This window comes from Mustela lutreola, chromosome 3 (assembly GCF_030435805.1).
Source record: "Mustela lutreola isolate mMusLut2 chromosome 3, mMusLut2.pri, whole genome shotgun sequence".
NCBI classification, from domain to species: Eukaryota; Metazoa; Chordata; class Mammalia; order Carnivora; family Mustelidae; genus Mustela; species Mustela lutreola.
In genome coordinates this window covers 54,823,745-54,895,833 of record NC_081292.1, presented here as the reverse complement: position 1 = coordinate 54,895,833, position 72,089 = coordinate 54,823,745, and the positions used below count along the sequence as shown (strand labels likewise).

General features: G+C 39.1%; 1 protein-coding gene across 1 annotated transcript; it reads left to right on the top strand.

Annotated features, from left to right (window-relative positions):
* Positions 1 to 14,773: 14,773 nt before the first annotated feature.
* On the top strand, positions 14,774 to 67,405 carry STMN2 (stathmin 2). Its single transcript, XM_059166162.1, has 5 exons — positions 14,774 to 15,037; positions 42,484 to 42,579; positions 45,184 to 45,356; positions 56,281 to 56,472; positions 66,039 to 67,405. The coding sequence occupies exons 1-5, from the start codon at positions 15,019 to 15,021 to the stop codon at positions 66,096 to 66,098; spliced, it is 540 nt and encodes a 179-aa protein (XP_059022145.1). The 5' UTR covers positions 14,774 to 15,018; the 3' UTR covers positions 66,099 to 67,405.
* Positions 67,406 to 72,089: the final 4,684 nt, after the last annotated feature.

The following is a 72,089-nucleotide window of genomic DNA, read 5'->3' as shown; positions in this document are numbered from 1 at the left end:
TGTATATATGGACCACATCTTCTTTATCCCTTAGTCTGTTGAAGGACCTCTCAGCTCTTTCCGCAGTTTGACTATTGTGGACATTGCTGCTATGAACATTGGAATGGATATGGCCCTTCTTTTCACTACATCTGTATCTTTCAAGTAAATACCCAGTAGTACAATTGCTGGGTCACAGGGAAGCTCTATTTTTAACTTTTTGAGGAACCTACACAGTGTTTTCAAAGTGGCTGTACCAACTTGATTCCTACCAAGAATGTAAGAGGGTTCCCCTTTCTCTGCAACCTCTCCAATATTTGTTGTTTTTTGTCTTGTCGATTTTTGCCATTCTAACTCGTGTAAGGTGCTATCTCAATGTGGTTTTGATTTGAATTTCCCTGATGGCTAATTATGATGAATGTTTTTTCATGTGTCTGATAGCCATTTGTATGTCTTCTTTGGAGAAGTGTTCGTTCATGTCTTCTGCCCATTTTTTGACTGATTATTTGTTTTTTGGGTGTTGAGTTTCAGAAGTTCTTTATAGATCTTGGATACCAGCCAGTATCATTGCAGTGTCATTTGCAAATATATCCTCCCATTCCTTGGGTTGTCCCCTTGACTGTTTCCTTTGCTGTGCAAAGGTTTTTATCTTGATGAAATCCTAAAAGCTCATTTTCACTTCTGTTCTCCTTGCCTTTGGAGACATGTTTTGAAAGAAGTTGCTGTGGCTGATGTGGGAAAGGCTATTGCCTATGTTCTCCTCTAAGATTTTGATGGATTCCTGTCTCACATTGAGGTCTTTCATCCATTTAGAGTTTAACTTTGTGTATGGTGTAAGAGAATGGTCAAGATTCATTCTTCTTATATAGCCATCAAATTTTTCCAGCACCATTTATTGAAGAGACTGTCTTTTTTCTATTGGAAAAAAAAATTTTTTTTCTACTTTGTCGAAGATTATTTGACCATACAGTTGAAGGTCCATATCTGGGCTCCCTATTCTGTTCCATTGATCTACAACAAATATGGGATTGTAAATTAGTGAGGAAAAGATGGACATTTTTAAATGACATTGGAATAAAGAATAGCCATTTGGAAAAAGAAAACTGAATTTTCATTTCACACTGACTCCAAGGAGATCCAAGATCTAAAATATAAAAATTAAATTAAATTAAGGAAATTATGCAATGGAGAAATAAAATAAGGGTAAGTTTCTTTATGACTTGGAAATTGGAAAAATATCCCTGATTCGCAATTTAAAAACAATAAAAGGAATAATAAGTTTGACTAAACTAAATTTTTGAAAAAACTCATATAAGAAAAAATATCATAATCAAAAACAAAGGACAAACTAAGAAAAGATATTTATAACTAATATCATAGACAAAGAGATGATATTTTTATGACATGAAGATATCTTAAAAATTGAGACAAAAAACAAACAACAACCAGATAGAAACAGGGGCAATCAATGTGAACTAACAATAAACAGAAGAATGAAACATATAACAAGTTGCTTAACCTCAACCATACATGAACATTTTATTAAGATATCACTTCCAATTGGCAAACATCCAAAATTTTTACAATATCTATTTTATTTTGATGGAACAAACTCATTGCAGGTAAGAATACAAAGAAGTTAACAGTGATAAAGGGGGATGTGACAGTAACTAAAAGACTTATACTTTTTTTAAACTCACTTCTAAATATCTATAAAGAAATGGCAAAATTATGAAATATGAAATATTTTATGTACAAAGTTATTCTTTGCAAAATTATTTTTAAAAACCAGGGTGCCTGGGTGACTCAGTTGGGTAAGTGCCTGGCTCTGGGTTTTGGCTCAGGTCATGATCTCAGAGTCCTGGGATCCAGCCCTGAGGAACTCTGTGCTAAGCCGGGAGTCTGCTTGAGATTCTCCCCCACCTCAAAACCTCCCCCCAAAATAAATAGTTCTTTTAAAAATATATTTTTAAAACCAAAAATAAATAGTTCTTTTAAAAATATATTTTTAAAACCAAAAACAGGAAGTCACTCAAATGCTGGTTAAATTAATTATGGTAAATTAAATAGTATCTAATCATAAACACGACTGAAGAAGATTGCTATACACTGAAATGAAATGACCTCCAAAATACATAAAGTGGAAAAAAACTCGGAATAGCATATATAATATGCTATCTTTAGTATTAGTAAGAATTTTCATTTATTTAGTAAATTACATTTGTAAAAAGAATTTTTGTGTGTAAAACTTGTACTAATCAAAACTTGTTACCAAAAAAATGGATAGCCATTTGGTTTTGTTACCAAAAAAATGGAATATATTGGAATTGAAGCAAGAACCCTAAAATATAAAAACGAAAAGAAAAAATAAGCCTAATTATATATCTAGTTAGAGACATAAGCACAAACACACAAAAAATTGTTTTTACACATAGTGTTTTGATTTTTCATACTTAGTGGAATAGGATATATTTCAAGAACAAATAGAGTTCAAAAGAAATTTTAACAGTAGTCTATTTGTTGGTAATAATATTGGTAAGTTTATCTTGACATTTTATGTGTATATATGCAAATATACAATGAAGTTTAATATTATTATATAGTAAAATGCAAGAGAAAAGTAGAAAATCAAAATTTGACTTAAATATTTTAATGCTAAATCTGAGTTTGAAATATCATTATAAATTCGTGATTTTTTTCCTCCTTTGAAAAAATACAAGTGCCCTAGTTCTGTCTACTGAAGAGACCTAGAAGTCATGATAGCCAAATAATAACTGAACACAACTAGCGTTATGGTTTCCAAATGCCATTTCCTTCTAAAAGAATTCAGGGACTTCAGAGGAAGACTTTATTCTAAATGTGAATCTGTAAATATACAAGATGAACATTTTGCTGTGTCAAGGAGGAAGGAAATTGTCAAAGTCAAAGAGTCATTTCCAAAGGCTACACACTAAGCCAACATGAAGGGGTGCCTACTGGCCAAACTTGAAATGATCTGTCAAATACAATAATGAATGTAATTGTTTAAAACATTTAATGTAGGTGTATTTTAAATGAGTAAATAATACAAAAAAAGAAAGAAAGCAAAAAAAATCTATTTAATAGAAATTTTTAAAAACCTTACTTCAAAAAATGTCAATTAAAAGGATGAAATTGAGTGTCCATCAGTCATTACTATTTCAGAGATCCAAAATCATTCTCCCTCTTCTTTTTTTTTTAAGTTTGTTTGTTTTTTTATTTATTTGACAGAGGAAGAGCACATGCAAAGCAGGGGAGGGCAGAAGAAGGAGACTCCCCACCAAACAGGAAGCCTGATGCAGGGCTCAATCCCAGGAGGCCCAGATCATGACCTGAGCCCAAGGCAGATGCTTAATCAACTGAGCCACCCAGGTGCTCCCCAAAGTCATTCTTCTTAATTAGAGAAAGTTCTTCTTTGTGGTATGGTGTGGATAAATTTATGGGATTATAATATAGAATTCTTAAAAACCTGTTTTATACCCTGAAATGAAATAATTGATTCAAGCCTCATCAATAGATAAAATCATTACATGACAGAGGTCTTTACAATGGAGGGAGGGACGAGGCTGCCACCACCCAAAAAACCCCCTGACCATTTGTAGCATCACAAAAATTTAGACAGTGCACGCACCTTAATGCGTTGTGATATAAGGCATACTGTGCCACCTGTGAGAGATTCTTACCAAAAAGTTTGGGGGAATTACAATGAAGGGAATAAGACACACCCACGAATGGAGATACCCAGAACATTACCGGCAGCCATTACCCAGAAATTTACATACCACACACATTCCACAGGCATAGCGTTTTTTGAAAATAGCTGAAAATGCCCTCTTCCCTGATTACTGTCAGTCAGCTCCAGGACAGGTAGCTAACTCTCTCTGAGATCTGCAGGCAGAAGGAAAGAAATAATAAAGAAAAAATACAAATCAATAAAATATAAAACAAAGTACAATAGAAAAAAAAAATCAATGAAACCAACAGTCAGAATGACCCAGAAAAAAAGAGCAAAGATACAAATTACCAATGTCAAGAATGAAAAAGGACACTTAAAGAGAAATCTGAATAGGCATTACAAAAATAATAGGGAATTAATGAACATTTGCATTGTTTGAAAAACAAAGAACTCTATGTATGATACTTACACAAATACACTAGAAAGAGGATGCAGATGGAATGAGAATCATAGCTTCTGGCTTGTCTGAAGATTCAGGACCTCCCAAGAAACCTGAACTTTCCTGGGTGCATGACTTTTTGTCTTCTCTTTAGAAAAGAAATAGAAATCCCATAGAAATACACACAATGAGCCAAATCAAGATGTAAGAAGAGCTTCTTATGAAAAAGAATATATATATATATATATATATATATATATATATATATATATATATCTTCAAATTGAGCCCATAGCTTGACTTGGAGAAGTCCTACTGAAAAAAAAAAAAAAAAAAAAACACTGCTTAAAAATAGCACATAGTGAAAAAAGGAGAGCCTGGGTCTCTTAGTCAGTTAAGCAACCAACTCTTGGCTTCCACTGACCACGTCAAGGTGGAGAGATTAAGCCCCATGTCCAGCTCATCAGGGAATCCACTTGAAGATTCTGTCCCTCTGCCCTTCCCACCACTCTCTCTTTTGCATACACTCTCTCTCTAAAGTAAATAAATCTTTAAATACATAAACCACCCAACCCAAAATCTTCATTGATCTATTAGCCTAAACTAAGGAAGTAAGATGAATTAATAATATTTTTAAGTTTTTACATTTTTATTTTTTAAAAATCCAATTTAAGGGTTCCTGGGTAGCTCAGTGAGCTGGGCTCTGATTCTTGATTTCTACTCAGGTCATGATCTCAGGGTCATGATCTCATAGAGCCCTGTGTCAGGCTCCAGGCTCAGTGGGAAGTCTGCTGGAGACTCTCTCTTTCTCCCACCCCATATCCCTATGCCCTTCCCCACCCCCTGCACACTTGCACTCTCTCCTCAATAAACAAATCTTTTAAGATAATAATTAATTAATTGATTAAAAATCCATATTTAGAGAAAGTCCCAAGAACAGTTAACTCCTATATGACCTTCACCCATAGTCTTTGTTAATATTTATACAGTTTATACATCTTTCTCCTTTCTCTATATATATATGTTATACATACTCATAAAAATAATAAAATAATTATCATTAAAAATGCTATGCCATTTGAAAGTTGATTACAGATATTGTGACCCTTTATTTTTATTTTTTGACACTATTTTTAAATACTTTCATGTTTACCTTTCAAGAATATACTCTCTTACATAACCTCAGTGCAGTCATCAAACTCAGAAAAATCAATAGTAATATAATGTCACAATAGCATATACTATACTTCTATCACATACATTCTTTATATAATTTTGTTCTTGACCTAGAATCCATTCCAGAATTATCCATTGCAATTAGTTGTCATGTCTTTTCAGCAGTTACTCATCAGTCTTTGCCCTTATGACATTGATATTTTTTAAGAATACAAGTGAGTGTCTTACAGACTCTCCATCAATAATGGGCTTTTTGATGTTTTTGTCACAATTAATTTGTGTATGTTTGGCAGGAATGTCAAGTAACTGATGATTGTCCTTAGTGTGTCACATCTAGAGGCACATGATGCTTATTTATCACATTACTAGTGATGTTAACTTCAATCGCTTGGCTCCATTGGCTTCTGCAAGGTTTCAAGGTTCCATGTAAGATCATCAATATTTCCTCTGTAATTAGTAAGTAATCTGTGAGTAAATACTCTGAGAGAGTTTAATTATCTCTTCCCCATCAAACTTTCACCTAGCAGTTTTAGCATTTATTAATGATTCTTGCCTAAGTCAATGATCACTATGGCAATTGCAGAATGATTTTTTTTTCCAACTTTATCTTCCCTTCTACATTAATTATATAAAATTCCATGATAAAGAAAAGCTTTTCCTTCTCTCCCATTTATTTTTCTACCATCAGTCAAGACCCAGGAATTCTATTTTATTTAATGAATTCTTAGCCATTGCTGCTATATTTTATTGATGCTCAGATTGGCCCAGATTTGGTCATTAAGATTTCTTCAAGCCGGCTCCTGTACCCTTTTTATAATATCCATTAGTTTTAGAACTTCCTTCATTTGAGGTACGTTATCAAAGGAGCGAGACTGATACAAAGTGAAGGTCAAGGAAAGCTTTATTTCGTGCCAGCACCGAGAATCAAACCGACTGTCTAGGGCATCTCTTACGGAGAGAGCGACGACCTCCAACCTCACAAACTAGCTTTTATAGAGCAAAAGCTATGTAGTTGAGCCTAGCCAATGAGATTGTAACACACAGAGAAAGTTCCATAGTCATGCTAGGTCACACACGGGTGGCCAATTGAATTACAATCTACCCTATAGTAGCTATTTGAACTAGCCTATTACTTTGGTCAGAATCGGTGCTCAAGTTGGCCCCTGAAAAGGCGGGGCCCACATTCCTTGGTGGTTAGAGAGATAGTATGTGCGCTTTACTGATTGGATGCCTCCATCTGGCCCGACTCGTCCTTGCATCTGGGCTCTGTTATCTCCGCCTAACCTGACTCCTTCTTGTACCTCGGCTCTGTTATCAGGGACTGGTTGGCTACATTTTACTGGTTTCCCAGACTTGTTTCTAAGTAAATGCCTCGGGCAGGGGGCGGGGGCGGGGAGCGGGGAGGGTCATTTTAAGTTTACTGCACAAACAACAAAAAGGCTGCTTTACCAAGATGGAGTCGCTCTGGCTAAGTAGGCCCTTACACTTTCTTTTTGACTCAATAACGTGCTTCAGATTCATCTTGAATTTTCTCTGTCCCAGCCCTGGAATCAGCCAAGTCTCTAAGGTATTCAGAAACCATTACATGGTTTGTTTAAATCTATGTAGACTGTTCGTTCTCAAATCGATAAGTTTATGTCTCCTCAATATACACTCTCAAGGAAACTTCTTCCTATGTAATTAGATGGCTTTCTCATGCTCACTACATAAAAATGTGGCATGTAGTTTGGCAAGATCATACTGCCCAACCTTCCTTTAGTGGAAGAATTTGGTATTTCAAAACCAAATTCTGGGAGCACCTGGGTGGCTCAGTTGTTGAGTATCTGCCTTCAGCTCAGGTCATGATCCCAGGGTCCTGGGACTGAGCCCCGTATCAGGGTCCCTGCTCAGAAGGAATCCTGCTCTCCCACCTCTCCCCCTGCTTCTGTTCCTTCTCTTGCTGTCTCTCTCCTATGTATCAAATAAATAAATAAATAAAATCTTAAAAAGGGAAACAAACTCTGGGTGCTAGCTGTTCTCATTATACCAGTGTATAATTGCTTCTAAGCGCATTGAGTAGATAAAACTAAGAAGCACAGGCTTTTATTATACATATGGTGTATTTCAAATCATGAATTAAGAAATGCATATATATTTTTATACTATGAATTTTTATATGTCTAATTCCAATCTAATACCACAATATTCTTTTCCACCTTCCCAAATTCCACATTTGTATCTCTCTTCTGCCACAGAGGCAAACTGTCTGGCTCCCAACGATAAGGTTAACATTGGTTCAGTTTCTCATTCATAGCATGTATGTACAAAATGATTCCAGAATTTCCACATCCATATTATACATACAAGAAATAATTAAGAAATGTTCAAGGTTTTGTTTTTTGGATTTGGGGGTAGTTGTTTCAGATTTGGGCAAGGGGTTCACAGTTTTGTTGTCTTTAAACTGAGGGTATAGAATCAAAGCACTGTGTTTAAAAGTTGTGAACTAATGGTTTTTATAGTTAGAAGTTAATATTTATGGAAGAATTTAATCCTCCTTCCTTATCTTAAAGTTCTACCCTAGCCTTAATTATGATATAATGTACATTACAAAATCCCCATAAGTTCTCATTTTCTTATTGACCAACCTTATCCTTACCACATTTTGATCTTATCAGGTGTTTTCAAAACCTAGCATCATATACAATCATATCCAACAGGTGCAAGCTTTATTTCCTAAAGAGGTACCAGTGAACACATCCCTATATAATACACAACCAGTAGACTGATTACATAGGGAAAGACACCAGTGAAAGTCAGTTTTAGAATTGTATTGAAAATAGGGTCATTTCAAGTGTTTCAAACACCAATGCTGTTCTTAAATTCCAGAACATATAATCCAAGGATTTATACCTCCCAACGCAAATGTACCAAGGAGTTTATAATCTAGATAACAATTTCCATTGGAGATCTAATTCAGAAACAGGAAATTTACAGAAATAAAATGACAATAACAACAGACAATTGCCATAGCTATTAAAATTGCCAATTGTGGAATTTCTTATCTGGTCCAGATTCTCCTAAAGAGTATTAACCCAAACACATCTAATGCAAAATCAATTGAACTCTAGGGCTCCCACAATTATATACATCAAAGGCCTCATGATCACCAATAGAATGTCAAAAATGGAAAGCGACAGGTCACTAATAATGTAAATTATAATTCAACTACCTTGTCATAAATCAATGCAGACCATCACATCATTTGCTTAAAACTACCGAGGATGTTCTTTGCAATTAGACCAATTACAATTAGGAAGCAACTAGTACCAGCTGATTATTTTTATGCTCTCTCAATATACACACATGGGACTATTTTTCCTATATAATTAGATGGGCCTTCCATGCTAATGATATCAAAATATGATTTACACTTTGAGAAGATCATATTGCCTTTCTGAAGATTCAAGACAAATCCCTCTCCATCTCATATTTTTGGTGAGAAACCTAGCTAGGTAACTTATCAGAAAGATCCAAGACACCAGATATCATGAAAATGTCATTCTCAGACTGAAATGTGTGATCCTCAATTTACAACAGACTATAACTATGTGACAAATAAAAGAGCTTAGGCTTTAGAAGTCCACTCAACCTGCAAAAATTTGTTGGCTAGAATAGTTCCAGCTAATAAAATTGTCCCTGACTATTTACAGGCCAACCAAATCCTGAGTCAATACAATAACTAATGCCTCGGAAACACTTCAGGAAAAGTGGAATCATTTATTTGGCCGGGTAGGAGGCAGCGGTGAGGGGTAGAAAAAGGCACGTAGTTGTTAAGATTGGCCAAATTGATCCATGAGACTTATACTCCTTGTTGGTTCTGGGCAAATTAAAAATTAGATACCAAGTGGGATTACAAATACATCTTGCCTTTTCTACTGAGTCATATGCTTAAAAATTACCCCACTGCCACTATACCTGAGGGACACTTGCTGGTGCTGTCACCATTAAAAAAAAAAAAAAAAAAAAACTGAAGCTATTACAGCTCAGTTAGCCCACTTTGGACAAAAGGACAACAGTGTTATTATAAGAGAAAAAAGGTACAGTCAGTTTGACTAAGGAGGAGAATTCAGCGAAGTCCAGCCAAGAGTTCAGCAATAGCCATATCCAGAAACAAAACACATCATTTTCCGTAATAAGAGTTATCAGAATACTCATAAATAACTACAGTTGCTTTCCCTGATAAGGAATATTTTTGCTTCTGGAACATTTTCCCCCGGTAAGTTTTAACTAATAGTTGAATACATGATGCTTGAACTCAAGGCTAATGTTACTGTCAAATTAAATTTTTGATGAAATAGCTTTTTAAAAATCCTACCTACATCTATTAACTCAATTCCATTTGATAATAAAGCAGAACAAGGGTGAGGGAAGTTCAGATGGTCAGAGAATGAGTTAATAAATGATTAATGGCAAAAATATCGCTGGAAAGCAGTATAATAAAATGTTTTTGCTTTTTCCTTCCATAATTCATCCTTCTCCTCCTTGTGTGATTTAAAATAAAGTTCTTAGGCAACTACTGTTAACAGTATTTACAGCGTAATGCTCATAGTGGGACTTCTGTTTAAAAAATAAAATAAAATGGGACCTATGAGTTAAATAGAGTGAGTCATACTTTCCCTAGATTTTTCCTCCAGCACTTCAGTATTGTATCCATTGTGTTCCCACTCAAATGTTGTAAGCTAAAATGCTGAGCAGAATCCCAAGGGGAATCAACTTCCCAGCTTCAGTGATGTCCAACTAATACTCTTCTTGGACTCAAGCTGTAAATCAACTCATAGAGAGAAGGAAACAGTCATAGTAGCTGCTGCCAAGATAGCAAACAGTTTTTCAACATACCAATTTAATGTAAAGATTCAATGTATTTAATTTATATTAAGTCCTTCTTACGATTAGAACAAATTTGTTTTCAGAGAAGTTCAATTATAAAGTCGTCGATAGAACTTACTAATTTCAATAGGTCATTTTCCTTCCAGGTAAATTATACTAATTACTAATATGTACAAGTCCCATTTGAACATAAAAAAACCCTAGGTACAAAAAAGGAGATAGTAATTAACTAAGCACTCTTCATCTTTAAATAATTGATCTAAGGAGAAATAATAAGATATGTTCATTTACCATTCCAGAAAACAACTCTAACATGTTGGAAAATCCTGAACAATACAGATTTCATTATTAATAAGAAACACTAACTCTCCCTCCTCAGATGTTTTTCCTTTTAAATAAACCATATTGGAAAAATACTACTAAAGAATATTTGATTCTTCTTACTTTTCATTAATCTATAAGGGTTTAAATATAGAAAAATAGGGGTCCTGAGTGGCTCAGTGGGTTAGTATATGTTCTGCAGAAGCGAGCACTGGCTCAGTGGGTTAAAGCCTCTGCTTTCAGCTCAGGTGATGATCCCAGGGTCCTGGGATCCAGCCCCGCATCCGGCTCTTTGCTCAGCAAGGAGCCTGCTTCCCTTCCTCTCTCTCTGCCTGCCTCTGCCTACTTGCAATCTCTCTCTGTCAAATAAATAAAATCTTTTAAAAATAAATAAATAAATAAAGCAAAATAGCCAAAATGTTAGTCAATTAACTATTTTTTCATCTTACTATTTTAGATGCATTTCTAGATATCTTCAGCTATAGCTGCATTCCCATCCACCTAAAAAAAATTCTTTGGCCTTTTTTCCCCCCACAAACTTCCTTTGTAATCAACTGAGGCCAGACCCAAACAATTAATTTAACTCTAACAATATTTTTTGTATCTACTAACTTCTAATAATTACTTTAGGATTCTTTCCCAGACACTTGATTATTAATAGCAGAAAATCATATGACTACATTAGATTACATCAGCTAATCCTCCAAAGCAACTGTTCCTCTTCAGTTTGGAAAGAAACCAGCACCTCAGTTCTCCTCCCTGAGATAATACACAATACACTGTAACCCACAGTAATTAAAATCTCTGTTAGCACATCTTGACTTCCACAACTTCCTCTTCCGGCTGTTAAAGATTTTAAAAAGTTAACAAGGGTCTTCTACTGATATGAGTTCTATCCACCTATGTCCTTTAGGAAATGGGCAGTATATAAATAAAGGAACAATAGTAAACAGCTTATTCACTGCTCCCAACATGAGCTAAGCAAAGAAAGATGGTTGAAAGTATCACAATGGTTTCACCACGTTCAATCCTTTTGAATTATGTTCAAGAGTGTTTTATTATTGTCATTGTTAGTTCACAAGCATTTACGGACTTACGACCATGTGAATCATGAAGCCAAGCACTAAAAAGGACATAAAGATATACACTACCCAGTTCCTACCCTTAAAAACTTTAAAAATGTATTGGAAATCACAAACATAGTAGGTATAATTTATTTAGTATCCACAATGATTTAGGCTGTTTATACATGATAACCCTCAGCCTACCCCAAATCCTGGAAGATAGGTAACTTTGGGCTTTATTATACATTTTACAGACCTAGTACCTATTCCTTAATTTGGATATCCACCCATCCTTATCAAAACCACTTGGTTCAGGCAACTGGGTGGCTCAGTTAGTTAAGCATTTGCCTTCAGCTCAGGTTATGATCTCAGAGCCCTGGGATCCAGCCCCAAATTAGGTTTCTTGCTCAGCCAGGAGTCTGCTTCTCCCTCTGCCTGCTGCTCCCCCTGCTTGCGCTGGCTCTCTGACAAATAAATAAATAAAGCTTAAAAAACAAAACACTTGCTTCAGGGAAAGCTGACTCTTATCTCCGAACTGTTGGGGCCTACTCTACCTCTATGTAGTTAGATGAATAAAAATGAAAAAAAAAAAAAACACCTTTTATTATCAGAGTCAGTTTGGTCATCTTTTCTATATTTTGCAACCAAAACACTCTGATACACAGGACAATGTTTGTCCTCCAAAATTAGTAGCATTTTCTTGAAAAAATGGGGGTTACATTTTCTTTCATTGGGTATTTTTGAGACATTAGGGAAAAGGTTGGCTGATTTCATACTATTAAAGCCCGAAATTTCATTAAAAATATTTGTTGGGTGAATGAATTAGCTGAATAAATGAATGAACAATTAATAAACTACTGAATATAAGATAATTCTCTGTTCCCGTTTGTCCCTACCCCCCAAGCCAAATCCATGATTGAAATTACTATCTTAAAAGAAAAGAAAAAACAATAATTGATGATAAGTCAGCTCTTTGAATTTATTGAGTTTTTCTTTGTCACTTGATGACGGTGCTATCTCGATGTTCTATAGTTAAACATACTAACCTACCCTCTCCCCTGCTTGACATTACTTGAAAATCACACATAGATGAGGTTAGGTGGCTAGCACTCAGAAAGTCAGAAATAGAAAAGAGAAACACATGTGACAGTTGTCCCTATGTATACTGACCTCCTTCTCATATTTCTATCCATTAATAAGTCATGTTCACCATAGGATGAGAGATTAGACAGTAGAATGTGTGCTTTGTTTTGTTTTGTTTAATTAAAAGTGCAGAAGATCTTATTCAACTGCTATGTGGTAATTATTAAAGACATTAATGCCATGACTTAGGGATCTTGTTCTCCAAAGAAGCTAAAGAATGTGTAAAGATGTTACATAGCCTGAGGGGGAAGGGGGCGGTTGGGAGAAGAATGTTCTAAAGATATGAGTCACACAGAATGCTAAAGATCCTTCATCTCATGACTGGTAACTACTCCACTGAGAAGGAATTAGTTCTCACATTTAAAGTGGGAAATGACCATAGAAAGGGAGAAAATGGTTATTTATTTCCAGACCTTGCCAACTTCCATACTATACTGCTCTATTGCTGTGTCATAGCCACAGACCTGTACAATGACAGGAAAAATAATTTCTAATCTTCCTGTTCAAGAAGTAATTTTATTGATCTCCACTTTATCTATTATTTTTCCTGTGATTCAGCAGGTCAGAATTGCTCTAGTTCCAGTACTTTCTATCACTCAGCGAGATGTCCATGGAGTTTAAATGTCTCAAAAGTTAATAGGAGGTGAAGAAATTTATTTCAGCACCAAGGAGAGTTCCTGTGGGGTGTTTTGTTTTGTTTTGTTTTAATGGTTTTGTGTCTTCAAAATTGCATATTATTCATGAGGCTATGAAGAAATTTTGAAATGTGATTTAATAGAAAGTTGCTAAGAATTTATTTCATTCATTAGAATAATCCCAATCATTTCTTTGTATAAAATTTAAAATTGCCAGGACTTTGTGTATGTTCATGATTTCAACAACGTGTTATTGAAATGCAACAGAATTAACAATCCTTTGTCTTTTTTTCAAATGTCAAAAACCACATTTTCTGAATGGATCTAGAATGGAGGAAGGCACAGTGAAATCACAGAAGTGTTAAATTAACAGAGATTAAAATCTCTATGAGAACAAGGTCTAAAATCTTTTTCACCATTGTGTCCTCAAATCTTGGCATATGATAAATGCTCAGTGAATATTTATGTGAGTCTTCTGAGAAAGAATGAATTAATGAATGATGTTCATTAAATCAACAGGAATGAATTAGTGAATGTCTTCTCTCTAATGACAGGTCACTTTTTGCACCTGATCTGGGAGATACTCGCACACCACATTGCTCAACCTGAAACCTGAACACATCTTTCTTTGGTCCATATCAATGGAGTCTCTGGATCTCTGAAGAATCCTGCTCCAGGTCATACCTTTCATCTCCATGAACTGTTCAGTATAAAGGTTTCTCCTTTAAGACCTGCAGAAGTCACTGAGATCTCAGTCCCTATAATCCTACATCTCCAAGTCAGAATGGCACTACCCACCCATGGTTCCTCCAGTGCTCCAGCCAATCAGCCAAACTGGTTCTGCCCTGTAACCAGATGAACAAGACAGGAAACTGACTTTCATCCTCCTCCATGAGGTCCCAGGTAGACCATAACTATTTGTCCCTGTTCCCAACAGCCCAGACAGCCCCTTCCTTCTGTGCCAAGAGGAGAAAACACCAGGCCTCACTCTGCTGAGAGAACTTCAACAGTCCAAGACATCTGAGCCCAAATGTGCTGAGAGACAAAGGACAATAATGCAGTTCTGTTTCCAGCTGCCACCATAGCAAGACACAGGGTCACCCTGGGAGACTAGACACTACCAAAGCAGGGCCAAAGGTGAAGGAGAAAACATGAACAAGTAAACCCACGATGTTCAAACAGATGTTTCCAATAGTCAGCAAGTTGTGAAGACTTCTCAAAGCTCTAAATCCCTTCCCCTTTTTATGTCTATTTGTGGGATAAAACATGTGTGAATAAAGTCAATCCTCCTGGCTCCCAGGTAGACACAGCCCAGTTCTTAGCTCCTAGGAGGCTTCTGGGCTTAGGCTCCACTCTACTTGGACTGTACTAACAGGCCCCCAAAACGGGGGGAGCTGCCAGGGAAGGACTGATTTCCATTTCAAACTGCATTCTGGTACTTTGTACTCCAGCACCATTGGCCGATCAATATTTAATGCTTGGAGATTCTGACTCTGCGGGAGTCATGTCAGGGGACCTTGGGAGCCAATCTGCTTGAGCTTCTGAGTGATAATTATTCATGGGCTCCTGCCTCTTGCTCTTTCTCTCGCACGGTCCCACTCTGCAGACTCAGTGCCTTATTCAGTCTTCTCTCTCGCGCTCTCCGCTGCTGTAGCTGGACCCTTCGCCTTCGCCACCGCTCAGCATCTGCACATCCCTACAATGGCTAAAACAGCAATGGGTAAGGCATCGCGCCTCCTTCTCCCTCGGCTCGACCTGGAGCCCACCTTTCACCTTCTCTCTTAAGAGCTTTTAAGGCATTGGGAAATATTTTATAAAGAGAAAGATGTTAATGATAAAACAGAAACCGAGAAGGACGAAGGCAGTTCTGGGGCTTTGAGAAGGGCAAAGAGGGGGTCCCTGGAAATCTAAAACTAAATTTTCTTTTGAAAGGAAGAAGCAGGTAAGTTGCCTTCCCATGGGAAGAGAATTTGTTCTGTTTCCATGTTTTAAATTAGGGCTCAGTCGTGGGGGGGAGGGAGCTACCTTCACTGTTTGCCTTAAATGGGGTTAAGGGACATTTTGGAAAGTGCTTGTAACATCCTTTATTTCTTCTCTAGTTAAAAAAAAAAAAAAAGAAAAATGGGGAAGAGGAGAGGGAGGTGGCGGAAAGGAAAAAGAAAAATGCGAAGTCAAATCGGTCCCTTTTAGGTTGTTTGAAAGATGGGTGGATACGGGGGGTGGGGGTGGAGAACGGGGCAAATTTTATGGTATTGTCTCGTCCGAAAAACCGCTAGTCCTGGGGCGCGGTGCGGGGAGGTTAGGGCGGGGGATGGGGTGCTACGCTCCTTTGTTTTAGGGAAAGGGAGGGGAAAGAGAGAGGAAGTCGGGGAGGGCACGGAGGGCGCGGGTGGGCAGCTGCAGGGGCGGGGAAGCGCGCGGTGGGGAGGGGTGGAGGGACAGCGGTTTCGCAGGCGCTGGGGTGGGGTTTCTTTGTGTGTGGAAGGACGGTCCCAGGGGGAGGCACCTGCAGGCTGGGCGCACAATGCGGACGGCCCCACCCTGTGAGAAGCCGAGCTGGCGCCCTCACTCCTCCCCACCGCCGGGTGCAGCAGCTTCAGCCGAAAGAGGGCCTGGTGGGGAGCGCACCGCGACACCCAGGAGCCCAGCCCTGGGGGGAACAGCCGCGCCACGCCCCGCGCTTGTAGCTACTGACTCCGACTCGGCTTCCGAATGAGACCTGACCATTACCCCTGCCTTCCCCACCCTGGCCTCATTGTTCTGTTTAACCAAAAGGAGGAAAAAAGTGGGTTAACATTCTTCTTTTCAAAACCACATTGCATAGGGTAACTAGACATTGACGCAGATAAGGCTTCTTTGAGCTCATTAATCGTTTTGGGTAAAAGCTTCGGGAACCTAGATAAGTGTAGATATAATAATACAGATACAAAACAGGTCAACTTCTTAATAAATTGAGCCACGTGAAAATACCCGTCTTCTAGGTCAGACAGGGCCAAATAATGGCAATTTCCATAAGCTCAACCTATATATCAGGGAAACAGTTGAGACCCGAGAGATCCCCAACTGGATGTACGCCTCTAAGTGTCCCCATGGTTCCAGCGCTCGGTGGCCCCCGGGGTGGACAGGCAGGGATGGGCCCGAGGTCTGGTGACTGCTGGAAGCACCCCTCCCCCGGGACACTGGTGCAGGATGCGGAGAAGGGATCAAGCGAGGGACAGGGCTTGCTCCGCACAGCCCCGCCCTGCCCCACCCTTTTTGCGGTGCTGGGAAGACCTCCGGCTCCGAGGCTTGGCGAAGAAATGGAGTTGGGGAGGGGCCGTTGAACGGTCTGCTGTCCTAAAGCCCCCCCTTTTTTCAGCCCCGCAGTCCAGAACAACCCAGACACCCCTTTGCTTTGCGCAGACACCCGGTATTTCCCCAAGTCCTGGTGCCGAGCCCCTCCCAGCCAAGCGGGTGTCTCTGCAGAAAAGCTGGCTCGAGCCCCGCCCGGCCATACAAAAACGCGGCCCCACCCCAGCCCGCGGCAAGACCGCAGAGGTGACCCCTTCCCAGAGGTGCGGGGAGGGTTCTTCTCTTCTCGCCCTCCCACAACCCACGGAGTTCAGGCTACTTTCCCCCCAGTTGAAACCCTCGGCCCAAGCGGGGTTCTATATCATTTCCCCGGACGTAGTCCCTTTGGATAGTCTCTCCAGAAGGGACCCTCACTAATCGAGCAAGGCGCGGCTCGGCCCCACCCCTCCCAGCTGCGGCCCGGACTAATCAGTCGCTGGCCGGGTGGGGGCGCTCTTGGCGAGCCGGCGCGTGGAGCGCTGCCAGCCCTGCAGAGCCCCGCGCCGCGCCCTGTGCTCCCCTCCCCGGAGCTGGGCGCTCGCCCCCGCGGGTGCAGCCTGGGAGACGCGTTTCTGCGCAGTGTCCTAAGCTACCCCCACTTCTCACAGTTCGCGATTCACCCGCAAGTCCAGAAAGGTTCTCAGAATGAGGGATGGGGGCTATCTCGCTCTGCGTTCGGCACCCGCACCGGGAGGTTTCTGCTACAGGAGGGGGGGGCGACAAACTCATCACTATCAGTGTTATTTCACATTATTATCATGATGATGATGATGATGATTACTACTACTTCATGATTCGATGGCTTTATTTGTTCAAAAGGTTTGAATGATTGAATTTAAAGATTAACCCTGTTGCACTCTCTTTTCTTCCTTCTACTCTTCCCTTCCTTCACCACCCCTTAAAAAAGGAATTTTTTGTCCTGTTCATTTTATATTATAAAGCGAATGTGTTTTCAATTCCTGTCTGGATTACATATGTTCTTGTGGGTCGGGTACTACCTGAAGGTGCTTACTAAGGATAGGGTTTGTGCGCCAGAGATTGCTGGAAAATTCTTCGCAGATAATTGTGACTGCAAAGGGTAAAATTATACGTATATAATTGAGATGTAATGATCTTCACTGTGTATTCCATAAGGTCATATCTACCAATCAATATACATAGGTTATGCACACATTTTTAACTGTTTCTTTTCTTTTTTTCTGAAACTGTTCTTCCAATTGCTGATTCTTGATAGTGTCTCAGTTCGGCACAGAAACCTGGATCCTGAAATGGTAGCCACCATTCCATTAATAAAAATCCCACCCAAAGTGTGACAAATGCAAGGGTTCTTTCTGTCGTGAGTAAGCTGTATTTGCAAATCGTGAAGAGAAGCACAACCTCTGCAATACTAAAATAATGGATTTTGAACTCGTTTCAGTTGCACAGCATAATCAGTTAATCACTAGGGCAGGTGCTTTTTCCTGATTCATTAAACAACTATTCAACATGATTGTCCTAGGTGCATATAGTATTCCCCATTATCTACTCTAATAAAGTGGGCACCTTTTAAATGGATATATAAATAACCAGAAGTGGAAAAATGAGGATTTAGTCAGGATTGCAACATAAAACTGAAAGAGAGGGGCACCTGGGTGGTTCAGTTGTTGAGCGTCTGCCTTCAGCTCAGGTCATGATCCCAGAACCCTGGGACTGAGCCCTGCATCAGGCTCCCTGCTCAGCAGGAAGCCTGCTTCTCCCTCTCCCATACCCTCTACGGTGTTCCCTCTCTCCCTGTGTCTCTCTGTGTCAAATAAATAAATAAAATCTAACAAACAAACAAAAAAACTGAAAGAGAAATAGCAGTAGCTTATCAATTAATTATATATATGGTTAATACCAGCGAGTAAGCTGAACCTGTAGTAAGCATTACGTGACCAGTGTAGCCCTATACAAAAAGTTAGTATGATGCTATAAATTCGTATACCTGGTGGCATTTGTTGACACATGTCAAAATTCTCTGAAAGTGTACTTTAAAATAATAAATAAGATTGAATGATTTTTAGCATTAAAGTCTGGAATTTTTTTCAGTCACTATTCACAATAGTTTTGCGAAGTGACCTATGGCTTTGTAGTAAATAGTTTTATCCTAAGGAGGAGGGGATTATCTTTATTGTTAGATGAGTGCCTCTGCTCTTAGTCATTAACATTTTTAGCAGGATTTTATTTGCTGTACTAAAAACACACTTATTTACTTTGGAGATTCTTAAAATTATTAATGGATAGAAGCATTCAGTCATTTGAGCCAGTATGTCTTCCATCAAGTAGCCTGTGATGAAGAGGCTGTAAGAGGCTACATTTTGCTCAGATTCCACAGTGCCTGGCAGTCCTTTCAGAGTGGATAAAGCCGACGCACGCAATAAAATAGTTCTTCACCCTACACTGTAGGATCAAAATAGTTACTGAGTTCTGTGAATATCTAGTAGTTTCTACCATCCAGAATTGCAAGTTAAATCTGTAAGGTTCAAAATGAAATGGGAAATGAATCAATCATTTAATTGAGCATTTTTGTCATTAAAGAATCCAGACCATCTTTAGGAAAATTCCTCATGTGTCAATCACGTTTTGTTTTGTTTTGTTTTGTTTTGTTTTTATTCCAACCGAGCAGCACTGACGACATGCCCCATTCCATCTCAGGAGCTCCTTGCTCACAAGGCTGGATGATGCTGGCCCCGGGCAGGTGGCTACCTGCTCTGGGGTGTGGCCATTCCCAAGCTGCTAAAACCCAATTCCCGCTCACACCAATTTCCTATTTGTTTCTTGAAGAAACACACGCTATACTGTTGTCACAGGATCTGTGACCTTATATGAAAAATGCAAGAAATTGGCCACATAAAATAGCAAATTAGCTAGCTGATGACCCAGATGTTTCCAGAACGGAGGCTGGTTCTCGTTTCCTGTTCTCTCCATTGGAAAACCTTGGAGTCCGCAAAAGCTTTCACCCCACTAGAGGGCAATCTAGTTCTCTAAATAGGTGATTGATATATATATATTTTTTAAACCCAGTTTCAAATACTATTTAATAAAATCTTTTTTTTTAAATCTGGAACATTCAATTGCTTATTCAATAAATTAATGCCATACTTTACCCTACTGGATGAAAATTTGTGCACATTTTCAAGGAGACTATTAAAAATGAGTGGGAATGAGTGTTAACCCTCGTTAGTCCTTCTCTTACGATTTTACTTTCTAGTTTTATTACATTGTTATTATTATATCATTTATGTTACTTTTGGGAGTTTGTAGTGGATGAATGGTAGAAAATGGTCAGTAGTAATAGCAATATTATTTAGGAACAGAAAGTTGTAACGTTTAAATAAAGGAATAGGTAAACAATGTTTTTGTTTACTTATTCCTTTATTTAAAATGTGCTCAAGATGTTGGGGACATACCTGAATGTCAGTGTCCACCTTTAGGGAGCTTTTGGCTAGAAGTTAAAACATAGATACAAGACGATACTGAGGAGGCGGGTACCAAAAACAAGCCTAAACTAATTTTTAGAATCATCAAAAGTAGTTCTTTTCCATGTTTGAATTGGCAGGGATTTTTTTTTTCTCTTGTGTTTCATGTAACTATAATCCATCTGTAAAATATTTAATAGTTTCATATTACTGTGCTCCTCAAACTTTAATGTGCATATGAATTACCTGTGATTTTCATTAAAATGCTAATTCTGATACAGTAGGACCGGTTGAGACCAGCATTCCTAACAAACTCCCAGATGATGCTGATTCTAACCACCCAGTAAGTCAGTTTCAGAAAGAGAGAATTGTGATAGAGGTGTTCCTCATTTAATAAGCTTTGGTATTGGGTCTTAATATTTTCAAATGCATGGCAATATTTACAAAATATTTCACTTCCCCTTTATACTCTTAGGGATTTATTCCTCTGAGACTTATGTGTTCTCTGCTATCAGTCTCTCATAATTGGATTTTTAAAAATATATTCATATTTTAGGACTCAGCAGAAGACCTTCAAGAAAATGTGGAAAATGAGAATTTGGCTCTGTGTGTGTGTGTGTATGTGTGCCTAAGAAAAAATGAATATGGCTTGTGGCACAGTGGAGAAAGATACTAAATCAATATTGCTAGCTTAGTGTTATTTACAAAACAATGTGCAGAACAAAGAGTTCAACTCACAATCTTTTAGTTATGGGATAATCTAAAATTTGCCTAATTCAATTTGCCATATAGCTAATCCCATTTGCCACAGAGATAATTTGCTACAAATACTCCACATGCTGTATAAACTAAAACAGATTAAACAACACTAAAATTGCCTTTCAACATAACCCATAAGTGTTACTTACCAAATTATTCTAACAGAGAATTTCTTCCACATGAGAAAATTATTAATAATTTATTGAGTATGGCTGCATAATTGAAAACAGATTATGTATGTGTTTTCTCCTTACTTAAGCCAATAAAGGACCTCCATTGTTCCATACTAACTTTGGAAGAAAGTCAACCTAAAGGGAAAAAAAAACTGGACTTCGAAAAATAGCTCCGAAAATACCATATGTCAGTGCTCCCATGCAGTGGGGTGCATTCCTATGTTTCTGGAAATGCTATCCTACAAAATTATACTATACATAAAATATTTCAAATTAGAAATACATTATTCCCCAAATAAAGCACTACAAAGAGTCCCCAATAAAACTGGCCCCACAGCTGTAGGATATACTATTATGCAACGTGAAGTTGGATTAAGCCTCAAGATTATCCATTTCTGTTTTGTAGCTGTTGTTGTCAATCAACAGTTTTCCAAAGCCACTGTTCTCTTTCAAGATTCATTTTTTCAGAATAGACATAAATTTTAGAGTATCTATAAGAAAGGATTTTTACTGATTGATTTAACCCTTATATAGCATATATAACATGCTGGGCACCAAGCCTTTTACACATATTAGTTATGCTAATCATCCAATAAGCCCAGAAAGTAAGTACTTTTACAGAGGAGGAAACTGAGTTATGGGGGTAAAGTAACTTTTATCCAAGGTCACACAGTTAGATACAGAACTTGAACCCAGGCCATCTGGTTCCGGAATCTGTCCCTTTAACCAGTACCAGTTACTCTTATAAATGCTCCATGTCAGAGGTGTTCCCACCATGGAGGTCAAACCCGTGAGACTACCATTTTGTCTAACAAGCCTGAGATGGTCTTATCCTTTTTTAGCACCAATTCACTTTAAAGACGCGATGCCTTCAAATTGATGGCTACCTTTAATTGCTAACCTGGGACTTATTAAAATAATTGCCTTGATTTAGGCTTTGGGGGAACAAGAGCTATGAGACCTTGGGGGTTGTAATGTATGGAACACATGGCTGTCTGAAGGCTAAAAGAGAAGCCTTCTCCTGTGTGTCCACATGAGAAGTCCACTTCTCATGTGGACACACCATGATGACCAGTCTGGAAAGAAAGAAAGAAAAAAAAAAATCTTGACTTAATCTAATCAGTGTCATCATGGTTATTGCATTTTAAAATGGACACTTACCTCCTTACATAGACACTAGATATTTAGCTTTAATATTTTTTTATGAAATAAATCTAGAACTAAAAGAGATATACCGCCTAGGCATCCACATTTAGTATAATCATTAGATATTACTTCAAGACTCTTCCCCTTATTATCTCAAAAGCAAGCGGGCAGGAGGAAGGCTCTGAATCCCTTGTGAAACATTTTTAATTATCTTTTAATAAAGGAAACGGGTCCTGTCATTTGTCAAGGAGACTTCTGCCGTAGTAAAACCTCTGTTTATATAACCCATTTTTATTAGCCATGATTAAAGATAACATTTTGTGTACATTTGTTCTCACAAAACATTTTTATGTGAATATAAAGGTTAATTAATGCATTTCAGCAATCATTTTGTTAGTCATCTGGAAATACAGCTTCTCTAGGAACTGTACTTAAGAGAAGCAGTCATATATTTTACTACAAAACTGTAACAAAATTTTTAAGATTTTTCTCAATTTCAATTTTGTCGACCTCCTGATTAAAATATCTAATACTTGGAAAAATTACGAAATTCAAAAAATTTGACCAGAAATAGATAATTATGGTTTTTGTATAGTACACTAAAAATAACACTGTCGGGGCCTGACTTTTTTCTTTTTTTTTTTTTTTTTCAAGCGAAGTTGTAAAGCAATGCCTGCATGAGTGCTTATTTAGCAGTTATTCTTTTGGAATAAGACTTTTGATGTCAGAGTTTATACACCATCCATTGGACAAATAATTAGTCTAACAATAGATCATCTGAATATCAGTCTGTCAATCTTTCAACCATTCAAGTAGCAGGTCTTTATGTCAGAATAAAAAGAAATTGATGAACTTTATCTAAACCTTGTTCTAGAAATACTTGTACGAGAAAGCATTGTAAACTTCAATTTTTTGTTAGCACTCTATTCCCTCTTTTGGAAGATTTCCCCATGCACCGCAGCCCTGGTTGATTTCCATTCAACAACAACATTCACAATGAACCTAATGATAATCTTTCAGTTCCAGGTTCCTAGTAGATAGAAGTCTAACTCACGTGACCAAGTTCAACCTGCGATATACTGACTATTGCAAAACAGAGACCAGAAAATCTCAAGACGTTCCTTGGTAGCAATCTCAGGGGAAGGGGCACCAACCTCGTCAGGCAGTTCATCAACCCTGGAGTAACTGGAGGCTCCCTTGGAATCTTGCTATGGAACATCTTGTCCTTATGCCTGCCAAGTTCTTTTTTATTCCCAACACTAATATCTATTGTTGTAATTTAAGTCTTGCAGCTTTCTCTGAAAAACACCAGTTAGCGTCCTTCTCATTCTCATCATTCAAACACATGAAAAATTACCAGAGTCAGTTCTAGTCTTTTGATGTACAGATTACATGATTATCCAAGACTCCTTGTCACTTTAAAAATCTTTCCATTCTACTTCAGATTTACTTTTCCTTTCATATTAAAAAAAAAAAAAAAGGAGACTGAGAAATGTTAAAGTTTCAAAAGAAGAGTTAGATAGCATGATCTATCTGTAAGGACCTTGTAGTTCTTAGAAAATACTTACTTCCTCTATCCTTTTTAATCTTCACACAGTCCCTATGAAATGGGCATAATATACATGTTGCTTTGTTAAAATGAGTCAGTTTAAGCTCAAAGAATTTACTCAGTCAATTCATATGTGGTAAGCTTCAGGGCCAGGGCCAGAACATGTGTCTAATAAAGATATATAGATAGATAGATAGATAGATAGATAGATAATTATATATTATAATCATATAGACTAGGTATATTCTATAGAATATATCATATAGAATATATATATATTCTATATATCATATATATATATATTCTATATGATTATAATGGTATAATATATTATGTAATATATTATGTAATAAAAATAAAACTAATAAAGTTTAGCACTTACTCCTCTAAGTCCTATAAACAAATGAGCATACGTGAGGGAGGTCACACACTAAACATATTTGCCTCTAGTCCAAAGTCATTAATAGTTAATAGTTAATATTTAATGATAAGACTTACCAAAATAAAATAGATTCAAGCACTAATTCTCTTCTGAAGCTTATGCTAAGTATCATGAGACTATAAATAAACATGATTCTCTTGCTTGGGGGAATTTAGTCTTTTGTAGAAGACAAGACTCTGTACATACAAAATAGTTGAATGCCAGTAGTAGTAGCTTAAAACCATAATTGGAAGTCTCCACCATTTTAAAAAATTTTATAATACCAATCCTACCATATTACAAGATAGTACATAATGCTGCACAAAAAACATCAGTTAAAAGTACTGTGATCCACCCAGAGGATACAAACTTGAAATATCTAACTAGTGTCCTCTATCAACCAATCCAGCCAGGGAATCCCTTAGTTAAAAGGTTTCTCCACCTTAACTGAGCCTCAGCAGCATTCAGATCCCATTCTGCACAAGCCCCCCCACCCCTGAGGTTTTGATTCCCATTCCCTGGCTCCCATTCCCTTGCATTTCTAACAAGCTTGGGAGGTGGGGGGCACATTGCTGATGCTCCTGGTCCAGAACCACACCTGGATCAAACCTAATGCTGGTGACCAGTGGGGTACCTAGAACAATGTGGGGAGCAGCATGGCCCCCTCGTGTGATCTCTCTCCTCTGAACAGCTCTGCAACTCTGGACTCAAGAGAATAAAGGACTTAAGCTCTAACAGCTCTGCCCTCTCTCCACATGCGGCCAGTGTTGTATTGCTGGAAGAGCCCAGGAGCAGGATTCTGAAGCCCTGAGCTCTTGTCTTGACTGTCTCAGCTAGCCAACCTTGGTCAGGTCCCTTTTCCTCTCTGTGCCCCTATTGTAGCATTATAAAGTGGCAAGATATTGCCTTGTCTGTTTCAGAGGGTCCTTTCCAGAGCCAAGGAAACAAATGTGAAAGTGATTAGTATCTGTCAAACACTGTATAAATACCAGCCGTGGCATTATGTGTCATCAGATAGAATGCCTGGATATTTTACCCATGTACTGATGCACATTTAGAATGAATAACGAAGGAACAAGGAGCACAGAAACGGAGTCATTTGGTTTTCTTTGAAAAACACTTCCTAAATAATAAATTAAAATAAAATGTCTAGTGAATTGCTTGAGCAACAGTATCTGATATTTTGAAGGTCTTGTGCTTAGGTCCACTCAAGATTCTTCTTTAAAAGCTTTTTTAAATGAACATCGGCTGAGAAGAAGCAACAAACTTCTCCAAAGCTTAACTTCTTGCAGTCAGTCCCCACCCCCATTTTTTCTCCAGCCCAACCTTCTTTAAGGGAAGGGTGATGAATAGTGGCCCAAGATGGCAGCCATCAAGGTAAGAAAATTGTTGGGCAAAGTAGGCGTGGCCTTGCAACTAGAAATAGAAAATATCAGAGGGTTGAAAAGGAAAAGATAAAACTCAATACAAATTGTTATGCTGGTTCCATGTTTGCCCCTTACCAGCACCATCTTGACGTTCTCTATCTTCTGAGTCTGCCCCATCAAGCAACAGTACAAGCTCACCTTAGATCAAACAACCTAAACCCAAATGTTCATGCTGCTGAAAGCTTGGTTTAAAGCTGCCTCCAAAAGTTAAAAACAAAAGGGAAAAGCTTTGTATAATAAGAAAATGCAACTTGTCACGGAACTCAAAAGAATGCAAAATGCTATGTAAATTAAAAACAGCCCCCTCCCCCAAAAAAAAACTTAGGTCAGGCAGATTAGAGGTGGGTTGCATATTAGATGGACATAGTTTTGAACCCTGCCTTGCTACTCACTATCAGATAATCATGGAGCAAATTATCATTTCTATACCACAATTTTCTCAATTATGAAATGAGAAAAATAATGCCACCTAAATCACATGGTTGTTATGAGGTGTCATTAAACAATTGACTGTTAAGTACTTTTTAATAAAAAAATTTAATCTCCTTCCAAGTCCCCCTAAATAGACGATGAAAATACTAAATAAAAGTAATCCTTTAAAGTAAACTTCTAAATTCTTATGCTCTGTGAATGTAGTAACAAATCTACTAGAAATTACTTGGAATTTAAGAAATGGCCACTATTCAACAATTCTTTGTGATACAGAGAGAGCTGATATTATATTTATGATGCAGCTGCCAATATAGTATATCTCCAAGACAGATCCACTCTGGAGAATGCCTCCGGAAAACACACCTCTCTTACATTTATTTCTCATCACATGTTTCACAGTCATATTTTATATCTCATCCAACTTCAAATATATATAAAACTTCAATGAAATTGACCGTTCTTGTCTGCCCGGTAAGGCTCACCTACGTAAAATGTCACATTCAGTAGAAATAATTAAGAAGAACAATAAGATGTAAAAGTCTACGCTGAGTTCTCTGAAAGAGCAGGAAGGGGGGCATCCTGGTGGCTCAGTGGGTTAAGTCTCTGGCTTTTTATTTCAGCGCAGGTCATGATCTCAGCGTTGTGAGATCTGCCTGAGCCCCTTGGCAGATGCTTATACATTGGGCATGGAGTCTGTTGGGATTCTCTCTCTCCTTCTCCCTCTGCCTCCCCCACCCCCCACCACCTCTCAAAGAAAGAAAAAAAGAGCGGAGAAGTGGGGATTATATCATGTAACATACACACACCACACACGCAAAGTCTCTTCTCCTTACAATCTTATAAACCCATCAGTTTGAGCCACACAGTGAGAATGTAATATTCCTTGGATGACTGTGATGGGAAAAGACTATGGATACGTAGAGGTTCGTATTATTCCTCAGTCATTGATGACAGTAATACCTTTTCAATCGATAGTGTTTCAGGTACCAGCCAATATAAATCTGGAAGATGTTAGCAGAATGTAATCGTTAGAATAATAAAGATATCCTGAGAAATCAAATTAGCATTCATCTGACATCTGACTTTACAAAGGCTTAAGGGAGGATGATTGACTACCAATAGAAAAGAGCATTTTAAGTGTTTGCTTCCAAAATTTCATATAAATGTATGGTACATAAACTAGGAATTATATTTGTGACATAACTGCAGACATATTAATAGAATTGTGTGCTTACATTTATAAGTGTTGTATAGGCCTTTTTTCAAATTAGTTACTGTTGATTATAGCTCTCTCCGTATAAAAGTCCTCAATATTTTTTCACATCTAAAGGCCATAAAATACAGGTAATAATAGACTCCTACTTTCTCATAAACATAGAATAATGACAAAGGAGGAGCTTTATATAAAAGCCTTACAACAATGTAAATCCTCACAAGTTCATAATACATGCACCTGGTAGGAAAGACCAGCTTTAAAGAAAATGTAGATATTTCCCCACTTAAAAAAAAAATCTAACAGAGTTCTGAAATAGCTACCAAGCACAAAGTAGAGAGCAAAGAGCTGCACCTCTCTATCAGACAAAAACTTGGCTTAAAAAAGAAAAAAGTTGGGATGCCTGAGTGGCTCAGTTGGTTAAGTGTCTCCCTTTGGCTCAGGTCATGATCCCAGCATCTGGCTTCTTGCTCAGCAGGGAGCCTGTTTCTCCCTCTGCCTGCCACTACCCCCTGCTTAAGCTCTCTCTCTTTCTCTGACAAATAAATAAATAAAACCTTAAAAAAAAAAAAGTTTAGTAACAGAACAAAATAAAAGAAAATGAAAGTCAGTATTTAGAGTGAAAATTTTTTTCTAAGTTCAGGGCTGACATGGAAGAAATACTGAATTAAGTAGCTTTGAAAGAATTGGATTTCACCCACTGAAATTTTTCTTAAAATGCAATCTCAAAATAGTGTTCACAGTTGCAGTCCATATTGGTTACCAATTGCTACAGGCTATGTTACAACATATCCAAGAAAAGAAATGCAGAAAGATGTAGCTTGCCCAGAACACTGGACTCCGTGTCCCGCTTGCCTGGTGAAATTAATTTATTTATTTATTTATTAATTGCAAGGGGAACGACAACAAACAGCCCTGAAGTTTTTCTCTGCAGAAAACTACCGGTTTTATCACTTCTGCTAAATTTTAAAAACAAATGGGCAATAAGTAGGGTAGTCAGCTAAGAAGTCAAACAGGATTTCTCAGAATTGCTTCTGAGAAACGATTTGCTCTCCTTGAAGCATATTCTACCAGCTTTCCCAAGTCTGGCTTTCCTTAATCTTCCCTTCCTGAGAACTCTTACAGCCAATTTACTGTCTCCCAGTAAATGTGGGAATTGGCCATATATCGTCAAATACACATTTTGCTAACATCTTCCTGGTCACTTATTTCTTTCCTACTACGAGTGAACCATCCACATGCCACACATCCTCCTTCTGTTCCTTTTCCCCATTTAATTTTTATGGCAACCCCCAAACAAGTTTCATTATCTCCACCTGACAAGGAAGGAAAGCAGAAGCCAAGGAAAGTTAAGTGACTTGCCCTGGGGTACAGATATTCAGAGCAGTGCTAGGTTTCAATCTAGTGCTCACCTCACTACACTCCAGCTTCCTCATCGTGAGCTGTTCTTAGTTCCTGTTTTACTGCAGACCTTTCTTTGTCTTTGATCCAACTATGCTAAGGGCTTCTTTTAGGACTGAACCATGTTCCACTTACTTTGTAAATGGCTGGTAATAATAATACTGCTATTGGCTAACGTGTACTGAGTACTAACTCTGTCGGGTTCTGTGACTATGCCAAACACTTTCAAGGGGTATTATCATCCCCATTTTCACAGGTGAGAAAGGGAGAGAGAAGTCACAGACAGCCTGGGATGGGTCACCCCCCCACCCCAGTGATAGCTCAGGATTCAGTCAAATCAGTCAAATCTCATGGTTCACCCGCTTAACCACTATGTCTCTCTTGGACATGGTAGGAGCTCTGTGTTTATTGACTCAATGAGATAAGGATGAACTAAGAGAAGCAGGCAGAACTGTACAAAATGAGGTTCCACAACATTTCACTTTAGCCAAACACAATAAAACTTCAAAAGGTCACTCAAAAATATAGATCAGTTGTGGCGCCTAGGTGGCTCAGTCGGTTGGGTAGCTGCCTTTGGCTCAGGTCATGATCTCGGTGTCCTGGGATCGAGCCCCGCATCGGGCTCTCTGCTCAGTGAGGAGTCTGCTTCTCCCTCTCCCTCTGCGTGCTGCTCTGCTTACTTGTGATCTCTCTATCTCTCTGTCAAATAAATAAATAAAATCTTAAAAAAAAAAGAATATAGATCAGTTTATAGAAGAAGAATCTTCACTAACAATACATTAAGTCAGTACAGCATTTCGATTTCCTAACATATTCCTAAGTTGATCCTTACAACAACATCCTATCTCCATTTTGTGGCTAAATAAACTCTTCAGGTTTAATAAATTGTTCAAAGTGGAAAAGATCCTGAACAAGAGCTTAAGTCTTCAGCTCTATTCATATTCTTTCCATGGGCAGGGGTGTGGGGGAGGAGGGAAAGAAAGCCACACAACATACATGTAGAGGAAACATTCACTTGTCTCCTTTTTCTCCTGAATAGAGAGACCTGATTACCTGCTGTTGTGAAAAATAAAGGTGGTGGGGGTTTCTTAAATTTTGTCAGGGAACCACACAACCATAGTTGTGCCCTTTACTAGTGCCATTTTGAAACTACGCACACAACTACAGCTAGGGGATAAGCGCTAGGTGAGAGAAGCAAACAACTTCAAGTATGCAGAAATACCGGTCTGTAGCATAACATGAAGCTAGTACATTTAGTCGAGAGAAAAGTTGAACTCAATCTGGCTCCAACATCTGGGCTCTTAACCCCTACTCTGTACCTACTTTCTTTTTTTTTTTTTTTAAAGACAGAGACCTTTAAGATCGTAAGACTAGAAGAGGCCTTTTAGCTACTATATACCTCATTCTAGTTTCTTTTTTTTTTTTAAGATTTTATTTATTTATTTGACAGAGAGAGATCACAAGTAGGCAGAGAGGCAGGCAGAGAGAGAGGAGGAAGCAGGCCCCCTGCTGAGCAGAGAGCCTAATGCGGGACTCAATCCCAGGACCCTGAGATCATGACCTGAGCTGAAGGCAGCGGCTTAACCCACTGAGCCGCCCAGGTGCCCCTGTACCTACTTTCAATGGGAGAGCTCCTGGGCCACTGACCCATTCAAATATCATTTGCAGCTGATGAACAGCCCTATCCTGCTTGGCCCCCAATGGATAAGGGTTCACAGAACACTTTCTAACTTTCATACACACTCCTACATGTTGGGGGAAAACTATAGAAAACATTAAGTGAGACACCTTTCCTCGTCCTCAAAAAACCTAAATATAGTCGGGAAGAAACAATAAGCAGCAAACAAAATAGTAGAGGAATGAGGGCTAACCTCTACGAAACAGCCAGGAAATGATTCTTTTCTTTTTTTTTTTAAGATTTTATTTATTTATTTGACAGACAGAGATCACAAGTAGGCTGAGAAGCAGGCAGAGAGAGAGAGAGAGGGAAGCAGGCTTCCTGCGGAGCAGAGAGCCCGATGCGGGGCTCGATCCCAGGACCCTGAGATCATGACCCGAGCCGAAGGCAGCAGCCCAAACCACTGAGCCACCCAGGCGCCCCGGAAATGATTCTTTTAAGAGAAGAAACTCAAAGGCCCTTGCAGTGGAAACCGTTAGGGTTGACTCACTCCTGTATTTAGGGAGCTACAAGCCCAGCCTTATGGAATTGCATGAGTCACAGCTGTGGGAGACATTTCTCAATTGGCCCACACCCCAGTACACAGATCCCCTGTCCTACTCCATCTATTATTATTTGGCAAATGTTTTGAAGATCTGAACAATATTCCCAACCACAAGGCCACTCTTTTATGAATAATATTTGGGCAGAATAAATCTAGAAAAAAAAAGACCATAAGATAAAGGCAATATTGTGCCTTCAAATATTATGTATTACCACGTTGTCATTTGTAAAACAATATTAGCCACTTATGCCACATTCGAACCCACATTTGTCTCTACAGATCAAACACTTGATTCCATTTTTGCTTTCCTTTTATTTTATTGGCAATATTTATCACCAAATCATATGGTATTTGCTGTCACAAATGAATAAAATGCATGGGCTCTTTCAACCTCAATCAGTAAAACAACATGTAATCCTTCACATATCTTAAGAATGACTATTATAGATTCCAAAAGAGTTCTAAATGGTATCCAAGAAGCTTACACTGTGTGCATCATTTGTTCTAATAGTGAAAATTACATATTTAAAACCAAAGCCAAAAATAAATCTTACATGTGGGAAAGTGAAATTTGTCCTAATAGATGGACAATTTGAAATTTAAAACGTGAATTGTTTTATGAAGAAAATTATATGTTATAATATTTTATGTCATACAAATATTTATTATGGAATATCAAAATTTGGAAAAAGATGGGGCACCTGTATGGCTCAGTGGGTTAAAGCCTCTGCCTTCGGCTTGGGTCATGATCCCAAGGTCCTGGGATGGAGACCCGCTTCAGGCTCTCTGCTCAGCAGGGAGCCTGCTTCCTCCTCTCTCTCTCTGCCTTCCTTTCTGCCTACTTGTGATCTCTGTCTGTCAAATAAATAAAATAATAAATAAAAAAATTTTTTTAAAAATTTGGAAAGAGGCAACATTTTTGCCAAGTAGAAATATTAAGTTTTCTTTATGTAATGCCTTGGGACACCTGGATGGCTCAGATGGTTAAGCGTCTGCCTTGGGCTCAGGTCATGATCTCAGTGTCCTGAGATAGAGCCCTATGCTCTGGCTCTCTGCTCAATAGGGAGTCTGGTTCTCCCTCCCCCTGCTCTTCCACTCTTGCTCTCTCCCTTTCTCTCCCTCTCAAATAAATATATAAGTCTTTTAAAAAATGCAATGCCTTAAAATAATTTGTTAAAAAAATATAGGTAAAGAAAATGCCTACTGCAGAAAACACAACAAGATGAATCTGTAGGTAACAGGAAAGTTACTTATTTAATAAGACAAGATTACTAAATTTGTAGGATCACAAAATTTCAGAGCTTAGAGCTATTAGTTATAGATGAGGAGAAGGTCCAGAGTGGTTAAATGACTTGTTCAAGGTCATAAAATAAAAAACCTAAAGTTCTGAAAAGATCTTTAAGATCCTATAACACAGTTAGCATCTCAGGCTTATTTTCCTACCTCTCACGTGGGATTGATCCAGCCAAGGGCAACTCCATGGGATCATAGTTTCTCTTGAAAGGATCTCCACACATTTCATGATTTTTCAAAGTAGAAGAAAAATCTGTTCTTCCTGAAAATTCTGTGACTGGAAGGAATTCTGGAAGCAGCTATAAGCACGATGTATCCCAGGAACTTTTATTTTTTTTTAAAGATTTTATTTATTTATTTGACAGACGGAGATCACAAGTAGGCAGAGAGGCAGGCAGAGAGAGGAGGAAGCAGGCTCCCTGCTGAGCAGAGAGCCCGATGCAGGGCTCAATCCCAGGACCCTGGGATCATGACCTGAGCCGAAGGCAGAGGCTTTAACCCACTGAGCCACCCAGGGTCCCCTCCCAGGAACTTTTGTATCCACACCTGAGGCAGCAGTCTTCCCACACAAAAAGAGGATCTAAAATATGTGACCGTCTTTGAAAGGCTGCCCCCAACTGCTCTGAAAGAGGAAATTAAAGACTTCCCAGGTCCCTGCCACAATGCAAAAAAGATTGCTTCTTACCTCCAACATAAAAAAAGGTCAGACTTAGAAACATGAGAGTCAAATATTGAAGAGAGACATTGATTTATTAAAAGCCTGCCATCACTTTCATTTAGGATGCCCCTTTCCCATTTCTGTTTTCCATTCTGTCTCTGCCACAAGCATCACCTCACCATCGATCACCCCCAAAGGGAGCCTTCAAAGTAATAAAGGTTATTAGATCTGCTTTCTTCATCTATAAAATAAGAAAAAAAGATGATTTCAAGTGTTCCTTCCAGGCCCAAATCGCTGTGGCCAGTGATTCCAACTGCTTTAGACTATGTTGTCTTTTTTTTTTTTTTTAATTAAAATGTTTTTTTTAAGATTTTATTTATTTGACAGAGAGGGAGAGATCACAAGTAGGCAGAGGTGGTGGGGCGGGGCCGGGGGGGGGGGGGGGCGGATGTTGGCGCCCGCCAGCGGAGCAGGCTCCCTGCTGAGCAGAGAGCCTGATGCTGGGCTGGATCCAAGACCCTGACTGAGATCAGGACCTGAGCCTGAAAGCAGAGGCTTAACCCACTGAGCCACCCAGGGGCTCCTACGTTGTCTTTTATATTTCAACCCCATTTGTAGCAGCGATGACCCCAGCTGACCTTAGAATGCAGACTTCGGATGCATTACTGGCTTTGTATGTTGCTTTACGTTCCCTGCAGAAAACTATACTAATTGAAGCGCCAGGGTGCAATCTGAGGAATCCTATTTCAGAAAATGAGTCTTTACCTGGCAGATCTTGAGGAAGTAACATTTGATTTTCAAAACAAAAAAACAATTTTCGTCACCTTCCGGAATTAACCTGAAGAGTTTCTTTCATGCCTGGAGATCTGACGCTGAAGATAGCCCTGCGGACACAGTTAACGTTAAGGTGCTTCTCGTTCCCCTCCAAGGCTCTGCTACTTCCACATCCTCCCGGAGCAGCTCAAGAATATTACTATAATAATTTTTTTTTTTTTTTTTACTATCAAGTAGTTCAAACCTTAACAATATTTATATTTACTATTTTTTAAAGATGTATTTGTTCTTCATATTCTCTGTAACACAGAGTGACCGGGGCACATACTAATGTGACTAGCAAAGTCACGGATGTATTTTCGGTCAGAGGGAAAAATTACCTGATTGTTCAGTTTTGGTTCACTCTACCAATTACAGAAGCATGTAATGTGAGGTTTTTGAATGGATGGCTGAAATAAAACGCCACTGAACGTGATTTAAAAGATCTGACTTTAGGGTGCCATTAAGTAAATGTTACATACTGTGCATTTTGCAAAATTTCATTAAATGAGATCCTGGAATTCTCATTAGGTTTTTGGAAGCAAGCAGAATGCTTGCCTTTCCATGAAGTTTTTGCAGCCATTGCCCAAAATAGTTATTTTCTATTAATTATTTACATACCATTTAGGTTTCCTAAGAAAACATTTAGGGAGACTAATCTGAATTCAGTCTGTACACTATCCAGATAAAGATTCTATCCAGTGGACCCTTAAGAAACGTTTGACAATCACACCAAGGTGAAATACCTCTATTCGTGGTTGATGCTAGAAACTGTTCTAAGTAGAATGTATTTTGCAGAACACGCTCAGAATTAAAACAACAATATAGAGTTTTTTGAATGCATAGAAACTTCACACCATTCCAAGGAAGCAGAAGTTTACATAGAAACTCTTCAAGAAATATGCTTTCAAGTTTTAGTAAGTTTTCAGCCCAATAGATTAATTAAATCAAGATTAACGTCTAAGGCTTGTCACACAAGTTGCTGTGGAGTCTGTGTGTTTCTTCACAGTGTTTTTTATAAATTAGCGTGTTCCTTTATTTGCATACAGACAGCCCATTCTTGTGATTGACAGATAAGTTTCTCTGAATTCATTTTCTGTATCCTCAGTATCTAAACCACTGGTCCATTCAGGGGAAAAGTCCCATTAACTGAGATAAAATCATATAAATCTTATATGAGAGTTTTTTTTTTTCTTTTTTGCACTTGTGATAAAAGTCTTGCATTTTCCATTTCCGAAAGGTGTTGCTTTCATGGAGAACATAGGAGGTAACTTACTGTATTTGTAGTTTCACACCACTTTATTCAATGCAAAGACACACATCATGGACTTTATTCTAAAACCCACATGAAGGAGTGCCTGGGTGGCTCAATGGGTTAAATAAAGCCTCTGCCATCAGCTCAGGTCATGATCCCAGGGTCTTGGGATTGAGCCCCACATCAGGCTCTCTGATCAGCAGAGAGCCTGCTTCCTCCTCTCTCCCTCTCCCTCCCTGCATCTCTGCCTACTTGTGATCTCTTCTCTATCAAATTAATAAATAAAATCTTTTAAAAAATCAAATAAAATCCATATGAAGTAGAATCCAGGGCTTTTTTTTCCGGAGAAAGGTCACACATTATAACAAAGTGAAAGAGGAAACTGACATCCTTATCACTGATAACCAAAACATTTTGGATTCTAGAAATTGAGCCCACAAATGCAATAATTAGTCTGGATAGGAAGTATGAGTTTTTGCTGAATTAAGAATGGATGGGAAGTATTCTTCCAGTTTTCAGCCAATAAAATTAAAAAGTAATGGGAAGGGGAAAAAAGTAATGGGGAGTAATTTAAATTACATAGATGCCCGAAGAAGCCATTTTGCAGGCATAATTCAGAGAAGGCACGGCAGCCTCAGATGAGAGCTGCTTCCAGCTCAGGAGGCTACAGGAAGGGAAGAGTCATTTAGATAAGAGAACTCCACTCACCCAGGTGAGCCGACTCTCCTGAGGGTCTGAGATGGCGTTCTCTCATTTAAGTACTCACCAATCTAGCTCTACCATTAGGCTATCATTTTATTCATACTACCCGGTAGTGTTAAGGCCTAAGAAAAAATTTCCTTGAATAGTCAAAATTAGGTTGGCAATAAAGTCTTGAAATATAAACAGAATAAAGAGCTTTCATTACTCCGGTAAACCAGTGTAGATCTCCATGTAGAACTGTAAGAATGTCTTTCATTAGAGGGAGAGAAAAAAAGGGCAAGGCCCTGCCTGATAGAGTGGGATTCTCATTAAACTCAGCAGGAGGTTTAACTGGAATCAAGGGGAAGGTGAGGTCTCAGATTGGTACAATTTACTGCTCTTATTACATTTTTGATCACAAGGACTGATTCATGTCATCCAATTTCTTTTCCTTGTCACAGCTGCTTTGCCAAAAATCAATCAAATTGAAATTTAAGAGCCTCATATGTTTCTGTACAACCCAGCGATGGGTTGTACAGCTTTGACCTTCTTAAATGTCCCCTAATTTGATTTGATATCTATTCCTGCAGGAAAAGTATGCCGTTTCAGCTGATCAAACATTAATCTTTCAAACCCTCCCTGGTCATTTTATCTTAGGAAACCATAATTTGGGGGGTAGGGAGGAGGAGGGTAGAATGAATGTAGACTGAATCCATTTTTGTGCTAAGCCAATTAACATTACATCATCGTAGCAGAAATATCTAGAACATTACCTCATATCAATGATCTGGGATGTTAAAATAGACCTTCAAAAATGGGAGATTTATTTTTCATGTCAATGTTGAATCTTCAATTACATATTCATCAACTATATTCATCAACCATTTTTTAAGGTCCAAATTCAAGCTAATGTGGTATACAAGTGTTTTAAATAAAATCCATTTCATTTATTTCCTCTTTCAAGAAGAAAATCATAGTGATAGAGCACCCAAAAGTATTTCTAAATAGGATAACAAATTTGACTTTTAGAAAATAATCTGACCTCAAGCTCTAGGACCCCAAAGCAATCAGACTATCAAATGCAACACACACACACACACACACACACACACACACACACACACACAATATGGTCAAAATCAAGTTAAAAGAAGGATGAGGAGCTTAATTTATGACACAGAAAAAGGTGCCAAAGAAAGCTGTAAGATCACTGATTCTGATCTACATGAAGACTGCATATTTAGAAGAGTGAGGAAATCATTATATATGTGTTTGTCTATTTCATATTTTACTAAGTACAATTAATTTCTCTGCTACTAATTTAATCTAAGCCAAGATCTAATCTATTAAATCTCTAGTACCAATTGTATTTTTCTCCTGGATGCTCCTTGTTCTTCAAAGAAAAAAAAATCCTCAGATTCACACACACACAAACACAAATAGAAAATGAAAAAATTCAGGTAATTGCCAGGCAAAATGTATTGCTCTTAAAATATCCAAATAACCAATGCAATGCATTTTTCCCCCTAAAATGCCTAGAAAATTACCACTTATTTCATTAGGTGTGATAGGAGTGGATAAAGATATATTCAGTCATAAAAGAATACACATACTTTTTTTTTTTTTTTGGCAGGAATTTAGTTGCAAGGAGAGGATTAGGAAGAACAATGACACCTGGGGAAAATTTGGGCAACTCTACCATGTGAAGAGTTCCTTTTGAGAAACTGTTCCTGAGTTTTGTAGCCATCTGCCAGTATTTACTATCCAAGTAAAACATACAAGTAAAAAAAAAAAAACACCTTATACTTTATTTCTCTAAGTCTCTGTACTTGACCTATAGTTCTGTAGTCAGTAAGTCACATGTGGGAATTAATTAAGGAACAAATGCCAAAGAAAAATGGGAAGAGAAAAAAGTCTTGGATTCTTTATTTTCAAAGGCAGTAATAACATGCATTACTTTCTTGTTAAAAAACAATATGGAGATGGTGAAGGTATGTGTAATGCATCTGAACAGATAGTTGGAGGGAGTGAATGGCATTACAGGCAAGGCACATAGAACCAGACAGACCCATAATCAAACTGAACTCCACGCTTCATGATCTGTTGGCTATTGGGCAAACTACTCCACTTCTCTGCATCTTTTTCTTTCATCTGCAAATCTAGTCTCATTATAGTAGCTTTCTCCTAACATTATCGAGAAGATTAAATGAGAAATGCATGCATATATCGTAGCACGGTGCTTGATATATTCTTTGTGCTCCAAACCCAAATAAGCCACTGCTACCATGAATCACATCCACTGTAGCCATTTGGAAGAATGGAAAAACAATTAGTGTTCCTATATCATTAGGTGAAACGAGTATTGCTATAGAATCATTGTACATCATATGGGTTGAGTTTTAAATGAATCCACTAGAGAAATACACTAACTTGAAAACTTAACAGTTAATAGCAAATGCAACCAACTATGAGAAAGATTATATGGAATTACCTGTTATTTCCCACATCCTTACAAACTGCCCAGAACTTTACTTGGTGTTGGAGTATAATGAAAAAATTAATATATGCTGAGTTCCAAAAACCAGTCAATGGGATTGTCAGTTCAAAGTATGAAATATCAATAGTGAAATCTTATTAGCGCATCTCTAATAGCCTTCACATTGGCTTCGGATTTTTCATTGTTGATAAAAAAAAAAAAGAAGGTAACCCAAATTCCATATATTTTGACTCATACTCTAGGGTGTGGCCAGCTTATCCTACTGGACTCAGATTTAGTGACAGTTTGTCTGGAAAGCTTCCTTAACCACCCATCTGTAAGGATCTCTTGATTTCTTCCTCTGCCCTTAACTCCAAATACAGTTATTGTTTACTATCCATTGTTCTTTCATACGGTCTCTAGTAACTGTCTTCCCTTTATTTTCCCTTTGCCATTCCCTACTGTTTTCTAAGTCATACCACATTACCTGCTGAACCTTATTCGGTTGCATCTTAAGTGTATCTCATGGTAACAGGTCCTTCCTGCATAATAAAGTGATAGATAAATCTTTCTAAGAAGAGGCTTTCACCAGGTAACCCCCTTTCAAAATGTTCATTAGCTCCCTATTGCTAAGATAGTTTTAATGGTCAAATTCTGACAGTGAAAGAGGATATTAATTATGGGCTTCACCTAGAACTGTGCAGGCAAACCAGGACTTCCAGCTAACCACTCATTCTCAACTCTGAGCTTCTCAAATTTTCCCACAGAAATATTCCTGAGAGTGGACTCAAAACCCAACCCTCGAGCTTAAATTTCTTTTAAATACCATGTAGAAAATTCATGATATTGTGACATTCTGTTAAAAAATATACAAATGGTTGTCTTAATGTAAATACAGTATCTTAAGTCATAACCTTTGCACATGAACAAAAATTCAGAACTTCCTAACCAACATCTCAGAGCAAAACTGAGTCCTAGGAAGTCTTTCTGTCAGGACACAACTCCTGAAAACCTCATTGTAGTGTAGTCCATGAAAATGAAGTGAATGATTGTCCCCGTAGTTCAGTTATCCTTTTCTTGCATGAATTCAACTCACTGCCCACCCACAAAAGCCTTTCAGATAGCTTCTTCAGAACCCCATTTCTATGTCAACAATAATAAACACACCTTCTCCCTTCCTTGCTTTCCTTAACACCACTCAGTCTTTACCATCCAGGTCCATTTGTTCTGGTTGCTGTATAAAAAATAAGTCAACCAATGAAATTTAAACCTCAGAAAAGCAAGGAATGATTTTCAGTATGTTCCATGCAATTTTGGGGTTAAAACTTAACTAGACACCTCATATTTTTGCTTGCTGAATCTGGCAACCGTAACTGTAAAGCCATATCTGACCACTCCCCCCATAGCACCAAGGCTTTGAGATTCTTCTGCATTTCTAACACAAATCACCTGTACCTCTATTTGACACTGTATTTTGCATGCGTTTCTATCCATATACTCCATATTTTTATATCCATGTATTCCATTTCCTAAATTTGAAAGCTTCTTGAGAGTAAGGATACTATTGTATTTCTTTGTAATTCCACAGTGCCTTACAGAAACCCCTCTCCATCAGTGGTGATCATAAATACTTTTTTTTTCTTTTCAGCGTGACAGAATTCATTGTTTTTGCACCACACCCAGTGCTCCATGCAATGTGTGCCCTCCATAATACCCACCACCATAAATACTTGTTAATTGAGAGACTGACTTAAAACCAATGAGCAAGGTAGCCAACCACAGTTTATTAATAGTCTTCTGTTCCATCCAGACCTGTGCTGTGAATTTTTTCATAGATGATTAAGATGTAGTATTTGTTTTCATAGAGCCTATGGTTTCATATGCAAAAATTACACATCAAAACCCAGTAGTGACTGATCGTAGACAGTATAGAACCACATATAACAGTATATAATCAAGATTGGGTAGTACAGTCAGCTAAGGGCAATTGGAGATCCATGTGGGCAGCACCCCTAAGAGAGAGAAACCCTGCGGAGGGAGGGCTGGAATTGGGATTGAAATTTTGGCAGGAATTTAGTTGCAAGGAGAGGATTAGGAAGAGCAATGACACCTGGGGAAAATTTGGGCAACTCTACCATGTGAAGAGGAAACCTTTCTTCACTGGAGAATGTGCCTTTGTTGCAGGGAAAGTCAAGTATGCTCAGACTGGTTGCAAGTGGTTTTAAGGAGCTCCTTAGGATTCAGAGCAAATATATGAATGAGAATCTATGTTCATGCCATGGAGAGTCATGGCCCTCCATAAAAACAATGTAAGGATTCCCTTAAGTAATTGCCCACATTGGTCAATTGAGTTTTGTCCCCAAACCACCTAGGAGAGGAAAGACAGACTTTACATCAGTCATGGTTATACATTACACACAGGGTTCTAAGCTGTTGGTCTCAGACAATCTTTCTAGCTTCCTCCTTCATTAACTTATGGAGTATAATAGAACAGTGGCCTTACTAAAGAGTATTGAATTTCATTTCCAAGAAACAGAAGTCAGATGTTGAGAAGTATTCTTTTCAGAGAAATTCATGTTCTTCTATAGCTTTAATCTGTTACTGCTCTATGAGATAGAGATCTTATTTTATTTTTATTTTGGGTTTAGCCCTCCCTTTAAAAAGTTGGTATTTTTAACATGTGTTCCTTGTATTGCTTAATTTTGCAAAATATTTTGGATACCATTTTGCTTTCTGTTATTAAAAAAAAGGCACCAGCCTGCAAAAACTTGCTGTTGTGAGTTTTATTCTTCATGGAATCAAATGTATTAAACCACCAAATGTTTTTATCTGACAGAAGCTGTGATTCACACTAAGCATCCATGTAAAGACCTGCTTGGAACTTTTTTTTTCTTTTTTTCACAACCTGCTTGGAACTTTAGAAGTGACATAATTTTATTAACCAAATAAACAAATAAGACAAAGAAATACAGTTTCAGTCTTCTAAAATTCCAAAATCATCTAATGAAATCTCTCAAAGTAGGTGTTAGCAGGACTGTTACAACAAAGGGCAAATTGTGTTGTTTATTTTAAAGGAAATAAGCTACACAAGGAGAGAAAATTCTCTTAGAGTGACCCTCTGGATGTATTAGGTTGAACCATATACAATATGGCAACATTTGATCTTTGCATGTGGTTCAATGATATGCAAGCATGTCTAGCCTTGACGTTGAACCTCATCCTAAAAGTAGAAATAGAAAAAGGCTACTTGGCAATCTTGATATTGATTGATTTACTGCATTTTTATCTGGAGGCCACATATGACTTTAGCCTCTGGGGGCCAGTTTCATTTACAAAATTGGTGGTGGGGTAGGTGGACTGTTAGCTCAATGATCTTTGAAGACCCTCCTCATCTAGCATTTGGTAGCTCTAGAGCATCTGGGTGTCAAATCTGTTTCCCATTAGCCAACAAAAGATGAACTTTGTCAATAATGCCCAAATTAATCATCTGGGAATTTCTGTCTTCCCAGGGTACTCACCCTCCCTTGCATTACCATAATGATCAGAAGCCCCTGCCAAAAGATGAACATTACCGTGAGATTCAACACATTAGACCATCACCATTGTTTGTACCTTTCCTCAAGTTAGTGCACAGTATGCCTGTCATTTCTCTTCCATTTTTTTAAAATTTATTGATAATCAACAATGGTGGGACCATCGCACTTCCTTATACCCGTCGGGTCTTCTCTCGTCCTAGTGACAACCAGCATGGAGGAGATGCCTTCCCAGGTTACCTGGGCAGGAGGCCTCTTGACAGAGAAAGGGAAAAATGAAATAGGGAGGGGGCGTGAAGGAGGAAGGAGATCCCTCACTGAATGCCTACAGCTGCTTGGCAAGGTGGGCCCCCAAACCAGGTTCCATAGAGGAGATAAGAGCCTTATCAGATCTCAGATCTAGCTTTATGGTATGTGTGGAAAGAAGTTGGGACACGAAAGTGTACTTGGGGATAAAGAGAAAGCATGAACAGAGATCCTTGGAGGATGCATCCACTTGAGAACAATCCTGATGGGTTCTCTGCCTGTCCCCAACTACATCTGTGGTCACACAGGCCGAGACAACAAAGGACACCTCCTGAGTCATAGTTACGTCCGGTAGATGCACATACACGTGTACTCAGACAGACCCGTCTCCCGGAGCATTCCGTCTAGTTTTGCTTCTTCTCTGTCTTCCTTGTCTGTCCTCCCTGTCCTGCTGGATCTTCATTCCTCCTACTTCCCTTTCTTTCTCTCGCTTTTTATCTAACCTGATAGAATGTGTCATTTATGTCCTCTGTAATAAGGAATATGCACCTGTTTCAGTCTTTCTTTCATTTATACTTTGCGAAGCTGGGTCCCTGCCAACATTTATTCCAAAAGAGTCTGTAATTGTTTCTTAGATTAAAAGAAGCACCGAGAGGAAATTCCGAAAATGAAAGATACTAATCCTGAGTCTTTTGTTTTAGCCTACAAGGAAAAAATGAAGGAGCTGTCCATGCTGTCACTGATCTGCTCTTGCTTTTACCCCGAACCTCGCAACATCAACATCTATACTTATGACGGTGAGTTACCTGCAGTAAAAATGCTCCCGCTAACATTGTTTGGAAAAGCTTACATACACTTGTTTCTCTCTCACAGCTCCTGATTGAATTAAATCAATGTTTTGTAGATCTCACTATTGACTTGTTGCGTCTAGCTATTTAGTTATATTGATTGCCTCTTGCTCTAAACAGTTTAAGGGTTTTGTGGCTTGTGTGTGTGTGTTTCTCTGTTTTTTTTAAGTAAACCCTAACCCTGAGATCAAGAGTCACACGTTTGGGGCACATGGGTGGCTCAGTCAGTTTAAGCTTCAGACTCTTGATTTCAGTTCAGGTCATGATCTCAGGGTCAAGAGATCGAGCCCTGCATGGGGCTTCACACTCAAGAGAGTCTGCTTGAGATTCTCTCTCCCTCTCCAGATAATCACACGCAGGCCTCTGTCTTTTGCTCCCCACATGGCCTTCTCTCTCTAAAATAATAAATAAATAAATCTTTAAAAAAAAAAAAAAAAAGTCGCATGTTCTATTGACTGAGCAAGCCAGACACCCCTCAAACAGTTCCAGTTTGATGCTAACAAGAACACATTTATGTCTCTTCAGAAATAGAGCTAGATGGCTGTTAGCAGCCACATCCAGCATACCAACATGGAGAGCAAGTCTAAGGCTTTTCTTTGCAAATGATATAATATGCTAAGCTTTCGTTAGACCAAACAGTAATTTGCAAGAAAATGCTTTATACTCAGGAAACTCAAAAGAAAAAAATCAACAACCATCACTGTTTCCCCTTATTATATTCTCCATAACGTTCCCATATTTTGAATATGCCTGTCAACAAGCTAACAAGTTCCCATGATAAAAGTGACTTATGACTGAGGCCCTAGATAATAAGAATTGAAATTAAAATAGAAAGAAAGAAAGGTAGAAGGAAGGAAGGAAGGAAAGAAAGAAAGAAACCAACCCAGCTTAAAGACCTGGCATGACTACAAACTTCACTGTAGTACAACACTTTCCACTGGATTTATCAAAGTTCAGTCTACTTAGCTTGCTTTTCTTCCTGGCTTTGAAACTATCTGTGTGACCTCAGGCAAGTTACTTAGATTTTCTGAGCCTTATTTAACTCTAGCATCTTCTTCCCATAATTGTTACAGGGTTTAAATGGTCTTGGCAGCAATGCTGACCCCTTACAAGGCCTCAAAAATGGTAGCTATCATTGCCAATGATCTCATCCTCACGTAATTCAGTCAATGTAATGACGGTGTTTGATAGAGGTCTATGTGTAGCAGTCAGAGCTGAGGTCTATTTTGTTACTTGTTGGCTTATGTTTCTTTTCCAGATGAGTAAAGACATACATTAAAGATAAGCTGAAGGCATCTGTGGCACTTGACCCCTTCCGTGTGTTTATTTCTTTTTCAAGATTTTATTTGTTTATTAGAGGGAGAGAGAGAGAGCAGGATGAGGAGCAGAGGGAGAAGAAGGCACCTCACTGAGCAGGGAGCCCAACATGGAGCTCCATCCAGAACCCTGGGATCATGACCATCCAGAACCCTGGGATCATGACCTGGCTTTAATGACTGAGCCACCCAGGCGCCCCACTTCTATGCCTTTAAAGCCTGACCCAGAACTTAGAGGCTTTTTCCTTCCAAAGTTACGCTAACATAGCACAAGTGTCATAAATGCTAATTAACTGTTTTGTAACCATGTCCTTGTGAAAGGGTTTCAGTTTTCAACCCAAACTTCCATTAGAAGGCAGGGCCAACGCCTACCTTGTGTAAATTCATTCAGTTGACAGATAACCCAGACAGAGGCTTCCTCTGCTAGATACAGCTGTAACCCGTAATCCGGCCACGTTTCTTCTGGGATTCTAATACCTCACTACAGGCTGTCACAGAGGCTGCAAAGATAAATATGGAACAGGGCCCTCTTTGGGGGAACTTAGAGCCGAAGAGAAGAGACATATGTCCAACAGTCAAATAATCAGCAAGCAGAGCACAGTGTGGTTAAGGGATAAGCTGGAGGTGACACAAATGGGAAGACAGTGGCAGGTTCTACAGCATTAGGGATTGAAGACAGGGGAGAAAAAAAAAGTCAGAAGTCATGGGTGAGCTGAGTCTTAGAAGCTAAACAGATAAATTCAACATTGCTCATGCACTGCTTCCTAGAAGAATTGGTAAAGCATTTCAAATTTCCAATAAACCTTTGTTATTTTTTTTCTTTCTCACTTAGCCTGAAAATGCCTCCAGCCATGATAATTTTCAAAGGATAAATCGAAATCTGTGCCACTTTATTTTCATGTGAAGCTCATGTTTATTCAAAAGGAAAAAAAAAGTTCAATTTAAAATCAATTTGAGCTCTTTTCTCCTAAGGACGCCTGCCTTTAATCAACTCCCTATGGACGTTGTTGAATTTCCCAACACTGTACATATTTATTCTGTTGGAATATATCTGTAATGATAGTAAAAAAGAGGTCTTGTATGTTCAAAACCATGTAGAACAGATAATCACACGCAGCATTTATTCCTATTTGCCAGAATAACAAGGCTGCTTTCCATTGCCAGAACTCAAATTATTTCAGTAACCCCCTGCTTCACTGCTATGTATGCTTAACATCCTCCAACATTCATTCCTCAGATATGGAAGTGAAGCAAATCAACAAACGTGCCTCTGGCCAGGCTTTTGAGCTGATCCTGAAGCCACCATCTCCCATCTCAGAAGCCCCACGAACTTTAGCTTCTCCAAAGAAGAAAGACCTGTCTCTGGAGGAGATCCAGAAAAAACTGGAGGCTGCAGAGGAAAGAAGAAAGGTAACTTCTCCCATAGGTTTTTCAATTCTTCTCTCTTTTCTCTGTCTCTTCCCTTCCCTCCTCTTCTCTCTCCTTTCTTCCCCCCACCCCACACATTCCAGCAGAGGTTCCAGGGGACAATATGTGTAAACCTACAATAGCCCAGCACGTGTAGGTCTTCAACAGACACGGAGCCAGGCTAGTTCAAGTAAAAATTGCTGCCTCTGGGCTACTTGAAACCAAACATCTTAGACACTAAAAGAGCGTCAATACCTTGGTGCCCTTCTCCCTCTCTTAGATCCCTCATCATAAAAATCTCCCTGCCTTAGTCCACGGTGCATATCCAGGAAAGCATAAACTTGGGAAACTTAGCTTCACGGTTTGGAGGTGAGGAGGGATATACGAGTGGTGATTACTCCTCTCAGGGTCCGTGTCCCATCCCCAGTGTGCAGGCTTTCCCTGAAACTATAGACCACCAGATCCTCCCCCTAAAATATCTCTGCCAGATGCTGCTCACCCGAGGATAAGGGCCCCAAGCTTGCCTCTGTCCTCAAGGCCTCACTTCCTGCCTTTGAAGTTGGTCCTTCCAAGATCAGGACCCTCTAAATCTATCAGTGTCCTCCTCTCCTTAGTTCTAAGCCTTGATGGCCTTTTCTTCTCTCTTTTCCATTGGCCTCTGTTTGTATTAAAGCACTTTTCTTTTGCCCAATCTCTAATTGTTCACAATTAGATGACTAAGAAGCCAAGGGTATTAAAAATGAGAGGGGGGCACTCAGAAATCCCAAAGACTCTACACATAAAGATAGAAGTTACATCTGAATATGCCTGTACCAATCAAGTGATTGTTAAAGTCCATCCCACCAAAATGCTCTTGACCAACCCAAATGGAATTATTTTTAGGTAATTCATGCCTCTATTGTATTTTTCACTGACTTTATCATAATATATTTTTAGAAGCATGTAGTCCCTAAGAATATGCTCCATGCACTGTCTTACTTAAGTGGAAACTCTGCATTTACAATAATTTTTTATTTTATTAATATATTACCTATAAAAAGTTAGCCAATACATTCAACACCTACAGGTTGGATAGTTACAAAGAAAACAAAGATAGTCTTTCTCACTGAATTCTCTAACAGTTAACATGACACAAAGCCAAATATGTGTATGTGCATATATGTGTGTGTATAATACATGTGTACATATATAAACACATATATATACAACATATGTAATATCAGATAATGAGAACTTATCTCCTAACTTGCTGCCAACAGATACAAGTTACTAACTACAACAGTGATGGTGTGTTACATTCTAGGCGGATCAAGTTCTCTTACAGGTAAAGGGCAATGGGTACGGGTCCTACGTTGTCCTGTAGAGATGCTGGGACTTGATTCGAATAGAAGGTCAGTGACTGAGCTGAGATTGAAACTTGAGATGAAAATTCAGCATCATGGTTCAGAATGTTGCTGGTGTTTCCAGGCCACGTATTTAATTTGAAGGATACTGTTAAAAGGAAAGAAAAACACAGAGATTATCAAAATTGACTTGGTAGCCTCATAAAACTCCTGAGTTAGCTAATTACTAATTCTTTCTGGTAAAATTCCTACACCCTGACAATGATAAATTATCAACAATTACACCTTTATACAAGTGAATTGAACTAGAAATTGAACTAGAAATTGGCCTTAAAATGTTTTTTAAGATATTTATAAATATAATCATCTGGCATTGTGACACCAGGAAAAATTTTTGAAAGCCTTTAAAATCAGTATTCCTTCACATGTCTGGTATTACTTGTTACAATTTTCAAGGCAAAAATCATTATATAGATTATGTCTTGGTAGTAGAGTTTTAATTAGAAGAGAATATAACTAATTAACAGAAAGTACCAACTTAAAAAATCATTAATTGATTTCATTCTATTGGCTTGTGCCAACTTAATTAGTGCTCGCTAGAAGAATTGTTAATTCTCCTCAAAGAGCCTCTAGCTAGTGGATATATGTCAGTGATTACCTTAGTGAAAACATGCATATAACCAAAACTCAATTCAACTAGCTAAAACACAAAGTGGGCATGTGACTAAAATGTCTAGAAATGGTTACAGCTTCAAAAACAAGCTGGATCCAGACGAAGCAATGTGGTCAGATAAACCTTTTTATATCTATCATCAATCTCCTCCTGCCTCTCATTGATTTCAAGACCAAGAGAGTTTCCTTTCCAACAGTCGCTCCCAACTTATTTTCCTCACAAATTAGACACTCGAGCAGAAAGAGCATTTTTCCTTCCCACGAAAGTCCTGGGATTGATCCTCAGTGTCCTGTCCTGGAGTCACACCCTGAACCCTGAGCCCATCCTTGGGGTTGAGAGGATGCAGGCGGTACTTTGATTGGCTAGCTTGGATCACATGACCTTCAGAGGCTGGGAGGTCAGATTCCTGCAGAGAAATGCGGAGGAGTAGAGCCCTAAAAGGAAATTGAGGTGTTGTTATCCAAAGAAGGGGAAGTGGAATTTCGACAAGCAAAATGACAGATAGCCACAATTTTCATCTTTAGAAGCTTAGCTTTAGTATAACAATTGCAATGACTATTTAGCTCCTACACTAATCAACTCGTAATTCTCCTAGCCCTTTCAACATGAAAAAAGCGATCTCTGCAGCTACACAGAACAGTGCTGTCCAGCAAAAATATAATGTGAGGCACATATGTATTTTAAATTTTTCTAACAGTCACATTTTAAGGAGTAAAAAGTAACATGAAACAGCCCTGCGCAGCGAGTAGCTATTCAGTTGGACAGCACAGATAAAAATGAGACCAGAAAAATCTTAGTGAACCATGGAGGAATTTTAGGCCTAACTGTTTCTAATTGGTACCAGATAATTGTTCAGTTTCAACTTTATTAATTTTTTACATATTTTCTAAGGATTACATTGAAATATAAACTCGGAAAGTTAAAAAGAAACTGCCATGCTGTGATTTCAATCTTTACGTAATCAGAACCAACCCAGGGGAAGTTTAGGACCTACTGGAAGTAATAGGATCTTCTAAATCTCACACTTTCTTCTTTGGCTCGGTGGGCTCTGCATTTACTTGTCAAGTCCTCACTGTGGGGAGGGAGCTTCTCTGGGCCCAATTTTCACCTGCTGGTCTCTCTCCTGGTGTTCACATTTATTTATTTATTTAGCACTTTGCACAATTAGTAAGCATATGTTTATCTGCATATATATTTATTTAGCCCTAATATCCCTGCTGTTAAATTATACACTCCATGAAGGCATGGATTCTGTCTTTTGTTATTAGTCCCTAGAAAGAATTAGTACTGCAAATATTTTTAAATGACTAAGGAAATGATAATTTTTAGAACCAAATGTTAAAGTGACAATTTATCACTTGTTTTGACTTTTTATTTTGTCTTCACATCCTAAAACAAAATTATAATTACTACTTTTCCAAAGGATATCTTCTGAAAGTGCACTAAATAAATTATACAATCCAAAGGCTTCTTAGTCTGGGAAAAATCACTCAATCAACAGATATTTTAAGAACCTACTATTTGACAGGCACTGTTCTAGCTATTAGAGATGCCTCATCAACCTTATTCCAATTGGGAAGAAATAGCTAATAACTAAATACAGCAGGGCAAAGGTAATTGATAGTGCTGGAGTGGAAGGCGTTATTCATATGGGATGACCAAAAATGGCCTCTTAAATATGAGAACATTGCAGGGGGAGGAAGCATGAAAGAAAGGAGTAAGCTTTACAGCTCTTCTCTGGGGATAGAACACTTGAAGTAAAGAGATTAGCAAGTGTAAAGGCCCTGAGATAAGAGTGTGCTAGGACAGTTTAAGTACACAGAGCTCCGTGTGACTGAAGCAGAAAGAACAAGGAAGGGCCAGCAGGAATTGGGGTCAGAAGGCAGCATTTTAATGACTTGGACTTCAATTGAAATGGGAGATCATTGAGGAAGATAAAAACATTTCACTATTTGATGTGAATCACAGCATCTCTTTAGAAAAATATCTACTAAAAAAAAACTGGCTGACTAGAAACATAAATAGTGTTAGATAGAGAAGACATGAAAGTGTTCTAGACTAAGAGAATCATTCCAGAACTAAGGATACACAGAGGTAAAAATGCATAATGTATGTTTTCAGGGCAGTGGGTAGACCAGCAAACTAGTGGAGTTGGGTAGGGAGATGGAGAGTAATGAGGTGAGATTGTGGAGGGCCTTGAAGCACCCAGATTAGATGTTCAAACTCTATTACGGAAGACATAAAAAACCACCAAAGGCTTTCAAAAGTAAACACATGTCCAACCTAGTCCAGTGGTCAGCCACATTTTGCTCTGGGTCTATTTCTGTTCTCACAGTTACAAGTTTTTAAAGATTCTGCCTATCAAACATGTTATTAATAGTAGTATGAAATTAACATAATAGTATTAATAAATTAATATAATAGTATTAATAAATTTGTTCTGCCATGGTTATAAGCAAAAAAAATCTATAACTGCTAATTAATATTTTTGATTATCATTAAAAGTAAGTATTTTCTCACTAAATTGACTTAATTCTAACTCAATGAGAGTATAAAAATAGACAAAGAAAAAGGTGAAATATGATTGCTGATAAGGTTTCTAAAAGATAATAAAAGCTTATGAGCCCCTTTCCCCTCCACTGGTATCATCAAAAGGCCTGCTTCTGAGAGTTTAGGGACCACATCTGGGAACCAGTGACCTAGGCTATGTTGCAGAGGCCTTCTAGATTTATAACTGGAGGGCTGCAATGCAGTCATCTCCACGTGGGCTCAAACTCACTTCACAGTAAATGTTCTGGCAGTGTCCCCAATTCCTCATACCATCTGCTGACACTATTGCAGCACCGACCATCTGGTTACTAGGTTGGACAGTCCTCCCTTAGGCTCCTTTGAACCAGAATTAATCCCCATTGATTGGTTCACAGAAGAAATCTGTTACACAAGAAATAAGTCTTTTTCCTGCTTTTCCTCCTCTCTTTGATTATCTGTGGGAATCAGCATTCGCCTCCGTAAGACCAAATTATCTCATGAGGTCAGCTTGAATCTCATATTTTGAAATCAAAGTTTCCATACTTGCAATTGACCCCCATGGGTGAAACTCTTCAGTCATCCATCCGTTCAGCCAGCCAGCCAGCCATTTATTCATTCAACAAACGTTTAGCAAGAAACAGCAGAGCTAAGCTAACCCAAAGTCCCAATTGGCCCAGGACAACTCCAGCTTAATCCTGCTTTTTCTATATCATTATTATCATTTCAATTTTACAAGTACCCCAGTTTGGACATAAATTATATGGTCATCATAAGCTGATCATATTGTTTAAGAGCATCTTTAAAAGCACAGTGGGAGAAAACATATGTTTAAGACAATACCTGTGATCAAAGTCTGGTTCTACCACATAATAGCTGTATGACCTTGGACAAGTCCTTAATCTATGTCTTATTTTACCCATCTGTAAAGTGAGCCTAGTAAAGAGACCTCTGTCATGGAGTTAATGTGAGAACCAGAAGACCTATCCTACATGAAGACACTTGACAAACCCTGTGAGACAAAGAGCTATTATTATGCAAAAACACATCTGGTTCCTGCCCATTTAGTCCAGCAAATTCACAATTTTTTAAATTTTATTTTATTTAAATTCAATTAAGCATATAGTGTATTATTCATTTCAGAGGTAGAATTCAGGGATTTATCAGTTGCATATAACACTCAGTGCTCATTACATCAAGTGCCCTCCTTAATGCCCATCCCCCAGGTCCCCCATCCCCACCCTGCTCCCCTCCAGCAACCCTCAGTTTGTTTCTTATACCTAAAAGTCTCCTATGGTTTGTCTCCCTCTCCCTCTCCCTCTTTATAAAATTCACAATTTTATAAAGAAAAGAAGTTTCTTATCAACAAAGATACTGAAATGTTACTGTACATTTCATAAATACTTCAAATATTATAAAATATTATTTATCAAGTTACAAAGAAGGAGAAACAGTTTGATAGGTGACACCTATATAAATAGGTCTGCACAGCTACCAGTGGCCTGAAAAAATTAGCATTAGGAAAAAATGATGAAAATTTAAGAATTCTAATGACATGGGTAAAATCTCAACCTAAAATAGATTGAATTAAAAAGAGCACTACTCAAACCAGTTCAGTGAGATACCCACACTGACAATATTATCACCTATCAACTCCAAAGTCCCTGAATCTCTGAAAGAAAGATACATTGCTTATTTTTAAGAAAATGGAATAAAGTGGACCATTGGTCACCAAACTTGATAGACTTACCTTTTTTGTTTTTTGGCATCTCCTAGATGGCAATGAAAGTTGCATCCAGGAAAAGAGGGAGTGGTTTGTACAACAGTGGATTATGAGCTAAAGTGCTAGATTATCTGTAATTCAACATTCAGAAAGCATCTTCTCCTTCGTGAATGTGACCCTTGGTCCACAGAGCCCTCTTGTGTGCGGTCCCCTCGGGGAAGATCAGCCCTACCCCCGGTAGTTCTTTTCCTAGTTCATCACAGTAAAATCAGAGCTCATTCTAAAGGTCTTTAGATTTTAATCATTTTAAAATTTTTATTACACCTCTCACTCCAACACAAAGTGAATATGGCACCCTTTTGTTTTACACAATTATATTCAATTTTTATATCTTAACAAGACATTATTGTGCTCCAGCTGGGTTACTAATGTTTTTTCATTATTAATAGTAAAGCCAATAATTGGAGACGCATCCTCCAACCTATCACCTATCACTGTGAAGGCACCGAGATACTAGGAGATCCAGTGTCTGATAGAAGGTTCTAGTTAGTGACAAGTAATGTATTCAAATGATGAAGGAGACAATAAAATAAAGGGCTAGAAGTGTGTTCACTTCTGAAATAAGTGGAACACTAATACTATCTAAAATATAGTCTTAAATCTCTTATGTGTACATAAAATAAAGTGAGTTTTATATACCACTTAACTCAAATTTATCTTCCATTTCATTTGTATAGTAATTAAATTCATACTCAGTAATACAAGGAATGGTAATGAACCTCTTTAGAAAATGTTGAAGTGTTCCTAAATGTACAATAACTCCTCTCTCTGTCTCATTATTTTTCCCTTCACGTAGTCTCATGTAATCATTGCAGTGATACTTAGTTCAGTGTGAGGAGGTTGATACCTAGAAAAGGTGTTCACCAATTCTGAGCCTCCATTATTATAATAGCAAGGTGGAGAAAGTTCCCTGATCTCCCAGAATGTCATGTTGGATGTCTCGGTTCTATAAATAGTTTGCCTTGACATTTGCATTGTATCAGCTGATGATTATCATGCCCTAATTTTCCATTTCATTGTGTCCGTGATCTTCTATATTAAGTACATGCTCTTCAGAGATGGTCCTCCATGGTCAGACCTTTTCCCTTAAACAATTTATTTTTAACAACTTTCAACAAATCTTACCTTTCAAGCCTCCCAGTAGGGGCTCTTTCTGCTAATCTGCCCAAGCAAGGAATAAAATAAAAAACACCTCTTCCACCTTGCAGTGAGAACGTTGTATCTGCCAAAATGAAGGGACACTTTTCCACTTTTGTCTAACACATATTTTTATTCTACATCCTTACACACACCTTGTATTTTAAGGCAGTTTTTTAAACCACATCCTTTTTTCTCACTGATGGAAATATTAGAACCATAACCGGTTTTCTTCCGGGCTGTGAGGCTGTGACTGAGAGGTTAAGGTGTATTTTTTTTTAAGATTTTATTTATTTATTTGACAGACAGAGATCACAAGTAGGCAGAGAGGCAGGCGGGGGGGGGGGGCGGCGAGCAGGCTCCCCACCAAGCAGAAAGCCCGATGCAGGGCTTGATGCAGGGCTTGATCCCAGGACCCTAGGATCATGACCAGAGCTGAAGGCAGAGGGTTTAACCCACTGAGCCACCCAGGTGCCCCTATCTTTTTTTTTTTTTTTTAATATTTATTTGCTTATTTATTTGAGAGACAGGGAGAGAGCATGAGCAGGAGGGGAAGAGGGAAAAGGAAACAGAATATCAAGCAGACTCCCCTCTGAGCATGGAGCCTGATGAGGGGCTTCATCCCACCAACCTGAGATCACGACCTGAAGGGAAACCAAGGGTTGAAGGCGTAACTAACTGAGCCATCCAGGCACCCTTGGGAGACGAAGGTGTATATATGAACGAATCAGTTTCTCCCCAATAATAAATTCAGAGAAGTTGTAGGCAGAGATATCTGGGTGCTAGGCTGCAAAAATGAGAAAAAGGAATATGACTGTCACAGCAATGGAATTATGGAAACCTTAGGAACTGAGGTAAAGACCCCAAGACTATTGGCTCTGTGGAAGAATGTGTTTGAGAGTTAAGTATTTGTGAGGAGAAACCAAAATGGGGCCCCGTCATAAATATTTTCTCAGTGTGGAATTCTTTCCATAATCAACTTCATGTCATATATTTCTTTAATGGACCTGAGCTTTATATATTTGAAACACAGGTAATCATTAGGTCCTCTGTAGAAGGAAAGGCACGACAGGAAGGAACAGCCTTGAAGTGGCCTGGCCCAGTTTGGCCAGTCTTCTTTGTTTAGCAGCAGCCTCACATGAGAACGCTCCAGACTGCCTTCTGTTTCTGTTTCACCCCATTAATTGTGCTAAAGAAATACACTTGACAGTGATGCTGGGTAGTCTCATTTAGTCCCAGCGGCTGCCAAAGGAGCCAAACGCTCCACCCAGTGAGGCAATGGCATCTCTCCGTCACTGATGATGGGGCCTGTGGGAGAGTTTGTTCACACAGACCAAACGTCCCCCGCCAAGGAAGTCATTTGAAAAGACACATGCTGCCATATTGCCCTGTGAGTCCCCAGGGCTTCCCTTCTCGATTCTGTTCCCCTGCTGTCTCCTGACTGTCTTTAGGCCTTTCACAAAAGAAAACTAAGAGTGCAAATATAAACTGTAAGTTAGAACCCAATTTTAGAAGAGCCACAGTAAATTTGAGCACCTGAAAATGAAAAGTTCCTCAGTTGCCCCTTGATACCCATCCATGATAACTCTCTCTATGAGCAGATACAGTGGAGAACAGCAGGCACGTGGCCCCTTGCCTCACAGTCCATCAGAGAGAAACTGTATAACTGTGTACACACACACACACACACACACACACACACATCTGTAATCAGTGTGTCCCTGTCCCAGTTCAGTAGTCCTAGCAGCAATAAGGAAGCAAAATCCGTGTAGGATACTTTACCAATAGTCCCACCTAGAGGCAGGAGGATGCATCAGCTAGAAAATATTTTTTCATGTTTTTTCCCAAAAAGCTCCATTTGATTTTGAATTTATTCTATGTTAACATTTTCTCATTATTTTTCTTACTGGTTTTTTTTTGTTAGCTATAAGAAAGCAAGACTGATGAGTCTAAAAGGAGACATGGGGCTAGTTTCCAAAATGTTCTAATCTCCAGTGAGTCACTAGACCTGTTCCTGATGAACTTGAGAGCAAACACGTCAGCAAAGAGTCTTTAAGGCTGCCTGATGTTACCATTCCTGTAGAATTGTATCTGAGGAGAAGCTTCTTCCCCTGTCAAACTTCACAGTGTTCACGTACCAAGATCTCTCCCGTAAGACCCCATGACCACTGCTAATTAAAATGGTTTCCCATTAATGCTTCTAATAGTAATCAATATTTGACAAGCCATGAGATATTTTTTTGATCTGTCATTGTTTAGGTGTTCACATTTACAATTACTCCTATGAAGCTTTCCCTCAGAGCGCCAGCCAGTCCTAAGGCATTCCCCAGGAACAATGAGTGTGCAGTAATTTAGTCTTAAACCTGGATAGCTCTGCACTGAGTAAGACTTCTTTCAGCTGCATATTATGGAGGAAAAAGTCAAGTTAAATAGCACATCTGGGTCACCAATGCAGCCCTGACATCAAAGACCATGCCAGAGCATTTTCCAGAAGGTATTCTGTGAATAGTGTGCATTAGAATCACCAGGGAAGTTTATCAAAAATATAGATTCCTGGGTCTCAAGAAAGAACCACAGAATCAGAATTTGGGAAGGGAGGTGGATACCAACCAAGCCTCTGCATTTTCATCAAGCACCTCAGTGATTGCTAACCTCCACTGCACAGAGTCATACAGCCCCCTGATGCTGCAGGAGAAATAAGGACACAAAATGTGGGGATGCTGGGTGGGTGCTGGGTGGGGTGTGTCTGGCTTTGATGTTTCTGCTCTGACATAAGTAACCACAGGGTTTCAAAGATTGCCCAGGTGACCTCAGCATGTTCAAGAGGAGGCCAGAATAAGGGCTTTCTATTTTCTTTGGCCAAGTGGACATTAATTTTGTGCTGTTCACAAGTCTCCAAAGAGAATTTGGCTAATGAAAACAAAATAAGCAGGTTGTGGGACAAGTGGGGTGGGGTAGGTGGGGGGTGGAATAAAATGAGAAAATGAATTTGGGGATTTGATTGGCTAGAGATGAAAGTTTACTGCGGGACTCAGCCTATAGCTGGTGAAAAAATGGGGCAGGGAAAAGACTAGAACTTGCCCTAATCTTCCCATATTTTCCTTAGGCTTCAATGGACGCTGCATTCCAATGATTAACTGCAGCATCCCGGTTGCATAAATGCTTAGCAGCAACTTATTCTAAAAAAAAAAAAAAAAAAAAAAAAAAACTCCTCAGTCGGGGTTAAATGCTTCTTCTAAGATAGTGCCTCCAAAAAACTCACAGCTGAAATTTCAGCTGACCACATCTCCCAGCTAACCACATTCTACAGAAAACTCTAAGCTGTGCAGATGAGTACTGAATGGCAACCATGCTCAAGGCTAGAAGTGGAGTTCATTTGAAAAGAACACTCTCAAATCAGGAGGCCATTGTTCCCCCAGGTTTGTGTGTGGGTGACTCTTAGATGAGTATGTTTTTCTTCCACAGTCTCAGGAGGCCCAGGTGCTGAAGCAATTGGCAGAGAAGAGGGAACATGAGCGAGAAGTCCTCCAGAAGGCTTTGGAGGAGAACAACAACTTCAGCAAAATGGCGGAGGAAAAGCTGATCCTGAAAATGGAACAAATTAAAGAAAACCGTGAGGCTAATCTAGCTGCTATTATTGAACGTCTGCAGGAAAAGGTAATCCAACGAAGTTCTGGGCATAAGCATGCGTTGCTATGCAACACAGCAGGGTGAGCTCTCAGATGTCCAGGAGCCAGAGACTTAGTCAAAACCTGCTTCAAGTGCACAGACAGCCAACAGTTTGGGTAGGTTCACCCATTGTAGCATCGATGTCATGGGCACTGCAATATGGTAGAAGAATGGGAATCCAACATTAAAGCTAGAACTGTGTCTGTTTTGTTTTTTTTTTTTTTAAGCAGTGAATGAATTCAGGGAGGCTGATCCATGTTTTCAAGTATAGCAAAGAGTTCTGTACAAATTTGAAGAACAATCCCTTAGAAAAATATTAAATTGGAAATATGAAGTAGACCATTCAAATATATATTAATAAGTAATAATAATATATAATAAAATAACACATTCAATATTTATTTCAATTCAATATTTATTTAATTTATTTAATTAAAACATGATGCTAAATATATAAATAATAATTTGGAAAAATACATTTGTAGGAAAAGGACAGAATATCTATGAAAAGAAGCAGGAAACCCAAACTCTCCATGTAGGAAAATCTACATGTGAAACTGGTGTATAATAACATTGCTTGAAACCAAAGCAAAGGGAAGCTAGTAAGGGATGTTCATTTCCCCAAGTTCTGATATCCTGGTGTCTTCTCACCAGCCCTTCAGTCAGGATGAGCAGTGCTGGAGAGCCTCTGGAAAGTGTTCTGTCTTTCCCTTTTGTGGGCTCCACTGCTATCTACCCACCACCACCACCCAGAAAACTTTCCTTTGAAAATGTGGGGTATAGCTATAAATGGTTAGGCTTTGTCCATCTCCAGAAATTGGATGAAACATTGAGAAATACGACTTTTGAGAAACAATTCCTAAGTCCTTTTCTGAGCAGTTGCCCCCTGCACCAGTACTGAGTACAACGACATGTCACCACTGGAGAGAGAAGTAAGACTACCCCGTCATCAGAGCATTAGGAGTCTCGACAACAAGAGTTGTGCTCCTGTTTTCTGAGTTTTTCTTAGGAAGACTCATGTCTTCAATTAGAGTTGGCTCATCTCATCTAAGGATCAGGCAAGCCCTATTCTGATAACTCTGTTTTTGCTCCCATTCTCTGATTACACCTATCAGGCCAGAATCAAAGAAAATTAGGCATAAAGCCTGAAAATAGATACATTTAACTCCATAGAGAGTTTGGTGGACATCTGTGCTCTTGAGGAACTTTTGAAAGCATTGCTGGGGAAGTGTGTGTGGGCTCTGATACAGCAGTGGGACACTGAGGCTCTCTGAAGTGTGTAGAGGAAGTACTACGTGACTTGGGTGGGAACGGAGAGCCACTGAATGCCTTTGTCAGAACTTTAAAGTTAAAATTTAATTTACTTATATAAGCTGGTGTTTCCCCACTCTCAGAACAATGTCATTGTACTTCATCTAAGTGCATCAGGTCAGAATTTGAAGGTGGCCCTTCAACTCTCTGCGTGTTACACATGGTGGTACCATAGCCAGTGCTTTGCTGAGATGCAGGAGGGCAAAGTTCCATTGGGTAAAATTTATGCCCCTCACTTTGAACCATTGGGTCTTCCTCCATTTGCCCTCAGTTCACATTGTTTCTGCACAATCAAGGAGATTCTTGTTGGTACCATGGACAGCAGAAGACCACCATATATTCTCTTCTGAATAATTATAGCTCAACCATCTCCTATCCTAGGCCCAAAATAAAATAAATCACATGGAGTTGCTAGGAATGGGGCACACTGGTCATATTCCAGTATTTTCCATTAAACCTTAGTATCCAGTGCAAGATTTATATCATCAACAACCAGGACCATGATTGTTTTTGAAATGACACATATACAAGTAGATAGCATGTCCCTCTTGATTGACATTATAAAATGGCACATGAAATTTGCATGTTTTAACTAGTATTTCCAGAAGTGTTGGATTTTAATAGGCAATTTCTTTTTCTCTGTGCGTTTCTCTTCACTCACTCCCTGCCCAGGACCTTGCACTCTTCCCCATTCTCACCCAGATTTAGTCTCTTCCCCCTTTCAGACACACAGATGCATACAGACATGCAGTTTGTCCTGGAAATAATCAACTTGTGGACAGCTTAACATTCCTGACATCAAGCTGCAGAATCTCCATGGGTAGAACCTATTTTTTTTTAATCCTCTGGATGACTCCAATATTTAGTCAGGTTTGATAACTAGGGGTTGTAGCCTATTCTGATTTAAATCTCAGCTGACAATATTCTTTTTTTTTTTAAGATTTTATTTATTTATTTAACAGGGAGAGAGAGACAGTGAAGAGAGAGAGACAGTGATAGAGGGAATACAAGCAGGGGGAGCTGAGCAGGGAGCCTGATCCTGAGCTCAGTCCCAGGACCCTGGACCAAAGGCAGACGCTTAAGGACTGAGCCACCCAGACTTCCTCAGCTGACAATATTCTATCCCATGCTGAATGATACAATGCAGATCATTTTTAAGACCACATTTCCTCTGGTATTTCACAGTCACAGAGACATTTTTCAAATCTAATGAGATCTTTGGCCAGTGTTACCCAAGTTCTATTATCTTTTCCCTGAAGTGGAGAGATTTCTTAGGTAATACCAAATTTACTTCCTTTTGATGTATTTTAAATATGTGTTCTCTTTCTTAAAATAATACAAAGTAAGTTTTTTTTTATTAATACCAGTATCTGGCCTTCTGTTTGAATGAAGTTACTGCAATGAGATTAAAATTACAAAGAGAATCAGTAATAAGAATCATGTTGAAAATGCATGAAAGTGCTAAAATACATAAGTTATTCTGGAATCTGATACTTCAATAGATGTTTACCACTGAAAATGAAACCTATTAGTGAGCCATTCAGTGAGTATTGATCGAGTACTGACCATGTGCTTAGGAACCTGGAAGGGAACGTAGTATCAAAAAGCATTAACTAATCATCTTTCTCCCTGTGCAGACAATATAAAACCCAGCAATAAATGACCTAGCAACAAAAATTAGAGAATAAGTCAATGTATCATAATGGACCAATATAAATACTAAATAAAAAAACACTGGGAAAATGTTAATAAAAATAAATCCACATCGAGGCTAACACACTAAATTCCCACCATTTGACAGGCCTCACTGACCCTATCCATTAACCAGGAGACATGATACAATTCCATGTTGAGTTCTTGCCAGCACTTTGCCCCACCCCCCACCACCCTCCCCCACACCCCTCAAGTAAGAGAACAGAGCATCCGAGCAGAGCATGTCTTCGTGTGGTATTCGTGGCTTCTTTGGTGTCATTCACTGATAAATTTCACAGACTTCTTGGAGACCCAGCCATGCTAGACTCAAGATCTTTAGCTAGAACTGAAAGCCTAAAGCAAAAGCCATCTCAATTGAACTTTAGAATCTCTGAAGTGCTCTTTAAGCAAAGAGATTTTTATATAATTGTCTGGGATGGGACCCAGAGATCAGCATTACTTTTAAAATTTGCCAGTAGGTGCTAATATTTAGCAGGAGTTGAGAGCTACTGAGCTAAAGACTTCTTTTTTTTTTTTTTTAAAGATTTTATTTGACAGAGTGAGAGATCACAAGTAGGCAGAGAGGCAGGCAGAGAGAGAGGAGGAGGAAGCAGGCTCCCTGCTGAGCAGAGAGCCCAATTCGGGGCTTGATCCCAGGACACTGAGATCATGACCTGAGCCGAAGGCAGCGGCTTAATCCACTGAGCCACCCAGGCGCCCCGAGACTTCTTAAATATGCTTTGTTAGGTTTTCATTATATTTAAAGATTATAAAATATAAAATTATATTTAAATATTATTTTAATTTATTTATTTGACAGAGATCACAAGTATGCAGAGAGGCAGGCAGAGAGAGAGAGAGTAGCTGAGAGTCCCCACTGAGCAGAGAGTCCAATGTGGGGCTCAATCCCAGGACCCTGGGATCATGACCTGAGCCGAAGGCAGAGGCTTTCACCCACTGAGCCACCAGGCGCCCCCATAAATTATATTTAAATATTTTTTACCTTTGTTCCATAAAACTGTTCTTTTTTCCTTCAGATAAGAATGTGACACTTTTTTTTTTAATTTCTGTTTTCATAACACCTCATCTCAACACTCTAGCTTATTATATAGAAAAGAATCAAATGTGGAGAAAGGTGTGGAAAAAAGAATGCCTAGGCCACGAAGACCTACACTAGGCTGATCTGTTTATGTCACTCAGATCGAAATTATACATACCCAATAGTCTTCAAATTGAGTGACATAAATTGTCATATCTAGGACTCAAAACTGTAGTCTCTGGGTTAATTAACACTCTGGTGTGGGGCGCCTGGGTGGCTCAGTGGGTTAAATAAAGCCTCTGCCTTTGGCTCAGGTCATGATTTCAGGGTCCTGGGATCAAGCCCCGCATTGGGCTTTCTGCTCAGCAGGGAGCCTGCTTCCTCCTCTCTCTCTGCCTGCCTCAACGCCTACTTGTGATCTCTGTCTGTCAAATAAATAAATAAAATCTTTAAGAAAAAAAAAAAATTGACACTCTGGTGAAGTTTCAAATGTTCTTACTCTTGGAATAGTGTAATAGAAAGAGACACAGAGACAGAGACAGAAAGAAAAGCACCGGTTCCTGCCACACAGAAAGGATTAAAGAGACACTTTCTTCCTCCCCTAACATGTCCTTCCTCCCCTAACGCTGGACAGTATCCTGCAGAAAATTCACCAGCTGCCCCTTCAGGAGCCCTGAAGAGCAACAGCTCTCTCCTCAGACCCATACAGGATCTGTAGTGGGTAATTTTGAAAAATCAGTTAAAGCAGGTCTAATCATTTTAACAATAATACATACATTCATTAAACACAGAACTTTAACATCAAACATTTAAATGTATAGCCAATTACCAATCTTTTGATGTAGACCAAGACCTTTGTGAGAAATGGATCGGTTAATAGGGGTGCCATGTCCTTTTTTTCTCCCATTTTCCACCTATATCCTCTTAGCCATGTTTTACAGTTTTAATTTCTTTAAAACTGGGTGAGAACTTCTGTATAATAATATGGATACATAGGATCTTTACAACTTTTCTTTTTTACAGTTTCCCCTCGCTTTTACAGTTGATCCACTATCTGATCATAATTCCCTTTCCTGAGTATTTCCAAAGCTTTCCCTCCACCCTCACAATTTTCTATTACTATAATATTTAACTGAATCATATAATGAAATTCTCAACTAGCTGGTCAAACAGGCTGGAAATATCACTGACTGCAAGCAAGCTATATAGCTCAACCAGTGAGAGGAAAAGTATGTGGAGATAATAGAGAAGAGGCTCCCAGCCTCACAAACAACCCAACATTTAGGAGGTTCCAAGATAATGGGGGGAATGGAGAATGTTGTTTAACCTAGCAGGTCAATTGAGAGGACTTCTGCTGAATCTTGTTGAATTCTCCACTTAACTCAAAGTTGTCACATCCTCTTGCTTTGATAACACAACGCCACCATTCACTAGCCCCTGCCAAGACAGCTCAGATCATAATATTGTGACAAGAGACCAGAGGAGCTTTCCATTGTGTTCAGGGGTGAGAGAAGCAAAAAAACACAGACGACCTTGACAGCTACTTTACCTAGCCAACCACAAAGGATAGCACTTAGGAAATAAGGGACATTGTCTTACTATAGTTGATAAATTTCACCTCTAACAATATAGAAAAGTTGAACTGAAAACATCATAGCCATTATTTCAGTGACAATCACATCACATAACATGATATAACTTAAAATAATAAAAATATTTTGAGAGAATGTTATATAACTTTAAATCAAGATTTTAGCCATTATTAGTTTTCATCTATTGTCAAGTTTTATTCTTCTCATCTGACTTTGTTTTTTTGGGGGGGGTCATTCTCATTCATAAGTGCCACTTATGAAACTATTTACTGTTGAACATGTCTGATGAAAGACTAAAGAAAGGAAAAGGAGTTAAACCCAGCCATTACTGATTGGTTCCTGTAGACCAACCATTTTGAGTGTACTATTGCACATAATCCAAACAACAACCCTGAAAGGAGATCTTGTTACCGTCCCCTAGAGAGATTACACCATTTGGTCAAGATCACAAAGCTAAGTAGACCACAGAGTCTAGATTTGAACCCACATCTTTTTGATTCCCAGTGTCTGTACTAAGCTAAAACAGCAATTCTTTGTCAATCATCAAACACTGCTCAGTAAGAAAGCTGGGCAGTACCATTGGGAGTTTATACTCAGTGACCACTGTCATCTTGATATAAATGAAAACATGCCTTCCAGGCACTCACAGCTCACTCTTGATCCCTCTTTTATTTTACAAGTGCCTGTTCTTTTGTCAAAAGAATTCTTGATGACACCAATTGACCTCGTGGGGCATTTAAATAGATTCACCTAACAGAATTTCATAGATGGAACTGATAGTCTAGGTCATCTAATTCAAATCCCTGGTTTGTATTTGATAGCTAGTGAGGAAAAGGAGACATTAAAATGTAAAGGGAAAAAAGAAGGAAGACCTCAAAGAAATCTCTAATCACATATTCTTAAGGAATCAGAATTTTTCCTAATTTTTTCCTTTAATACATGCTTGTATCACACAGTTGCATACAATGCTAAAAGATGATGTATTACACCTCCCTTATATAGACAGGAGGAAGGAGGGAGATTGCAGAGAACTTGGTAAATGTAGTTCTGCTTCAGTCTTTCTTGCCAAGTGTCTGATAGCACCCACCAAGTAGTAGAAGCTCAATAATGAGATGCATCTTATCAAAGAATAGCCTTGACTTTTGAGGAGCTATCTCAGAGTATCACAACTATGTCAGTAACCTCTGACAATTAGAGTTTCCTGATTTAAAAAAAAAAAAAAAAGACTGTTGAAAAACTCCCACATGTCTGCCCTTTGATTCTCCCACATTGTTGTTGTTTTTTTTTTAATATTTTATTTATTTATTTGACAGACAGAGGTCACAAGTAGACAGAGAGGTAGGCAGGGGCGGGGGTGGGGGGAAGCAGGCTCCCTGATAAGCAGAGAGCTCGATGTGGGGCTCAATCCCAGGACCCTGGGATCATGACCTGAGCCAAAGGCAGAGGCTTAACCCACTGAGCCACCCAGCTGCCCCTCTCCCACATTCTAATAGGAAGTGAAAGTACAATTTCATGGGTATCTCTTTGGTGATTTGAATAGAAAGTTTTCAAATAATGTATTTAGTAAAATACCTGAAAACAGACAATATTTTTCCTAGAAACTCAGAATTTATTTAATTTCCCTTTTTTAATGTTTATCTTCAGCTCACAGATGTAGTTGTTCTTTCCTATAGCAAAACCTGTTTCCTTACAACTAATTTTGAGTTTCGTAAGAAGTGCGCTCCAGAGTAGCCCAGTAATATTAATTATAATGCTCCCTGTTAGAAATTTGAATTTGTATCAACCCTTATGCTTGGGTGTCTGCTATTTTGCTCAAGTATACTGATGGTCTGGACTTTTTCTCAATTTTTATCAGAGCTCAGCTCTAATTAGCTTCTTTCTGCCTGAGAAAGGTTTTGCTTATCTTTTTCCTTGTAATGGCGGGAAAAAGGAAGGAAGGAAGAGCCAGTTTTATCCCTGCCCCTTCCTCAGTGACATTTCTGGATGGGACAGAGGTGACTTCCCTAACAATGCCTTTTTCTCCTTCTCCTCATGGCTCTTCAACAAACACAAAAAGCTCATTTAAACCAATTAAATAAAATTGTGTTTCAACTCTCTAGAGTCAACTTCCTGTTTGCTCCAGTTCTTACTTTAAAGGAAGTGTCAGATGTTATATGCCTTTTTGTCCCAACACCTACATTTCAAAAGACACATTTTTCCTCACAACTATTAAATTTTTTTCCTTCTGCTAACAGTGAGTTTGTACAGCAGTGGTTAACAGAGTGGGCTGTAGAGACAGGCTTCCTGAGGTGGAGTCCCAGCTCTGCCGCTTGTTAGTTCTGTGGTCCTGGACAAATGAGGTAGGCTTTCCGTGCCTCAGTTTCTTCATCTGTTAAGTGGGAACCAGAATGACATTTCTACCATGGGATTGTTGTGAGGAAGAAAGGGAACTTAACAGATAAAAATCTGTATTTATGCAGAACTGATTCCATATTAAGTTCTAATAAATGCTCAGTATTATAAAGAACACAGCAGAGACTCCTTGAGATTACTGGAGTTTAATGGTAAGATTTACTTTATAGTTGGTCCAGGTCTTTGCCCCTGAACTAAGGGAATCCATAGAGCCACAAGAAACTTCTGGAACTGCAGGGAAAAAATGGGAATATAAATAATATTCTAATTAGAAAAAGAAGTAATACTAGTAACCATTAGCGTTTTAAAATTTCAATTCAACAAGCAATTATTTAGTACCTATGATATGCAAGACAAGGGGATTATAGTCATTTGGTACAGAACCATGTACTGAAAAATACCTGATCCACCTTTCCTCTCAGTTCCCTCCACAGTAAGCTCAGTTCCCAAACCAAACTTAGCACCTCAGTCCCTCACATAAATAAACATCCACCAATTACAGGCTGAACGTAGAACACTCTGCTATGCCCAGCAAGGTATAGCATAACTTATATAGTGAGAAAATATAGTCCTGGCCCTCAATGAGCTTATATATAAGCAACTACTTATATATGGTAACTATATATATATATATAGCTATATAGTTATATGGTGAGAAAATACAGTCCTGGCCCTCAATGAGCTTATATATAAGCAACTACTTAACACAGAAGATGAGACAAGCACAGAAATGCCCATAGTACAAGTTAAAACAAAATGGCTGCCACATATAAGCAAACAGTTATGCAGGTGTTCAAAAGGAAGGTAAGATTAATTTTATTTTGTGGTCTCCTGAAAATCTTCATGGAAGAAAATGTGACTGCTACGGGCTTTAAAGACTAGGTTTAAGATCCTGACCAAATAGAGACAGAAGACTAGGAATCTCAAGCATTAAAAATTCATGAAAAGACAACTCCATTATACAAAAGCCTCGGCTTCACGTGGAAAGGAGAAGAATGGTGGGCAAGGCTGCAAAGGTGATTCGGACAAGCTTTGAAAGGCCCTGACAAACAGGGTAAGCATTTAGGAAGCGTACAAAAAGTTTTGCAACTAATCCTCTCAAAGTATCCACCAGCAATTATAAAGCCCTTCATATATATTTGGGAAGTGGGGGGAAAAAAACACCATTAAAAATGACAGGGTAAACAACAATGTGATGTTTTATTGCTATTTTCTGGATCTAGGACAGTAGTTGGCATATTCAAAATTCTCTTAATCATAGACCTTCTGATCATGATTTTGATCAAATATGGCGTGAAGGTCTTTTTAGTCTCCATAAGTCTTATACGGTTTTCCCTAACGTGACACTTCCTGGGTCTCCTGTGGTCATTTATCATGAAATGCGAAAATTTCCTAAAGATAGACACCAAACAACTGGGTGATGTCCAGTGAGATGCAGACTGTGGAAAGGAGTAGGCAGTCCTTCCTGGTTCTCTGTGGAGCAGACAGCCAGGCTCTGTGACGTTGCTTCTCCCTTTGGTGTTTTCCAGGAGAGGCATGCTGCCGAGGTGCGCAGGAACAAGGAGCTGCAGGTTGAACTTTCTGGCTGAAGCGATGGAGGGATGGCACGCCCCACCGTTAGTAAATCCCCCTGCCTATATTATAATGGATCATGCGATATCAGTATGGGAAATGTATGACATGGTTTAAAAAGAACTCATTATAAAAAACAAAAAACAGAATCAAAAATTAAAAAAAAAAATTCAATGCGGTCTCTTTGCAGAATGTTTTGCTTGATGTTTAAAAAATACCTTGGATCTTATTTTGTAAATACTTACATTTTTGTTAAAAAATACAAGTATTGCATTATGCAAGTTATTTCATAATCTTACATGTCCTGTAACAGGCTTTTGATGTTGTGTCTTTCCACTCAAATGAATTTGCTAGGTCTGTTCTTTTTGAAGCCCTCATGTTGAACTCCATTCCCTGCCCTTTTCACACCAACAGAAAAATGAGGTCAGTAGACAGTCCATGGTGCTAGAAACCCACCATTGCCTAATGACCTAGACGGCTTTGTAATATCTGAACTTGACTAAGACCATGCCTAGGTTACAGGTATTAATTACAATTCCACGCAAACCTCCACATTTGTTCACTCATAATCTACTAACTGCCTAGAAACTACAAAACCAGGCTAAGAAAAAACAAACACACACCAATCATAGCATTTACTTCGGCTTCTCCTGGATTATGTGCTACAAATGTGCTTTGGCTTTAGAAAGGGATGGATGAGAAGACAGATCTGAGATCAGTCTGGGTAGAAGCAAAAAGTCGAACCTTTTAAAACTGCTGAACACAGATCCAAATCCCAGTGGTTCAAGCAGCCACGAATTCGCTCTTCATGAAGTGGGCTTAATTCTCTAGTTTAAGTTCTTTTGATGGAATGAATTACTTAATGTGTCAGGTGGCTTATTTGTGGATGCCATGATTGATGATGTCATTTTAAGCTCTTACCTATAGTACAAGTACATGATGCTACTGAATATTTTTCCACTTGGAAACTGTGAGCTGGTTGTTGCATTAAAACACACATACGAACAAGGTCAAAAACACTGCGGACTTTCACTCAAGCTGGTCTTTCTTCCCCAGTGTGAGGCAATCCTGCCTGTTAAAATAAAAAGAAACTCCATCTGTGAGGGCTGGTACAGCTAAGGGGGCTAGGCAGGGCATTTGTGCCAACTAAGAATCACCAGACACCCACCATAAGTACCTATCGCAGTTTTGAAGTCGTTTCTCCCCCAAATCCCAACTCCTGAAGGTTGCTGCCTGCATATTTACTCTTCATTAGTGCTATTTTCCTGTGTCATTGTGAGCAAGCTGTGATTAATAAAGAATTGGAGTTCTGTGAACTAATAAAGGTTCGGTCTGGTCTCTTGCCCCTGTACATATCTGACCCCAGAGTTCATATTTCCAAAGAGTAGCCATGGGATTAGACAATCTCCAAAGCCAAGAGACAATAATTAGTGTTTGAAGGAAACCAATGCCCTGCTGATTCACTTCCCTTCTGGGGCAGCAGGTGGCCTCTCTCTTCTCTCTCCCTCTGACAGGCCAGCCCGGCAGGGGAGGTCTTCAATCTGTTCCCCTTAAAAAAAAACATTCAGGGCTGAAGGAGATAACCTTAGGTTCAGATTGATCATTCTGAGAAAGAGACCCCCTTGCAAAGCATTTGGGAGGTTCCTGGCACACCTTGCATTCTCCCATGTGGCCCCAGACCCCCTTCGCCAGTCTGTGAGATGTGATTTCCCTGCCATGCTGCTGAATTTTGCACTGCCAGGAAGCGCACGGCACACATGGACACAGCGGGGTCCTGTCAGTGACCCAGATGGATCCTCCAGGACCAAATGAACCACATCCAGGTTTAGCAGAACATCATAAATAATTGAAACCACACAGACTTATGAATAAGTGAACTGGGCTATCGTCCATAGAAGCACTAACAAGCCAAGTGTCGGGGGCAGGCCACCTGGTCCCTGCCTTGACTAGCCTCTGTTTGCAGGACTCTAATGCTGCAACCCTCAAGATGCATGCTTACAAACGTGGGCGCCATTATCTTCCTTTGGGAAATCTATTGCAGCTTCTGATTAGCATAAAGTGATCTGTATTTTCATACTGATTTTTATGTAACTTGGTTCATAACTTTTTTATATAACGTTATTTGAAGGGCTCCCCTCGGACTGGACCCTGTGATTAAAGCCCTGAAAACACGAAAATGAGTGACCACAAGAAGCTCACAGTTTAAGTGCTTATTTTTGGCTCAGAACTAGCAAGTAAGATATTTTGGTCTGTCTTTTCAGCATACTGAGGGGAAACATAGTTTCTGTGAAGTTTTCTGAAATATTAGAATTAGTCGACAAACCCCTCACACTACTTTATGGGATCCTAAACTGGAAATGCTGACCATTCCAACTGCCCCATCCCAAAGGTAAAGAGACTAAGGCACAGAGAGACAGAGAAGTTTAAGTGATTTTGCTCCACGTCACAAGGCCCACTTAATGGGATTTCTCTCCTTATTAGTAGCTCATCAACAGACCATCCTCAAATCTTTCCACAACATTGAGGATACGTTATGTCTTTGAGGCTCCCCTAGACAACTGGTTCCCAAATTTTGGCACACTTCAGAGTCATTTGGAGGGCTTGATAAAAACAGATTGTTGAGCTCCAACCCCAGAATTTCTGATTCCTGAGGTCTGTGTGGAAACCTGAGAATGTGCATTTCTATCATGTTTCCAAGTGGTACTAGTGCTTTTTGTCTGCAACCTCACTGGAGAGACCCCACCACAAAATCGATTTGGTATAGATGCGTGGACTCTGGGCGATGGCCACAGTCGTGATACTGTTTCAGTCAGGGCATGTTCCACTGAGGTGGGGCGTGAAAAGAAACTCCATCTTTCTCAAAAAAAGTAGAAGCAGAACCCAAAGGAATCCAAGAAGAAGAAAAAATGAACAACTACATCTTGCAGGTTAATAAAACACCAGAAAGAAAGCATCTAAGAGACAGTTGAGGTCAAGGAACCAATAGTCTTGCGTCTCCTGTCATTTAAAACATCTAAGATGCTCCTCACCCTTTAAGAGTTGAACTACATGCTCTTTGCAGGGATGATGTCATTTTGTGAATTATCCAGGTCATTAGTCTTATTCCACTTATAATTTTTTTTTTTTACAGAGTCTGTTTTCCTCAGGACTATGTTTAAATTGTATATATGACTGAAATGCACTCTGAAGAAAATTCATGTAATCTCATTGGTTTAAAGATTTACCCTCCTCTCTTGTTTCTTCTGTACTGAAAAATACATGGCACAACTGAGGGTTGACAAATGCTGTTTTCTCTGGAGGCAAACACCGGCCTTTACAACACTTCTGAGGAGAAAACTAGGCAAAAACATATGGATAGTGATCGACCATTCCTATCCCACTGAGGGAAAAGATGAGAAGGAGGAGACATGAATCCTGACATTAGCAACCAAATAATCAATCACCTTGTGTGTTCCCAGCCCTGAACAAGCATATCTTTGAGTTCTAATCAGGCAATTTGCTGAAAATTCCTAAGTCGAACACACGATCCAATGCAAAACGAAGATTCTCACGCTCCTCCCCCAAATTACTGCAGTCATCTTGGATCCCTCCCTGTCCCCACTACCCATCTCCTGCTGAAATCAAGTAGCATCAATGTGACCTCCACACAGTCCCTCATTTCTTACTTCTTTTCTATTTCCATAATCACTGCCCTAATTTGGTTTGTATTAGCCTCTTACAACAACAAACATGTCTCCTTCACTCCAAGCTGCACTCCTCTGCAAGGCATTAAAAGTGCTTCACTATCCCCCTCATTTGTCAAGAACATTACTCCCCTTGGACACCAAACTGTTCACTCTGACAAGAAACTTCTGGTCTCTATGCACATACTGCACTCTGTCTAGAACTATCTTCACTACAAATGAGCCAGAAGATGCTAGATCAGGCTATGATAAAACCCAAAAAATCTCAGGCTAGTAAATCACAGTTGTGTATTTCCTGATGCACGGCCAGTGTGGGTCACAATGGACTCTGCGTCATTCCTTGCTCTGCACTGCAGGCCAGGGAGCTGCCTCTCTCTGAGACACTGCCAGTCACCGCAGAAAAGGGGAAGTGAAATCAGGCAAATCATGCACTGGCTCTCCTAAGCTTCTACCCACAAACAGCCCACATCACATTTCATTGGCCAAAGCAAGCTATATGTCCACGTTTAACTCCAGAGTGCAATCCCAACATAAACTCAGAAGGAGGAAAGCCAGGAATATTTCACGAACAGCACAGGTGACTACCACACTACTGGTCACCAAACATTCAGTCATTCTCCTTCCCACATGTAAAGCACATTCACACTGTCCCTGCAGGAAAATCCCCAGGTCCATTTGAACACAGCAGCAAGCTCAAGATCCAGGGTCTCGGGGTGATGACGCACAGTACTAGTACTCCCTCTGACAGATGTGGACATGAGTCCTCTTGAGCAGAGATAAATTAGTTAGGAAGACAAATCAGTTTCCCCAACATATTCAATATACAATGATGAGATGGGGATAAGATGATCACAATAAACATACCTGTTCTAAAGGGAAACAATAGAAGATACAGAGCATTCACTGACAATAGAAATTCTGGAGAGATATTGTGAGGGCCGTCGACCCTTAGGATAAATAGGGAACATTCCTTGCTCCTGTCTCTATTCTGATACCCAGAGAGGAGCTCTCCCATCCATGGCTCTTGGCTCTAAGCAGATCTGCCTGTTCCTTCATTCTCCTTGGCCACATCAACAGGGGCGTTGGAAAATAATGCCTTCCTTGAAATCCGAGCATCTCTCCCAGCCAGCTTGCTGCCCACCATGTGGATCCAAGAGTTGCTGAGTTTTTCCTGGTCATCCTATTGGTCCAGATCCTGGCAAGAAACAGATGATACATCACTATAAATGGGTAGAAGAAGAGAAATGAATGATGATTCTATTGCGATAGAATGGTATGTGCAGATTAAAAGAAACCAACTAAGGAGGTAAAGCACCGAGGGTATATCAAGAGAGAGAAGCCATTTCCGTCCACAGCCTGAAGACCCAGGGGACAGTTGTTCCTGCAGAAGAAGGTCTCCCGACCTGGGGCCATGATCTTCTGGAGAGGAATTCAGCCTCTAACAAACACAGACTGGCAAGGAAGGATTGGGCAATAAACGTCTCAACATCTTTCTACTTGCATTCTTCAAGCTCTAGCCAAAGCCTCACATTGGCCAAATCCCCAACTATAAACCAGAGGGTAAGGGAGCCTGGTTGACACAGTGCATAGAAGTCAGCCTCTGACTTCTAGGCAGGAAGAAGAAAGGTAGAGAAAGACCGTGGAGGGACAAACAGAGAACGTGGCCACCTGCAGCACAGACCACAGACTCATTCAGTGGCCAGCACTAATGACAGCTATGACGTCTTCACACTTATTTGTCGCTAGCACTGCGCACTATTTCTAGCATTTTTCTTTCAGGATTGTACTTTCCCAACACTTGGAGTTAGGTAAGATTGTGTGACCTACTTTGGTCATTGAGATGTGAGCAGAAGTCACATGTGCCCCTGAAAACGGAAGCTTTAAGAGCAAATTCATGATTCACCATCCTGCTTTCCCTCCACTGCTGTGGCCTGGAATAAATATGAAGAAGAGCATAGCCCACATCTGTGAGAGACATATAACATGAGTGAGGTGAACTCCTTCTGTTCTAAGCCTCTGAATTTTGAAGTTGTTTGTTATTCATTAATAAGGATTAGTGGATTGAAACTCTTTTCACTGTCATATGGGTCCTTAGCTAGCCGCATCATCCTCCATCTGAAATTGAATGTTTCAACAGCTTTCGAGTGGCTTCCTTATCTTCAATTTTTCTGAACCCTAAATGCCAAGGAAACCAATTAAAGCCATAATATTGGGAGGGAGGCTTTATCTAACAACCAAACTATTCATCTCAGATACTAAAGGGCAAACTGAATGTTTTCATTGGTTTATTATGATGGCAACGATACTCACCTGCATTGTTTTCAA

Coding starts and splice junctions, on each gene's coding strand:
- STMN2 (XM_059166162.1), top strand. Junction 45,357..56,280: donor CTGCAGAGGAAAGAAGAAAG/GTAACTTCTCCC, acceptor TTTCTTCCACAG/TCTCAGGAGGCCCAGGTGCT. Junction 56,473..66,038: donor TTGAACGTCTGCAGGAAAAG/GTAATCCAACGA, acceptor GGTGTTTTCCAG/GAGAGGCATGCTGCCGAGGT.